We start from the raw sequence: 72,089 nt of genomic DNA, 5'->3' as shown, positions 1-72,089 counted from the left end.
CCGCTGTCCAAGTTCAGTTCTTTTTCTACCACATAGTCAGCTAATAGACATGAAAATATTCACTTATCACATTACTTCATATTTATTCATTCATTCACTCTAATAGTCGAACACGAAAAATTAGAAACAGCTGTCAAAAGACTTCATATTAGCAGCAGATAAAAATTTTATAAGAAAAATACATTGCTTTCTGAGGCACTGAATCGACCTGAGAAAAATATAAATTTGTGACACAACTTGACGAAAAGAAGGCACTACACATTCCAAGGTTTCATGGAGTCGTTGATAGCGAAGGAAAGTGTGAGGGGATAAAACTTGTAGAGAGAGGTTAGGATTTGAATAGGGTAAACAGTTCCAAATGGATGCAGGTTGCTATAGCTGTGCATTGTCAAGAGACTTCCATACGATAGACTAGCTTGGAGAGTTCAGTCTTCGGACAACTGCATCGCCACGTGGTCCCCCTTCAAGATAACGTCGGCGGTACTCCCCTAAATTTTCTACCTTCATATTAACATACCGCGACCATTATTGTCTTCTCCTTGTACCGTTGTGCAACTCTAGTTTGAGAAACCATTCCTCTTTCGAACAATTTGAAAGTTGTTTATCATAAATCGTAATTATTATTTTTGAAGCCATTTTGACTATTTTTCGACCGTGACTGTCTTAAGAAATATGTAAACGTTTTTTTTTTAAATTACCGCTACCAGCCACAGACTTTCCCGACTATTGTATTACTGCCCGCATCTCGTGGTCGCGCGGTAGCGTTCTCGCTTCCCACGCCCGGGTTCCCGGGTTCGATTCCCGGCGGGGTCAGAGATTTTCTCTGCCTCGTGATGGCTGGGTGCTGTGTGCTGTCCTTAGGTTAGTTAGGTTTAAGTAGTTCTAAGTTCTAGGGGACTTATGGCCATAGCAGTTGAGTCCCATAGTGCTCAGAGCCATTTGAACCAGCCATATTGTATTACTTATTTATTTAGTGAAATGTTTCGAGGGAATGCCTCATCTTCAGGCTAAATGGCATTACAAAAACAATTTTACAATAAGGTCATAGTGGTGTTACATAGTCTTTTCGTAAATGCTGTGGTTGTCCTGTGGAAGAAGAGAAAACTTAGTAAAAGCCGATGTCACTTTGGAAGCTGGACTGATATTTGAATGACAATGTTTTGTAACGGTCACTCACTTTGTTCTTCTAGCGAGGCAGCCTCGTTGTGATGCGCTGAGGTGTTTCCATTTCCACGAAAAGACAATGTAACATCAGTATGACCTTATCGTAAAATTGTTTTTGTAATGCCATTTAGCCTGAATATGAGGTATTCCCCCGAAACATGTCGCTAAATAAATAAGTAATACAATAGTTAACGAAGTTTGTGACTGGTAGCGGTAATTTAAAAAACCTTTACATAGTAATTATTAATGGCTTGGTGAAAGACGGACGGAAATGTGTGACGCTACATCTCTGACAGCATTATCGTTATCTATACTTTTCTCAAAAAATTGCAAGGCAATCTAGTGAAACTTTAATATCATTATCATAAAATGTGATATATAGCTTTACAACTTGTATTATGAAAACCTTTAATTTGACGTCTCGGCATTGAAACATTTTCATGAACCTCCTACTATTGGACAGGTCAGAATTCTGATCGAGAACAAAAGGCAGAAATTAGCTACTCTTTCTACAAATCATGAAAGAATCAATTCTCTAATATCTAACTGCCAATTTTAAAACAATTATGCTGCAATGCTCTCGTACGCAACAGACGACTTACCTCGCCTTGTCGCTGCAATTTGTGGCCAGCAACATGCTAAAATACTTCAAAAAGACATACTGCGATCCGTGCAGAGTACTGATGCAACTACTTCTGTGGTTTTTTTTATGTGGGGACTGAGTGATCAGTAGGGGTGTGGTCAACAAGCCTGTAAGCTGTGTAAAAAAACGAATGGAACTAATAAATACTTTTAATTTACTACGTTCTGAAAATGGAGATTCATACATTTACAAACGTTTCTCAGACCTTTCTTCTCCTTCAACAGTTTGAAAACTGTAATGATCCCATAATGACTATATTCAATAATCACGTATCTGGTCGCAACGAAGATACGAATATTACTCTCAATGTATGCATTCACAAATCTGACAAAATCCCTCGACTGCGTAAGCAAGCAACAGTTACGTGTAGCAAAAAGGCAAATTACCAAAAAAACCTCCATTCATACCAAAGTCTCCTTCGGCGCTACTAGCACGATCACCGCAGGCTGCCACTCGCGATAATAATATCTCTGACTCTGAGTTTATGTATGCACGCAACAGCAAAAGCAGTAGACAACTTTCCAAAACATATGAACGTCCAACTTTCAAACTCATTTTATGTTTCGCAAGCAAATAACCTGCTGACACGACACTCGTTTGACTTGATTCTCGGCCGCTTTTGTATTATAACGGCGAGTAGATTTCTGTGTTTGTCGTTCGAGAAACAATACCGCGTAAATGGTATTTCAATTTCTTTCCATACCACGCTCTTTTAGCACGATTCATTGAGCGCACTTGTTACCGCGGGAATGACGCTTTCCCCGTTACCCAATAAAATTAAATTAATGTTTTTGTTTATTCTTCTTCTGAGCGTCCCTGTACCATTCATACAATTACGATAAAGCTTTGGTGAATTGTATTGTACTCGCCCACAGAGGGGTTAAGAACTACCTATCAACAATAGCGGTCGGAGTGAAGAGTGGGTGACGTAGAAGCTTAACTCAGGAGCAATTTCAGTAAAATTTTGTATATACATGACCTATTATTTGTAGGCCTACAGGTATTTGTATATAAACATTTTGAGGTAATATACCCCGCCCCTAGGGGTACGAGTGGTGGTGAGTAGACGTGACACGCAGAACTATATTACTACCATGTCAACAGATTTTGTAATCTCTGCGCATTTTAATCGGAAAAATATCATCCATGCAATTCCGAAGACTGCAAGAACACAGAAGTGTGAGAATTATCGCACAATTAGCTTAACAGCTCGTGCATCCAAGTTGCTGACATGAATAAAATACAGAAGAAGGGAAAAGAAAATTGAGGATGTGTTAGATGGCAATCAGTTTGGCTTTAGGAAAGGCAAACGCACCAGAGAGGAAATTCTTAGTAGCGGTTTATAATGGAAGCAAGACTAACTAAAGAAAAATTTAGACATGTTCACAGGATTTGTGGTCCTGGAAAAACGGTTCGACAATATAAAATGACGGAAGATGTTCAGAAGTCTGCGAAAAATTGGGGTAAACTGTGACTATTAATATACAATATATACAAGACTCAAGAGGGAACAACAAGAACGAAAAACCAAGAACGAAGTGCACGGATTAAAAAATGCTCTAAGACGTGAGTGTAGTCTCTCGCCCCTGTTGTTCGAGCGATACATCGAAGAAGCACGGAAAAAAGGAAAGGTTAAAGACTGGGATTAGATTCAGACTGAAAGGATATCAATGACGTCATTCCCTAATGACATTGCTATTTTGTGTGAAAGCGAAGAAGAATTACATGACCTGCTGAATGGAGTCGACAGTCTAGTGAGTACAGAATATGGACTGAGAGTAAATCGAAGAAAGACGAAAGTAATGAGAAGTAGCAGAAATGAGAACAGTGAGAAACTTAACATCTGGATTGATGGTCACAAAGTAGGTGAAGATAAGGAATTCTGTTACCTAGGCAGTAAAATAATCAATTGCGGACGGAGTAAGGAGGACATCAAAAGCAGACTAGTAGTGACAAAAAGAGCATTCCTGGCCAAGAGAAGTCTAACAGTATCAGACATAGGCCTTAACTTGAGGAATAAATTTCTGAGAATGTAGGTTTCGAGCACAGCATTGTATGGTAGTGAAACATGGACTGTGGGAAAACCGGAAGAGAAGAGCATCGAAGCATTTGAGATGTGGTGCCACAGGCGAATGATGAATATTAGGTGGACTGATAAGGTAAGGAATGAAGATTGTCTGCGCAAAATCGGAGAGGAATGGAATATGTGGAAAACACTGACAAGGAGAAGGGACAGGATGATATGACATCTGTTAAGACATCAGGGAATGACTTCCACGGCACTTGCGGAAGCTGAAAAGGGAAAAACCTGTAGAGGAAGAAAGAGATTAGAGTTGTTGTTGTGGACTTCAGTCCTGAGACTGGTTTGATGCAGCTCTCCATGCTACTCTATCCTGTGCAAGCTTCATCATCTCCCAGTAGTTACTGCAATCTACATCCTTCTGAATCTGCTTAATGTATTCATCTCTTGGTCGTCCTCTACGATTTTTACCCTCCACGCTGCCCTCCAGTGCTAAATTTGTGATCCCTTGATGCCTCAGAACATGTCCTACCAACCGGTCCCTTCTTCTTGTCAAGTTAATATACTCCTGATAACGTCCGCCTCAGTAGTCCCCTCCCGGAGATCCGAATGGGAGACTATTTTACCTCCGGAATATTTTACCCAAAAGGACGTCATCATCATTTAACCAGTAAAGCTGCATGCCCTCGGGTAAAATTACGGCTGTAGTTTCCCCTTGCTTTCAGCTGTTCGCAGTACCAGCACAGAAAGGCGGTTTTGGTTAGTGTTACAAGGCCAGATCAGTCAATCATCCAGACTGTAGCCCCTGCAACTACTGAAAAGGCTGCTGCCACTCTTCAGGAACCACACGTTTTCAACAGATACCCCTCCGTTGTGGTTGCACCTACGGTACGGCCATTAGAGTACATCCAGCAAATAGGTTTCAAGTGGTACTCTGAGATTGAAGAGGTTGGCACAGGAAAGGAATTCTTGACGGGCCGCGCCAAACCAGTCAAAAGACTGATAAACGCGTCACACTCCTAGCAGGGCAGGGGTAGAGGGGGAGGGGGATAGTTATCACCATATGCCTGTAACACCTGAAAAAATTTCTGCTAAAAGTGGCCCACACATTTCTTGGTATCCGGAGAAATTTACTATCCCAGTGAGACACCCATAACGCCCTTATGGCTGAGGGTTTGGAGTGAAGAGAGGTTCCATAAAAGCGTAACCGGAAACGCCTCCAGCAATTTCAACAAAATTTGTTATACGAGGTGCAGGTTATACGAGGTGCAGTTCTAAGGCGTCCGATTTTTCTTTCCGGACTGGAAAGAGATAGAAACATGCACATTGTTTTAAAATGAGACCGCATTCATTGTCAATACGTCCCAGAGATGGCAGCACCGTACGGTAGATGGAATTTTACCGCCAGCGGCGAGAATGAGAACTGTTTTAAATACTTAAAATGGCGACGTTTTCCTTACTTGAACAGCGTGCAATCATTCGTTTTCTGAATTTCTTTGGTGTGAAACCAATTGAAATTCATCGACAGTTGAAGGAGACATGTGGTGATGGAGTAATGGATGTGTCGAAAGTGCGTTCATGGGTGCGACAGTTTAATGAAGGCAGAACATTATGTGACATTAAATCGAAACAACCTCGGGCTCGCACAAGCCGGTCTGAGGACACGATCGAGAAAGTGGAGAGAATTGTTTTGGGGGATCGCCGAATGACTGTTGAACAGATCGCCTCCAGAGTTGGCATTGCTGTGGGTTCTGTGCACACAATCCTGCATGACGACCTGAAAATGCGAAAAGTGTCATCCAGGTGGGTGCCACGAATGCTGACGGACGACCACACGGGTGCCCGTGTGGCACTCAACGCGCAACGACAGCGCGAATGGGACTTTCTTTTCGTCAGTTGTGACAATGGATGAGACGTGGATGCCATTTTTCAATCCAGGAACAAAGCGCCAGTCAGCTCAATGGAAGCACACAGATTCACCGCCACCAACAAAATTTCGGGCAACCGCCAGTGCTGAAAAAATGATGGTGTCCATGTTCTGGGACAGCGAGGGCGTAATCCTTACCCACTGCGTTCCAAAGGGCACTACGGTAACAGGTGCATCCTACGAAAATGTTTTGAAGAACAAATTTCTTCCTGCACTGCAACAAAAACGTCCGGAAAAGGCTGCGCGTGTGCTGTTTCACCAAGACAACGCACCCGCACATCGAGCTAACGTTACGCAACAGTTTCTTCGTGATAACAACTTTGAAGTGATTCCTCATGCTCCCTACTCACCTGACCTGGCTCCTAGTGACTTTTGGCTTTTTCCAACAATGAAAGACTCTCTCCGTGGCCGCACATTCACCAGCTGTGCTGCTGTTGCCTCAGCGATTTTCTAGTGGTCAAAACAGACTCCTAAAGAAGCCTTCGCCGCTGCCATGGAATCATGGCGTCAGCGTTGTGAAAAATGTGTACGTCTGCAGGGCATTACGTCGAGAAGTAACGCCAGCTTCATCGATTTCGGGTGAGTAGTTACTTAGAAAAAAAAATCGGAGGTCTTAGAACTTCAATGCACCTCGTACATATGACTCGTTATTTGCGTAAATATACTGTGGAAATAAGGTACCTCTAGTACCGCTAGTGGAGGGGCTGACGATTAGATGTGGTGACATGTAGAAACGTCTGAAAACGACCTGTTGGTATTTCTGTACTGTAAGTAGTTGACTCCACAGCCGAAAAATTTAACTAGTTTTGCAGAAGACGGAAAGACGAAAAATACTGTATATTCCAGAGCACGTGAATAGACTTTTTAACACGATTTTATTAGGTCTCTTTCTTAGCTGCTTGTCTGTACGGTGCAAGTTTTGTAATTGATTAATTGATTTCAAGCTAACTTCCTGACGAGACAGAGACTTGAAATTTATAACATAGCTCTGAGCTAGATGGTAGTGCAATACTAACTCGTTTTCGTGTGTTGTGTGTCGCGCGGGGTACTTTGTTTCTCTGTCTCTCTGTTTAACCGGTACAAACTTTGCAACTAAGGTTAAACTAACGTGTCGATGAGCCAGAGCCATGAAACTTTGAATTTAGTTCAGAAGTGGATATCAGATATATATCAACTGACTTTACTTTCTGGTGTTTGGTGGAGGGTTCTTTATAATTTTGTCGCCGACCAGAATGGCCGAGCGGTTCTAGGCGCTAAAGTCTGGAACCGCGCGACCGCTACGGTCGCATGTTCGAATCTTGCCTCGGGCATGGGTGTATGTGATGTCCTTAGGTTAGTTAGGTTTAAGTAGTTCTAAGTTCTAGGGGACTGATGGCCTCAGAAGTTAAGTCCCATAGTGGTCAGAGCCATTTGAACCATTTTTATCTTTAATTTATTTCCTACATGTGAATGTTTCTACGTAGGAAAAGAGGCATTGCAGTGCATGCCAGGACAACTAGTTTACAACAAGAACGATGCTGAAAGCGTCCAGCTTAAATAGATTGAAGTGTGCAGTGGTTTGCAAGTATCAAAAACTCTAAAAAAAATTCTTCACTTTCATTTCCTACTTCCAAGTGAGCAGTATTTGTCTTATTCCACAAGATTTTGGGAGTGCAGCCGCATGATGCCGGCATCCTGCCACTATACTTCGGCTGAGAACCATTCAGCCATCTTTAGGTGAGTGTTTTACACTGGAGACTACTGGGCTTTTCCTCTCTTAATTGTTATTTCATCCGCCACGCCCGATCTGGGTGGGTGTGGGTTGTCAGCGGATACAATTTGCCACTCTTGAGGCACATGAGAGTAAAACTTTTAAAACGTGTTATTAAAATTGGACATGGCGGTTGACAAACATGAATGTCTTTCTCAATAAAAAGACGCCTCGTCAGTAGCATAACTTAAAAAATAAAAGGGATGATTTGTTGATTAAAATATAGACACAGATGAATGGAAAATTAGTGTAGCACACAGATGTACAAAACAGTTGGACAGTTGTATAAGTCAAAATGTAAAAAGCCAAGGTGTTGACTGAATGAAATGGATACATAGATGAGCGAAGTGAGGAGTGGATGTAGACTGCCAGGGATAAGGGTTCCATGGGAACGTAGCATTCAGTTTAACATGTACGAGGGTGTTCGTTTGGATGGAGGTTTGGAGGAGGCATTTGGGAAGAGAGAAGAGGGTTGCTCTTCCAAACCAAGACTTAGCAAGTGGTTGGAAAGGAGTGGAGGAGAAGCAGCCCTGAAAAGAAGAGGGTGGTAGGGATCTCCTAGATGTGGTAGGATGGGTATATATATCAGGGTGGATTTCATGATCAGGTAATGGAAGGCGGTTAAAGTTTCGATGGGAGAGGATGTGGAGAGTGGAAGTGTAGTCTTGGAGGAATGTTGTGCTAGAGGTGCGGTAGAGAGCCAGGACTAGTGAGCACGAAAGAAACTGGGGGGGGGGGGGGTCGTGCTTACGGATACCGTAGGACACTCGGAGGTGTTCAAGATTGAAGAGTAGGTTAGGGAATTTTACAAGTTGTTAGAAGACGAGGGTGGAAAGGGTACACTGATCGAAAAGGCTAGGCAGTACGTATGGTGTTCGAGGATCTCTAGGGCTTGATAGCACGACGGAAGAGAGGAAGTCCATACCACATTTGAATAGCATGGGATTGGTTGGATCAATGATTTTACAGATGTGGAGGATTATGGAAGGGTGCAATCCCCATGTTCGGCCAGCTAGTAGTTTCAATAATTTCAGTCCGTTGTGGCCTTTTTGTTCAAGGGTAAGTAGATGGGGCTGCATGTTAATCGGAGATCAAGTGTTAACCCAAGGTATTTTAGTGTGTTAGTTGAGCGGATAGGTCGTCAATGGTAAGGTAAAAGTCATGGGGGCGGAAGCTGGGGTGGTTCGGCCTATATTTTTAGCCTGGATTTTGGTAAAGCTGACTATGAGTAAGCACTGATTTAAGCAGGTAATAAACGCATTGAGACTGGTAGTACGTGTCACTAAATTTATGTAGTAAATGGGCGTGGAGGCCCTTTGCTTGCTGCCGCATGAGCGCCCTCTTTCGGGTTAAGAGCCCTCTGTCCAGTCTGCTCTGTCTGAGACGTATGGTCTCGTGAGTGATTTTGATATTGTATGCATGCTCTCTGTCGAATTTCAGGCCCATGGATTAAAAATCACAGTTCAAAATAATAAACCCAGTTGTCCCCAGATCTGTGATTAGCACTGAAGTTTTGCCTTTCAGAAGATATAAAAGAAATCCCCATGTCTCATGCTTTACCAAGTTGAAAGCGGCCGTCTCGATTAATAAAATCTTCTGCCAGAGATATTTCCACAGATCACCTCCACCTGCCTATCTCGTTCACTATGCTGATGACACCACTTTTCTGCCCTTCTACCATACACTCCAGAAATCCCAACAATCCTTTCAAATTCACCTCAGTCGCTTTATGTCCTGGTGTAACCAGTGGTTCTTCAAAATCAAACCCTCCAAAACGCAGGCAATAATTTCATGCCGACCTACCTGCACCTTCCGTCTCTGTGACTTTTATCCTACCATTTACGACCATCCTATCGAGTTAACTAACACACCAAAATAACTTGGATTAACTCTCACTGGCAACTACGTGGAAACCTCACCTATTAACCATCGAACAGAAAGCCCACAATAGACTGAAACTTCTAAAACTATTAACGAGCCTAACTTGGTAATTACATTCTTCAACTATCCTCCACACCTACAAGACCCTGATCCGTCCCATCCTTTGTTATGCAAACGTTGCCGAATATCTGCCTCACCAAAGTTCTAGAAGACCCTCCAACTCTATGAACGCCACACATTCGTTTCGCCTATCACAATGATTACCTTCCCCCACATGGATCCTCTACCATCTCATCAAATTTACAACCCTCCTCAACATATTGGACACCTCTGCATCTCCATCCTTGAACTATATCCCTCTTGTGTGCCCTCTGATCACCAAACCTGGTGTGCTGCCACGTCTTTACAAAGACATGCCTCCGTCCCTGCCGCTACACACGTTCAATATTTTGTCCCATCGCAACTTCAACCAACTCTTTCTTTCAGACATTGAGTTCTGCTCTGATAATTATTCCTCATACTAACTGTAACTCTTCCAAACTATCCCACTCCACATCAGGGCTCCTCTCTCCTCTTCCGTCTCCATGCATCCCTCTCACTACCCTCCTGTTACCACTACCCTACCTCACCCTCTGTCATTCCAACCTCCTGCATTCACACTATCCACCCCAATCCTTTCCTTCATGTTCATAAATTTCTTAACTGACCCCTATCTTTTTTGCCCACACCTATCAGTCCTATGAAACATGGTATCTGCTCCAGAAATACTTCTCTCCCAGTGGTGGTCCTTCAGATTTTACACGGAAGTGCAGTGCATCAGCCTTTTTTTTTCTCAATCGAATTTCAGCATTTTGCAACGGGTTTTTAAAATGTATGTATTTTCGTTTTTCAGCGGTCCGCCTTTGTTTTTTAACTTGAAATAGAAAACAAATCCCAGCATTTTTCTTATTCCTGTTTTTTTTAATGCCTTGGCTGAAGAGCGGAATATTGTGCAGGTGAAGATCTACCCCTCGCCCTTATGGGACGATGAGAATGAAATAATAATAAAAGAATAAAAGTATTTCACAGGTTCCGTTGACAGCCAAATGCCAAGAATAGAATAACCCGTAGAGTGTGCCGTAGAGATAGGATGCTCAGCTAGCGCTGACTTTATAATCTTTGAAAGGCGATTGTGGCGATCTTCTTAGACGCATTTTTATATATTGTGTCTGTGTGGTCTGAACAATGGAGTCGTTTGCATACTTAAATTACTTCATTGTAAATGGCGTTCAAAGCATCTGTCGTATTGAGGAAGAACCGTGCCAGATGTGTTCGTTGAATCACACTTCCACACACAGAACAGTTACACTTGTGCTTTTTTCTTTCGTAGCTTTTATATACGAAGACAGTAACTAGTTCTCGAAAGAACAGTTACTGTTGATGACCGTGCAGCTTTTCCTGGAATAGATGATGACTAACTGACAACCTCAGCTGCCGACAGGTGTTGTTGTTATACCTCGATGTGGACAGCTGAAAATGTGTGCCCCGACCGGGACTCGAACCCGGGGAGTGGGTGGGCAAATGTCTATAAGGTACAATACATATGTAGAATTGTGGACAGTTGGGAATGTGAGTCTCACGGGGAGCGTGCAAGGGATAAGTCCCTGCAGTCGCGCTATTCATCTGTGTCCTCGGTGGCTCAGATGGATAAAGCGTCTGCCATGTAGGCAGGAGATCCCGGGTTCGAGTCCCGGTTGGGGCACACATTTTCACCTGTCCACATCGAGGTGTAACAACAACACCTGTCGGCAGCGTAGCTTTTATAGTTGCTGGGGACTTAATTAATTAGTTGTGTTAACGGAAATTTTCTTTCATTCTTTGTTGTTATTCTATGCAGTCAGATTGCGGAGTAATACTAGTCAGGGCCAACTGGTTACGAGACTGCGTAATCGGACAGACAGCGACTAAAATTAAAATTATTTGCATTATATTTAATTAAGCCCCCATGCACTGTATCCCCTCCATCGCCACAGGGGAGGGGATGTGGAGACGTGTGCAGACGTCCGCAGCTCGTGGTCGTGCAGTAGCGTTCTCGATTCCCACGCCCGGGATCCCGGGTTCGATTCCCGGCGGGGTCTGGGATTTTCTCTGCCTCGTGATGACTGGGTGTTGCGTGATGTCCTTAGGTTAGTTAGGTTTAAGTAGTTCTAAGTTCTAGGGGACTGATGACCATAGATGTTAAGTCCCATAGTGGTCAGGGCCATTTGAACCAAGTTTTTGAACGTGTGCAGACAAGGAAATCGATCCTGAGGCGAGAAATCTGGACTGCTTTTATATTCTCTGTCATATTGCAGATTAGTTACTTCAAGCTGCTGGAGAGCGTGAAATGGGTACTGGAAGCTTTTTCATTTCCCCATTCATTTGCGTTACAACTCCTAATTTATTTCCCAACAAGACTGGCTCTTCGTAAGCGGACACAGAAATTAATAAATTCCACAACATATCTGTATTTCTCTTAACGCTGCAACAATGTCACATCATCGGGCGCAGTGGCGCAATTTTTAGCACACTGGACTCGCATTCGGGAGGACGAAGATTCAAACCCACGTTCGGCCATCCTGAATTATGTTTCACGCGATTTTCCTAAATCGCTTGGGGCAAATGGTGGGATGGTCCCTTTGAAAGGACTTCCTTCCCCATCTATCCCTAATCCGATGGGACCGGTGACGTCGCTGTTTGGTACCGATCCCCAAGTCAACCTACCGATCAATGTCACATAGAGGTGTGAGCTCGTGATATCTACAAATCCATAGGGCACCAAAGAATGTCCAATGAACTCTTTAAAAAAATGTGAAGAAACAAACAGCCTTGATTACAGTGCTAAATGTTTTTCATTTTTTCCGTATTACGCGTTTCACCTTTGTTTAGTCATCTTCAGACTGGCCTACCGAAGAAATACAAAATTTCATAATAGCGGCGTAGCCCCACTTAGTGAGACTAAATTACCGAAAAGACATCATACAACTTACTGATGTCTGAGTACATGGGATTTCATATCCCAGCAGTCTAAACGCCCCAAGCTTCAAAAACTTTGCGCAGTGTCTTATAAAATAGAACGAAACAGAGAATGACAGAAAGACATTTTAAAAAAATATATACAGGGCTATTACAAATGATTGAAGCGATTTCATAAATTCACTGTAGCTCCATTCATTGACGTATGGTCACGACACTCTACAGATACGTAGAAAAACTCATAATGTTTTGTTCGGCTGAAGCCGCACTTCAGGTTTCTGCCGTCAGAGCGCTCGAGAGCGCATTGAGACAAAATGGCGACAGGAGCCGAGAAAGTGTATGTCGTGCTTGAAATGCACTCACATCAGTCAGTCATAACAGTGCAACGACACTTCAGGACGAAGTTCAACAAAGATCCACCGACTGCTAACTCCATTCGGCGATGGTATGCGCAGTTTAAAGCTTCTGGATGCCTCTGTAAGGGGAAATGAACGGGTCGGCCTGCAGTGAGCGAAGAAACGGTTGAACGCGTAGCCCGTGGAAGTCGACGAATAAAGCAAGCAGGGAGCTAAACGTACCACAGCCGACGGTTTGGAAAATCTTACGGAAAAGGCTAAAGCAGAAGCCTTACCGTTTACAATTGCTACAAGCCCTGACACCCGATGACAAAGTCAAACGATTTGAATTTTCGGCGCGGTTGCAACAGCTCATGGAAGAGGATGCGTTCAGTGCGAAACTTGTTTTCAGTGATAAAGCAACATTTTTTCTTAATGGTGAAGTGAACAGACACAATGTGCGAATCTGGGCGGTAGAGAATCCTCACGCATTTGTGCAGCAAATTCGCAATTCACCAAAAGTTAACGTGTTTTGTGCAATCTCACGGTTTAAAGTTTACGGCCCCTTTTTCTTCTTCGAAAAAAACGTTACAGGACACGTGTATCTGGACATGCTGGAAAATTGGCTCATGCCACAACTGGAGACCGACAGCGCCGATTTCATCTTTCACCAGGATGGTGCTCCACCGCACTTCCATCATGATGTTCGGCATTTCTTAAACAGGAGATTGGAAAACCGATGGATCGGTCGTGGTGGAGTTCATGATCAGCAATTCGTGTCATGGCCTCCACGCTCTCCCGACTTAACCCCATGCGATTTCTTTCTGTGGGGTTATGTGAAAGATTCAGTGTTTAAACCTCCTCTACCAAGAAACGTGCCAGAACTGCGAACTCGCATCAACGATGCTTTCGAACTCATTGATGGGGACATGCTGCGCCGAGTGTGGGAGGAACTTGATTATCGGCTTGATGTCTGCCGAATCATTAAAGGGGCACATATCGAACATTTGTGAATGCCTAAAAAAACTTTTTGAGTTTTTGTATGTGTGTGCAAAGCATTGTGAAAATATCTCAAATAATAAAGTTTTTGTAGAGCTGTGAAATCGCTTCAATCGTTTGTAATAACCCTGTATGTAGCCTGATTTGTCGCTATACTCACAACGCACACTAGAAACGAGCAGAAAGCAGCAGATTATCTTATTACGGCATGTGATGCAGGCCAATGCAAAGCAAACTGTATCGGGCCGAACGTAAATCTTTACATCATAAATATGCCGGAGGTGTAGTGAATATTGTGGCTGCACACATCACACTGGATACGAAAACATACACGGCCGGCCCCTAAGACTAGTACAAGCAGCTGTCGGCAGTTGGCGCCTGCAGGCTGTGAGCTACGATACTGTCCAGTTGCTGTATCTTGTCGTAACAACGAACCATCACAGTTATTATACATGACTAATGTTGTACAAATTGCTGATAAAATGCTTACAATAATGGCCAGAATAATCATCGAGCATAAAAATGAAAACCGAAACCATATAAAAAATACGTTCGCGTAATGGAAAAGCTAAAGTACATAGGGGAGCCCGAGAAAGCAGTTCTGGGAGTCCCAAGTAGTATTATTGCCAACAACATTATTCATACCCTAGTCTCCTTAAAGCCACTATCTACGCCCATCCACACTTTCGTCCCCCCCCCCGCCCCCCCCTCCCCCCCCCCCCCCCCACACACACACATGCACGAGATCATGCCATCCTCTGTCTACTGACTTTGACTCTGAACGTCGTCTGCCATAATCTATGTGGGAAGCACAATAGTCATACTTGGCAATGGCGCCTTGCGAAACTGGTCTACTTGAAGTGGACGTCAGTGTTCAGTTGCAACTACCGAGCATTCTGTTGTTAAGCCACTATTCGTGAAAGGGTGAGAGGACTTTGCTAATAGTTCTGTAGCTAATCCGAACGGCACAGCCGCTTCACTTTCTTCCTGTTTCTTCATTTCGGAAAACTTCCTTTCACCTTTTAAAACCATTTGCGTACTCTCATGCCCTTCATTTTCTTTTTTAAATTCTGTATGTACTGCCGTTTGAATTGAACTCCTTGCATGTACTCAGTGTGTTTGAGATCGTGCAAGCCTGTCCCTTTGTAAGAAGACATTGGTATGCTCACTGGAAATGCAGAAGACTTACAGGATCTACGGAATGGAATAGTCTTATGCGTGCAGAATATGCACTGAGAGTAAATAGAAGAGAGAAGAAAGTTATGAGAAGTAGAAGAAATGGGAACAATGGTAAACTTAACATCAGGACTGGTGATCATGAAGTAGATGAAGTTAAGGAATTCTGTAATTTAGGAAGCAAATTAAACCATCAAGGGGGTCTTCAGAAGTAGACTAGAACTGGCAAAAAACGTATTCCTGACCAAGACAAGACTACTAACATCAACGATAGGCCTAAATTTGATTAAGAAATTTCTGAGAATGTACGTTTCGAGCACAGCGTTGTATGGTGGTGAAACATGGACTGTGCAAAAACCAGAAAAGACGAGAATCGAAGCATCTGAGATGTGGCGCTACAGACAAATGTTGAAAATTAAGTGGACTGATAAGGTAATGAATGTGGAGGTGCTCTGGAGAATCGGTGAGGCAAGGAGTGTATGGAAAAGACCAACAAGAAGAAGTTTCTGTATGACCATCATTGTAATTGGAGGTCTGGGCGACCACAGCCGTTCACTATTGTAAGAAAATGAAACACCTACAGCCGTCCTTATGACGTCATTTATTGTATGGCTACCAGTTTCGGCGCTTCAATGCACTATTTTCAGGCCTTAGCTGACCCCGAAGGGGTTAACATCATCCATATACACGATGCATCAGTGGCCAACATAACTGGATTACTGAGACTACCTTTGAGTGTGACGTTGTCTCTCCAACCGTCAACTGTCAGTTGGAGAGATAACATGACAACTACACACAGTCTGCGTAAGAGAGTTATGTTTGTCGCTGATGCATCATGTATGCGGATGATGTTAACCTCTTCAGCGTCAGATGGTGCCTTGAAGCGCTGAAACTGGTAGCCATGCAATAAATCACATCATAACGACGGCTGTACGTGTTTCATTTTCTTACGACAAGAATAAGGAACAGGATGACAGCATATCTGCTAAGTCATCAGGCAAGGCCCTCCATGACACTGGAGGGAGCAGTAGCAGTAAAAACTGTAGAGGATATCTGAGTCTGGAATGCAAGTAGCAAATAACTGAGGGCGTAGGTTGCAACTGTACTCTGAAGTGAAGAGATTGGCACAAGACAGAATTCGTCGCTGGCCGCATCCAATCAGTCACAAGGCCGATGACTCAAAACGATGGGGTAGCGCTTAAGCGGGAATAGTCCTCGATGTTCCACAAAAAATTCTTCAGTTTTCAAGCGAAATTGGCTGAGAAAAAAAATGTGTTGCGTTACTTCTTCAAATAAGACTATTTCGGTTCCTAAATACACTCCTGGAAATTGAAATAAGAAGACCGTGAATTCATTGTCCCAGGAAGGGGAAAATTTATTGACACATTCCTGGGGTCAGATACATCACATGATCACACTGACAGAACCACAGGCACATAGACACAGGCAACAGAGCATGCACAATGTCGGCACTAGTACAGTGTATATCCACCTTTCGCAGCAATGCAGGCTGCTATTCTCCCATGGAGACGATCGTAGAGATGCTGGATTTAGTCCTGTGGAACGGCTTGCCATGCCATTTCCACCTGGCGCCTCAGTTGGACCAGCGTTCGTGTTGGACGTGCAGACCGCGTGAGACGACGCTTCATCCAGTCCCAAACATGCTCAATGGGGGACAGATCCGGAGATCTTGCTGGCCAGGGTAGTTGACTTACACCTTCTAGAGCACGTTGGGTGGCACGGGATACATGCGGACGTACATTGTCCTGTTGGAACGGCAAGTTCCCTTGCCGGTCTAGGAATGGTAGAACGATGGGTTCGATGACGGTTTGGATGTACCGTGCACTATTCAGTGTCCCCTCGACGATCACCAGTGGTGTACGGCCAGTGTAGGAGATCCCTCCCCACACCATGATGCCGGGTGTTGGCCCTGTGTGCCTCGGTCGTATGCAGTCCTGATTGTGGCGCTCACCTGCACGGCGCCAAACACGCATACGACCATCATTGGCACCAAGGCAGAAGCGACTCTCATCGCTGAAGACGACACGTCTCCATTCGTCCCTCCATTCACGCCTGTCGCGTCACCACTGGAAGCGGGCTGCACGATGTTGGGGCGTGAGCGGAAGACGGCCTAACGGTGTGCGGGACCGTAGCCCAGCTTCATGGAGACGGTTGCGAATGGTCCTCGCCGATACCCCAGGAGCAACAGTGTCCCTAATTTGCTGGGAAGTGGCGGTGCGGTCCCCTACGGCACTGCGTAGGATCCTACGGTCTTGGCGTGCATCCGTGCGTCGCTGCGGTCCGGTCCCAGGTCGACGGGCACGTGCACCTTCCGCCGACCGCTGGCGACAACATCGATGTACTGTGGAGACCTCACGCCCCACGTGTTGAGCAATTCGGCGGTACGTCCACCCGGCCTCCCGCATGCCCACTATACGCCCTCGCTCAAAGTCCGTCAACTGCACATACGGTTCACGTCCACGCTGTCGCGGCATGCTATCAGTGTTAAAGACTGCGATGGAGCTCCGTATGCCACGGCAAACTGGCTGACACTGACGGCGGCGGTGCACAATTGCTGCGCAGCTAGCGCCATTCGACGGCCAACACCGCGGTTCCTGGTGTGTCCGCTGTGCCGTGCGTGTGATCATTGCTTGTACAGCCCTCTCGCAGTGTCCGGAGCAAGTATGGTGGGTCTGACACACCGGTGTCAATGTGTTCTTTTTTCCATTTCCAGGAGTGTATTTTTTGTTTGCAGGAACTGACGCGTTTCGCTCTTTTGGGGCATCGTCAGATTGAGAAAAATGACAATAGTGAGGCATATGCTGATTAAAATGGGGAAATTGAATTAACTTAAGGAACCCGAACGGGCAAGGCGAACCCTAGATTGCGGTTTATTGGTAGAATCCTGAAGCGATGCAAAGGAAATAGCTCACAATACGTTAGTTCGTCCAGTCTTAGAGTATTGTTAATCTGTATGGGACCCTTACCAGTTGGTTCTGATTCAAGAGATTGAGAAGGTCCAAAGAAGAGCGGCAAGATTCGTGACTGGTACATTTAGCCATCGCGAGAGCGTTACAAATCTCATAGAAAGTTTGAAGTGGGACACACTTGCAGACAGACGACGCTCTAAACAGAAGGGGCTTCTCACTAAATTCCGAAATCCGATCTTCGCCGAGGATGTAGAGCATATAATGTTACCACCAACTTTCAAACCGCGTAATGATCACCATTCAAAGATAAGGGTAATTAGAGCTCGTACTGAGGCGTTCAGACATTCGTTTTTCCCTCGCGCAATCCGCGAGTGGAATAGACAGGGGGAAATTGGTGCGAATAGTGCCGTCCGCCACACACCGCTTGGTGGTTAGCGGAGTATATACAGGGTGTTTCAAAAATGACCGGTAAATTTGAAACGGCAATAAAAACTAAACGAGCAATATGCTTGGGACAACAGTACATTTTCAGGCAGACAAACTTTCGAAATTACAGTAGTTATAATTTTCAACAACAGATGGCGCTGCGGTCTGGGAAACTCTATAGTACGATATTTTCCACATATCCACCATGCGTAGCAATAATATGGCGTAGTCTCTGAATGAAATTACCCGAAACCTTTGACAACGTGTCTGGCGGAATGGCTTCACATGCAGATGAGATGTATTGCTTCAGCTGTTCAATTGTTTCTGGATTCTGGCGGTACACCTGGTCTTTCAAGTGTCCCCACAGAAAGAAGTCACAGGGGTTCATGTCTGGCGAATAGGGAGGCCAATCCACGCCGCCTCCTGTATGTTTCGGATAGCCCAAAGCAATCACACGATCATCGAAATAGTCATTCAGGAAATTAAAGACGTCGGCCGTGCGATGTGGCCGGGCACCATCTTGCATAAACCACGAGGTGTTCGCAGTGTCGTCTAAGGCAGTTTGTACCGCCACAAATTCACGAAGAATGTCCAGATAGCGTGATGCAGTAATCGTTTCGGATCTGAAAAATGGGCCAATGATTTCTTTGGAAGAAATGGCGGCCCAGACCAGTACTTTTTGAGGATGCAGGGACGATGGGACTGCAACATGGGGCTTTTCGGTTCCCCATATGCGCCAGTTCTGTTTATTGACGAAGCCCTCCAGGTAAAAATAAGCTTCGTCAGTAAACCAAATGCTGCCCACATGCATATCGCCGTCATCAATCCTGTGCACTATATCGTTAGCGAATGTCTCTCGTGCAGCAATGGTAGCGGCGCTGAGGGGTTGCCGCGTTTGAATTTTGTACGGATAGAGGTGTAAACTCTGGCGAATGAGACGATACGTGGACGTTGGCGTCATTTGGACCGCAGCTGCAACACGGCGAACGGAAACCCGAGGCCGCTGTTGGATCACCTGCTGCACTAGCTGTGCGTTGCCCTCTGTGGCTGCCGTACGCGGTCGCCCTACCTTTCCAGCACGTTCATCCGTCACGTTCCCAGTCCGTTGAAATTTATCAAACAGATCCTTTATTGTATCGCTTTTCGCTCCTTCGGATACATTAAACCTCCGTTGAAAACTTCGTCTTGTTGCAACAACACTGTGTTCTAGGCGGTGGAATTCCAACACCAGAAAAATCCTCTGTTCTAAGGAATAAACCATGTTGTCTACAGCACATTTGCACGTTGTGAACAGCACACGCTTACAGCAGAAAGACGACGTACAGAATGGCGCACCCACAGACTCCGTTGTCTTCTATATCTTTCACATCACTTGCAGTGCCATCTGTTGTTGAAAATTGTAACTACTGTAATTTCGAAAGTTTGTCCGCCTGAAAATGTACTGTTGTCCCAAGCATATTGCAACAAACGGTGTATTTCTATCGCTGCTCGTTTAGTTTTTATTGCCGTTTCAAATATACCGGTCATTTTTGAAACACCCTGTATGTAGTTGTAGACGAAAGAGCAGCCGGCCGGGGTGGCCGAGCGGTTCTAGGCGCTTCAGTCCAGAACCACGCGACTGCTACGGTCGCAGGTTCGAATCCTGCCTCGGGCACGGATGTGAGTGATGTCCTTAGGTCAGTTAGGTTTAAGTAGTTCTAAGTTCTAGGGCACGGACGACCGCAGAAGTTAAGTCTCACAGTGCTCAGAGCCATTTGAACCATTTGAACGAAAGGGCAGCAGTTGCAGGATGTACAGCCGTCTCTACATTTTACCATAACTGTGAACATAAGGATTAATGTGGAAAACCAGCATACATCCATTAATTCCCACATATGCCATTAAGATAAAATTTGTAAGTAACCCTCGTCCTATCGTCATGGGATGAGCAAAAGCGTTGCGGAACCTGGGACCGGGAATACAATGCCAAATATAAGTACTATGTCTGTTGGCCAGTCAAACTATGACAAAACCAAGAAAAATTTAAGAAATCTTATGCGTTGGATATGAGATGTGAGAATTACCGGACTATCAGTTTAATAAGTCACGGCTGCAAAATACTAACGCGAATTCTTTACAGACGAATGGAAAAACTAGTAGAAGCCGACCTCGGGGAATATCAGTTTCCATTCCGTAGAAATATTGGAACACGTGGAGCAATACTGACCTTACGACTTTTCTTAGAATAAAGATTAAGGAAAGGCAAACCTACTTTTCTAGCATTTGTAGACTTAGACAAAGCTTTTGACAATGTTGACTGGAATACTCTCTTTGAAATTCTGAAGGTGGCAGGCGTAAAATATAGGGAGCGAAAGGCTATTTACAATTTGTACAGAAACCAGATGGCAGTTATAAGAGTCGAGGGACACGAAAGGGAAGCAGTGATTGGGAAGGGAGTGAGCCAGGGTTGTAGCCTCTCCCCGATGTTATTCAATCTGTATTATTGAGCAAGTAGTGAAGGGAACAATAGAAAAATTCGGAGTAGGTATTAAAATCCATGGAGAAGAAATAAAAACTTTGAGGTTCGCCGATGACATTGTAATTCTGTCAGAGACAGCAAAGGACTTGGAAGAGCAGTTGAATGGAATGGACAGTGTCTTGGAAGGAGGATATAAGATGAACATCAACAAATGCAAAACGAGGATAATGGAATGTAGTCGAACTAAGTGGGGTGATGATAAGGGAATTAGATTAGGAAATGAGACACTTAAAGTAGTAAAGGAGTTTTGCTTTTTGGAGAGCAAAATAACTGACGATGGTCGAAGTAGAGAGGATATAAAATGTAGACTGGCAACGGCATGGAAAGCGTTTCTGAAGAAGAGAAATTTGTTAACATCGAGTATAGATTTAAGTGTCAGGAAGTCGTTTCTGAAAGTATTTGTATGGAGGGTAGCAATGTATGGAAGTGAAACATGGACGATAAATAGTTTGGACAAGAAGAGAATACAAGCTGTCGAAATGTGGTGCTACAGAAGAATGCTGAAGATTAGATGGGTAGATCACGTAACTAATGAGGAGGTACTGAATAGGATTGGAGAGAAGAGAAATTTGTGGCACAACTTGACTAGAAGAAGGGATCAGTTGGTAGGACATGTTCTGAGGCATCAAGGGATCACCAATTTAGTATTGGAGGGCAGCGTGGCGGGTAAAAATCGTAGAGGGAGACCAAAAGATGAATACACTAAGTAGATTCAGAAGGATGTAGGTTGCAGTAGTTACTGGGAGATGAAGATGCTTGCACAGGATAGAGTAGCATGGAGAGCTGCATCAAACCAGTCTCAGGACTGAAGACCACAACAGCAACATGCGTTGGATTACTTTTTGAACACTCCTCGAACATTGCCTTCGAATACAGACAGCAGGTGTTTCAGCCTCCTTGCAGAGCAGTCTCTGCTGGTCACAGTATGTCTCTGGTGGCCACACTTCTAAGCACATCCACACATCCATACTACGTGAAGGGTGCTGGCACTGGCCACTGATTTTAGGCTTCGTGGCTCCGCAGTTCTACACACGTCGTCCATGGAATATCTACATCTACATCTTCATCTACTGTCCGCAAGTCACCTGTGGTGTGCGACGGAGGGTACTATGTGAACCGTGTGTCACTGCCCCTTTTCCCCGTTCCAGTCACGAAAGGTTTACGGGAAGAACGATTGGCGGTAACCCTCCGTGGGAACTCCAATCTCACCAGTTTTACCTACGTGAGCTTTTCGTGACATAAAAATAGGAGGAAATACACTACTGGCCATTGAAATTGCTATACCAAATACAGATGATAAACGTGTATTCATTGGAGAATTATATTATACTAGAACTGACGTGATTACATTTTCACGCAATTTACGTGCATAGATCCTGAGAAATCAGCACCCAGAACAACCACCTCTGGCCGTAATAACGGCCTTGATACGCCTGGGCATTGAGTCACACAGAGCTTGGATGGCGCGTACAGGTACAGCTGCCCATGCAGCTTCAACACCATACCACAGTTCATCAAGAGTTGTGACTGGCGTATTGTGACGAGCCAGTTGCTCGGCCACCATTGACCAGACGTTTTCAGTTGGTGAGAGATCTGGAGAATGTGCTAGCCATGGCAGCAGTCGAACATTTTCTGTATCCAGAAAGGCCCGTACAGGACCCGCAACATGCGGTCGTGCATTATCCTGCTGAAATATAGGATTTCGCACGGATCGAATAAAGGGAAGAGCCACGGGTCGTAACACATCTCAAATGTAACGTCTACTGTTCAAAGTGCCGTCAGTGCGAACAAGAGGTGACCGAGACGTGTAACCAATGGCACCCCATAACATCACGCCGGGTGATACGCCAGTATGGCGATGGCGAATACACGCTTCGAATGTGCGTTCACCGCGATGTCGCCAAACACGGATGCGACCATCATGATGCTGTACACAGAACCTGGATTCATCTGAAAAAACGACGTTTTGCCATTGGTGCACACAGGTTCGTCGTTGAGTCCTCCACCGCAGGCGCTCCTGTCTGTGATGCAGCGTCAAGGCTAACAGCAGCCACGGTCTCCGAGCTGATAGTCCACGCTGCTGCAAACGTCGTCGAACTGTTCGTGCAGATGGTTGTTGTCCTGCAAACGTCTCCATCTGGTAACTCCGGGATCGAGACGTGGCTGCACGATCCGTTACAGCCATGCGGATAAGATGCCTGTCATCTCGACTGCTAGTGATACGAGGCCGTTGGCATCCAACACGGCGTTCCGTATTACCCTCCTGAACCCACCGATTCCATATTCTGCTAACAGTTAGTGGATCTCGACCAACGCGAGCAGCAGTGTCGCGATACGGTGAACCGCAATCGTGACGGGCTACAATCCGGCCTTTATCAAAGTCGGGAACGTGATGGTACGCATTTCTCCTCCTTACACGAGGCATCACAACAACGGTTCACCAGGCAACGCCGGACAACTGCTGTTTGTGTATGAGAAATCGGTTGGAAACTTTCCTCCTGTCAGCACGTTGACGGTGTTGCCACCGGCGCCAACCTTGCGTGAATGCTCTGAAAAGCTAATCATTTGCGTATCACAGCATCTTCTGCCTGTCGGTTAAATTTCGCGTCTGTAGCACATCATCTTCGTGGTGCAGCAATTGTAATATCCAATAGTGTGTATTAACGACATAGGAGACAATCTGAGTAGCCCTCTTAGATTGTTTTTCAGATAATGCTGTCATTCATCGTCTTGTAAATTCACGAGATGACGAAAACGAATAGGAAAATGATTTAGATAGGATATCTGTATGTAGCAATTTCAATGGCCAGTAGTGTAGTATAGTGGTAGATTGGTTGATTAGTTGATTTCGGGGAGAGGACCAAACTGCCATGTGACTGGTTCCATTGATTAGGGAAGGATGGGAAAGGAAGTCGGCCGCGCCTTTTCAAAGGAACCATCCCGGCGATTTAGGGTAATCAGAATGGCTGGACGGGGTCTTGAACCGTCGTCCTCCCGAATGCGAATCCAGTAGTGAATTGGCTGACAGTTCTAGGAACGTATGATAACGGAAATTCAGTAGTTAACCACACCGTGAAGCAGAAAGTCTCTGTTGCAGCGTCTGCCGTTAGAGGTGGCTGAACGTAATATTAAAAGGCAGCCCTAGGTTGCAGAGTCTGCCCCGATTTCCTCGATTGAAAAACGATACCGTCATGTGGCTTGTTGGTCATTATGTCCACTACGTGATGATGAGTGGATATAATGTGGCTTGTTGGTCATTATGTCCACTACGTGATGATAAGTGGATATAATGTGGCTTGTTGGTCATTATGTCCATTATGTGATGATGAGTGGATATAATGTGGCTTGTTGGTCATTATGTCTACTATGTGATGATAAGTGGATATAATGTGGCTTGTTGGTCATTATGTCCACTACGTGGTGATAAGTGGATATAATGTGGCTTGTTGGTCATTATGTCCACTATGTGATGATAAGTGGATATAATGTGGCTTGTTGGTCATTATGTCCACTACGTGATGATATGTGGATATAATGTGGCTTGTTGGTCATTATGTCCACTACGTGATGATGAGTGGATATGACGCAGATCCGTGTCCCTTTTCCCAATATATGGCCACCGCACATTGCACGTGGCTCAGGATGCCCCGTTATCGTGAATTTTTTTTTCTAATATGTTATATCTAGTTTTTCATCGACAAGGTGTTGGATGAGTTGCCATGCCCCCTTTTTTATTTATTTTTGTGGACACTTCTATGGATTTAGATGTTCCACGATGCAGAAGTGACGGAAGAAGAATGTGTGGGCATGTTAAAATTGACGCCCCATTCCTTCCTATACGTTTTTGTGATTTCACCCTTTTGTTTTTGTCGAAATGGCTTCTTTTGTACATTTTAATTAATTGCCTTCAATAAGTGTTTTGGGAAAAAAAAGAATATTTTCGATTTTTGAAGGAAAAAAACTGCCATTTGAGTGTATATTTCAGTGTGTTTCCTGTGTCGGGAAAAAAACGGATTGATGATAAGTTGATACACTTAGGGTAAAAAATAATAGGTGAGTGGTCAGCGTGGTGGTCTGTCACGCCAAATGGCCCGGGTTCGATTCCCGGCTGGGTCGGAGATTTTCTCCGCTCAGGGACTGGGTGTTGTGTTGTCCTCATTATCATTTCATCCTCACCAGTTCTAACAATCCTACCACAACAAAGGTCAAAAATTAATTATGATTGTAGTGTTGCTCACGCTGCTAAATATTGCATTTTCGGGCAACAACAAAGTTATGTGGCAGGTGTCATTAGAGCACAGTTAATAAAGTCATTTCTTGAAATAATGGATAAACTAGGGACTCATCTTTTCGTGTTTCCCACGCTGGTCTCGTTGTGAACTCATGGCTCAATCGTCGAAAATCTAGGTAGTGATGATTCCAAGCTCGGATGTAAAGAGGCCTAGGTGTTATTCTGCGATATTCAAAAGTTTTATAGATGTGTTTCATAAACCATTCTTGAAGATTAAACATTTGCAAGTTAGGACAATAGTTATGTAAAAAGTAATCAGCACTCCGAATTCCAGTTACACTTCTTTTTCATTACTTTTGTTGCAATATCACGTAACTCGATCCAAAACATCACTTCACAATATAAAACATACTTGAAAATATGTTCCTCACTGTTAAAGTTCACATTTCATAAACTGACTACAATTTGCGTCTTTTCAACATGACGACCAAAGCTTGACTCTCTAATAACCGCTTACGCGCCCAAAAATCAGAGTTACAAGTACGTCAAAGATCATAGTGACAAGAGAAAGAATAAACACAAGAATAATGTCATTGCAATATATACATATCGATGTATCGAAGTACCTCTACATTAATGAAATCAAATCTGAATGCTGTCACAGAAATATGTTAACTATTTTACAGAAACACAGTAGAATATTGCTGGTATCGAGAGGTTGAGGTGAGGTGCCGTAACGGTTACGTAATTCAAGTACCATTACACAGTGGACGGCAACGGGAAACCACCACTGGAATCACTTCCCTAGACGCTCATGCGGTGGACCTCTATGACGAGGCTTCCCCCATGAGAAGACCTGCCGTAAGGCAGAACATGAAATTTTTTTTTTTAAGTTGTAGAACGATCTTTATAGGATCAAAAACGAAGCGTTTCGCCTGGTCTCCCTCAGAGTATAATGAAATAGGACGCAATAAAAAACCGCGAGTGGTCCTATTCTGAGCTGCTATACTAAAAAGTGAAAACAAAAAACGTAAATATGTAAGCGGTAAACGATAGGAAAGCAGTTAAAAATGTTGTAATTACTGTCAAAAGGATTCGTCAAATACGTCCGAAATGCCCGCTAAACGAGCGTGAAAAACACCGTAAAAGCCAGAACAAAAGCCAAAAATCAATAAATCTACAGAAGAGTACTTAAAAATTTTAACCACTGGTTTACATCGAGCGATGTGATTGCGATATGGTTATAGCACGGTAGAGTAAGGCCGTTCTCATAAACTACACTCCTGGAAATGGAAAAAAGAACACATTGACACCGGTGTGTCAGACCCACCATACTTGCTCCGGACACTGCGAGAAGGCTGTACAAGCAATGATCACACACACGGCACAGCGGACACACCAGGAACCGCGGTGTTGGCCGTCGAATGGCGCTAGCTGCGCAGCATTTGTGCACCGCCGCCGTCAGTGTCAGCCAGTTTGCCGTGGCATACGGAGCTCCATCGCAGTCTTTAACACTGGTAGCATGCCGCGACAGCGTGGACGTGAACCGTATGTGCAGTTGACGGACTTTGAGCGAGGGCGTATAGCATGCGGGAGGCCGGGTGGACGTACCGCCGAATTGCTCAACATGTGGGGCGTGAGGTCTCCACAGTACATCGATGTTGTCGCCAGTGGCCGGCGGAAGCTGCACGTGCCCGTCGACCTGGGACCGGACCGCAGCGACGCACGGATGCACGCCAAGACCGTAGGATCCTACGCAGTGCCGTAGGGGACCGCACCGCCACTTCCCAGCAAATTAGGGACACTGTTGCTCCTGGGGTATCGGCGAGGACCATTCGCAACCATGAAGCTGGGCTACGGTCCCGCACACCGTTAGGCGGTCTTCCGCTCACGCCCCAACATCGTGCAGCCCGCCTCCAGTGGTGTCGCGACAGGCGTGAATGGAGGGACGAATGGAGACGTGTCGTCTTCAGCGATGAGAGTCGCTTCTGCCTTGGTGCCAATGATGGTCGTATGCGTGTTTGGCGCCGTGCAGGTGAGCGCCACAATCAGGACTGCATACGACCGAGGCACACAGGGCCAACACCCGGCATCATGGTGTGGGGAGCGATCTCCTACACTGGCCGTACACCACTGGTGATCGTCGAGGGGACACTGAATAGTGCACGGTACATCCAAACCGTCATCGAACCCATCGTTCTACTATTCCTAGACTGGCAAGGGAGCTTGTTGTTCCAACAGGACAATGCACGTCCGCATGTATCCCGTGCCACCCAACGTGCTCTAGAAGGTGTAAGTCAACTACCCTGGCCAGCAAGATCGCCGGATCTGTCCCCCATTGAGCATGTTTGGGACTGGATGAAGCGTCGTCTCACGCGGTCTGCACGTCCAGCACGAACGCTGGTCCAACTGAGGCGCCAGGTGGAAATGGCATGGCAAGCCGTTCCACATGACTACATCCAGCATCTCTACGATCGTCTCCATGGGAGAATAGCAGCCTGCATTGCTGCGAAAGGTGGATATACACTGTACTAGTGCCGACATTGTGCATGCTCTGTTGCCTGTGTCTATGTGCCTGTGGTTCTGTCAGTGTGATCATGTGATGTATCTGACCCCAGGAATGTGTCAATAAAGTTTCCACTTCCTGGGACAATGAATTCACGGTGTTCTTATTTCAATTTCCAGGAGTGTATAAACACGGTGTGCGTAGGCAGTATTGATGGAAACAGAAGCAGCTAATGTCGCTAGTACAGATAACCGTCACTAGCTGGTGCCAAATTCAGGTACAATCTCATGAAAGGAAAAAAAAATCATTATAGCAGAAAGAAATTCGCACAAGCGTTAAACACGAAAGAAATTGTTTAAACATTACAGAATTCAGTCCAATACCAGAGCATGCGGTTAAGTTATGCGAAAGTTGTGCAGTTAAATAGAAATGATATACAAAGAGGTAGAACAAATGCGGTAGAGGTGCCTTAATACAATAAACAGGGTCATGGAGCCGACAAACACTAAGAAAATCTTATATGTAAACTGAAGGTGGAGAGGGGAAGAAAGGAAAAGAAAGGAAGAAAATCATTTCGTATATGCCACAATTATTATTACTATTATTATTATTATTATTACTATTATTATTGTTACTATTGTCACTATTATTGGCAGCAGCAGCAGTAGTAGTACAAATATTGCCAACATTAACTTCATTTTTCTGTAATCAGTATTATTTACTCACGTTGCAACTTCATTAGAATTACTTGAACACTGCTTGCCATATTAAAATTGTTATTTCTCAGGTGAAAAAAGTGCTGTATGTGTGATACGCTCGTCCAATGTAAAATAAGGCGTGAGCTTAAATAAATAAATAAAATTCCGAGTAACATGGCAAGCCCTGTAAGCACCGGATAAGGCTAGAATAAAAAATAAATAATAAAATAAAGATAAATAAAAACAGTAATGTAGATGTGATGTGGCTTCATGTGTAGCAAATGCAGAAACAGTCCTACACACCTGTCATTCTGTGGTGCAGCAACTGTGATATAGAGGCTGATCAAAAAGTCAGTATAAATTTGAAAACTGAATAAATCTCGGAATAATGTAGATAGAGAGGTACAAATTGACACACAAGCTTGGAATGACATGGGGTTTTATCAGAACCAAAAAATACAGACATTCAAAAAATGTCTGACAGATGGCGTTTCATCTGATCAGAATAGCAATAATTAGCATAACAAAGTAAGACAAACCAAAGATGATGTTCGTTACAGGAAATGATCAATATCTCCACCATCATCCCTCAACAATAGCTGTAGTCAGGAATAATGTTGTGAACAGCACTGTAAAGCATGTCCGGAGTTATGGTGAGGCATTGGCGTCGGATGTTGTCTTTCAGCATCCCTAGAGATGTCGGTCGATCACGATACATTTGCGACTCCAGGTAACCCTAAAGCCAATAATCGCACGGACTGAGGTCTGGGGACCTGGGAGGCCAAGCATGACGAAAGTGGCGGCTGAGTACACGATCATCACCAAACGACGCGCGCAAGAGATCTTTCACGCGTCTAGCAATACTTTGTTTTAATTTTTTTTTGTGCTAATAAAACCCCATATCATTCCAAGCATGTGTGTCAGTTTTTACCTCTCTTTCTATATTATTCCGTGGTTTATTAAGTTTTCAAATTTATACTGACTTTTTGGTTCAAATGGCTGTGAGGAATATGGGACTTAACTACTGTGGTCATCAGTCCCCTAGAATTTAGAACTACTTAAATCTAACTAACCTAAGGACATCACACACATCCATGCCCGAGGCAGGATTCGAACCTGCGACCATAACAGTCGCACGGTTCAAGACTGTAGCGGCTAGAACCTCTGGGCCATTCCGGCCGGCACTGACTTTTTGATCACCAGGTATTTTCAGCAGGAAACAACAGTCTAGTTTTGGTTAGAAAAGCAGTCGAGACCGCAATAACATCTGTTCATTATGAGCGGCTTCGGCTGATGTTACAGCCACCCTCAGATTTTTTTGGGACCCCTATGGCTGGTGCTGGCTGCTACACGGTTTCTCGCGTGATACCACAGCTGTGCACAGTGTGCAATCGTGATATCACGTGAAAATGCTCATAATGAACAAATGTTATTGCGGTCTCGACTGCTGTTCTAACCAAAGTAGAGCACCACATTGCTGCGCTCCAAGGACAATGTCTGAATTTATGAAAAACAGTCTAGGTCGCAATGACGGCAGAAGCTTTATTGCCGCGTTTCGCCCATTTTGAGGTATCTTCAGTATTTCTACATCGGAAAAATACGTAAGACGGATTAGGGGAATCGTCGTGTCTAGCTTGAGCAGGTGTTAAAAACTTCTTACACCTTTTCACGCTAGATAGAAAAATGCCCATAATCTGTTTTTATGTATTTTTCCCATGTAGAAACACTGAAGATGCCTCAAAATGGGCGAAACGCGTTAATAAAGCTTCCGCTGTCATTGCAATCTAGACTGTGTTTTCCTACTGAAGACGGGAAAAAATTTCTCTGAGCACTATGGGACTTAAGTTCCGAGGTTATCAGTCCCCCCCTTTTTTTTTAGTTAAATATGCCTCTGAACTTTTTATAAAAAATAATAAAAGGAGAAAGTAAAGGGTATAATACTTTATTATATTTTATTTGTTGTTCATTTTGTTTTTTATTTATATAGATATCAATGTGCGAACAGTCATAGTTAATCAAGCTTGGAAAACTAAAACAGAATGAAGACACCATCGAAGATATTAAACATAAATAACATGAAAAGAATGCTACCACGTCGTAGTTAGGCTTCCCAGCGACTGCGCCCACTGATAAAGATTGTTCAATATATGCTCGTTTGCAGTTCGTTCTGACCTCATCTGCCACTGCCTGGAACATTCCAGCAGCACGGCGGGCTGTGAAAGGCACTCCATAGGTAGTTCGCGAAGCACTGTCGATATCTGGTATGCCCGGAAATAGCATGATGTCTTTCTTGCAAATAGATCCAGAAGTCAAGGAAATTCTTGTGTCCGTCACGACAGAGGTAATGGACTGCATGTCCACGTATCCAGGTGACGGAGTTGGTTCGAGTCTTGGGGTAAAATGTCTCATCCGGAAACAACGTAGGTGCAGATATATGCTCCGGCCTAACTCGCAAGAGATAAGCCAGCATCTGCCGCACTAGGTGCCAAACCGGTTCCGCCTCAGTCCCCTAGAACTATCATAGATCACCACACACACATTCATGCCCGAGGCAGGATTGGAACCTGCGACTGTAGCGGCCGCGCGGTTCCAGACTCTAGCGCCTAGAACCGCTCGGCCACCCCAGCCGGCTACTGAAGACGGACAGTAGTTTTACATGTCGAGTGGCACAACTTCCGTTCTCCGCGGCCGAACGTGGCCCCCGTTCGCAGTGTGCGCCACGGAAGCGAGATGTGTTCCGTATGGCCAGCAGCGACGCTGGGCGATCGCGTCCATCGTTAACGCCACCCGCAGTGCGGTGTCGAAGTCCGCACCCGCGCCCACCGGAAAAGCGACCACCAGTCCACCAGCTGCGCGTCCGTCCAGTCAACGCTGTGAAAGGTCACGCGAGCGGCGCGCCGCACACAGGGGAGAAAGTGAACTACTGTGCCGGCCGCCTCTGGGGCGCGGTCGCCGATTCAGGGAGAAAGTAGTTCGCGCCGGCGCGGCTCGCACACACGCTTAGCCGGGCCGAATAGACGGAGGATGCCGACGGCGGGGGGGTCCACCCGTCGAGATCCCCTCGGGGGGGTGTGGGCGGAGGAGCTGCAGCCCCGCCAAACCGCTCTTAATTGGGCGACCACACTGGACTGGTTCGGCGACGCACCTCGCGAGTGTCTCCCCCACCAGCCTACTCCGTCACCGACCGCGTTTTCGCCACAGCCACAAGGCGTGCTCTGGACGCGGCGTTCCTCTCGTGTGAGGAAGGGAGGGCAGAGGAGAGAGAAAGAGAGGGAGAGAGGTGTGTTACGACGTCCGGTGGAGGGCGATCCGCTGCTCCTTTACCTCTCTCTCTCTAGCCTCCAGAGAGGCAGATGACGACTAGGGGTATATATACTGGTGGGCTCGCCGTCCAGAGTCGTCAGTTGGGTTCCTCTCTCAGCAGCAGCAGCATCCAGGCAGCATGAGGACAACTGCTCTGGTGAGTTCTACCTCCGGCACTTGAGGGCTCGCCAGTTTCTCTTCCTCCACTCCACAGGACTGTTACTGGGCACTTTTTTGGGGGGGTTCCCTCGTCTCCAGGCATCAGGGGAGGTGGATCAGAGACGACTGCGTTTCAAATACTCATCTGGCCAGCCAGATTTGAGTTTTATTTTATGAATCTCTTACGAATACTTAAAGCGAATACGCGGTTGGTATCTTCGAAAGGAGGATGATCTTGAGTTCGTGCTTCGCACTTGACACGGTGTTGAAACTTAATCTCAAATCCTATTATTTTGGTCCCCTTCATCGCTTTCGGATGATAAGGAAATTCGTTGTAGCATTGCCTAATATGTGTCTTCACAGGTAGAATTTCAGCCATCTAATGGCTGGAACGAAAGTGTCAAACTTTCTGTTCATTTCTGTAATTGTAAAAACGACACATTTCATTTTGTGTACTGCTTCCCACTGATAGTCGAACATTTCTTTGCGTCTGAATCTACTCTCTTTAAGGAAGTACCCGAGGTGTCTGTCCGTTTGGGATGACAAGGAAAGATGTTGGGATGACGCGAAAATGAAAGAGCAAGGCAGCAAGTGGAACCTTTAACTTCTCCTAGCTGGGATTCACATTCACTTTTCTAAATGACATCATCGTCCCCTTTGAGTGTAAAAGTTATTTTTCCATTAAACCCGCTATTGCGTTTCAACATGTGCTAAAAGTCAGGTATTTATAGAGTTTTGACATGCGATCAACATCAATATTAGCAGCACCGAAATACCAATAGTGGATTTTATGAATAAATAATTTTTACAGTCAAACGCGAGCATGATGTCTTTTAAAAACATAGGTCTTCATTCCATCAGGAACATCAAAGGAAATCACACGCTTAAAGTACAGACCGAAATGCACTCTGTTTATTGATTTGTAACTGGAGGAAGGCACACGTTTCGTCGAAGCGATAAACTGTTTTCAGACAAATAATGGGCTACTGGCAGGAGACGTCATTCATCTAAATAAACACTTTAATCAACTTTAATCATTGCAAATATGATTTTATTTATTTTCTATGCTTCTAATCGCTAACCCTCAGCATCTTCTGAGGGACAAACTTAACGTTCTTTGTGATTTTTCTTGCATTTTGAATGTCTACGAAAGGGTTCGTTGTCAGTAATTGAGGAATCACAAAAATAGCGAAGCAGCAAAAGGGATGCTCTTCCTCAGCACCATAGGAACACTCAAATTCATCCTCCAGTTATTGCAGATCCCCCACTTCAGTGGATCGTCCTTGAGATACCTACTTAATGCCTTGTACACGTGCCGAAGCAGAGGTTCTGTTGGAACAATAAACTGTCATAGGACGATGTTATTTGTCTGTAGCTTCACGTCCGAAGCCGCTGGATAGAATCGTAGTCGATCCCAGCTAACTCCTCGAAGACATCGGTCGCTTGATGTAAGAAGCGGTTTGTCAGAAGAACCATATAGTTATTGCATATCTGCAGAGGAATTCCAAGATGTTGTTCATTCGGTCTTTCTCCAACCTCTTCTTTTCACTTAAAGGAGTAGGTTTAGCATTATAAGGACAGTAGGACAGTGGGACCAGTAAGGCGGAGGAATTATTAGTTACCTGTTTAAAACATCTACAACAGAAAACATTTCGGTAGCCATGCAAGGCTGTTTAGAGGATTACAGAACTCTTAACTCTCAACCGGTCACCAACTTTGTCCTAGTAGTCGTGCCTGAAAGGAAAAAGTTAGGAGTTCTCTCATATTTTAGTACTTTGAGGTGCTACCTTCAGCCCCTCAAGTTGTTTTTCCCCAGAGAAACCTAATAAACCTCTCTGCTCAATATGTTATTTTGCTGCAACCCGTCAATCCTGTTGCTGAGATCACAAACCAATCTGGGTCATTCGAGAATACAAGCTTCAAGTAGTCTTTCCTTTTTTCACATTCCTTTCGTTATTGTTCGAAACACAGTTTTCACTCTACTGTACTTATTCAGCTACAGTACTCGTATCTAGTTTTTGTTCTTTATAATCTACTCTACGCTGCGATTTTCTCGGCTGCATCTCAAAATACAGGCAACTCACAAAATCGGGATAACTGTCGTTTCTGTACATTTCATTTTAGGTTTGGAACACAATATGCACAATTTCTTCGCCTTCACTCCGCTCCAATTACCTGAACGTTGTTCATGCGATTTTTTTTTGCTCCTTGTTTAACTATAAACTGTCCTAAGTATACATGGAGCAAATACACTCAGTGCTATGTTCTAATGACATCCATGCAAGTTGCAAAGACCATAAGTGGAGGAGGACTTACAACTCATATTAAATAGACTACATCTTTTATCACCATTTATGAACGACCAAGGCGATTACTCGACGTTTTCGCATTATTAAACTTGCAATCTGTAGTTCCCTAAGCAATAGGGCCATTGCCAGATACATTTTCTTATTGAATATTACGATATTATTAATACTTCCCAGTTTCTTTCTCTATCATACGAAGAGCTTGCAATCCGTAAATGCACAAGACACTGTGCAAGCAATAGCGATCATTTTATGTTGTACCTTGCAGAGTAATGCTAGTTGGCCATTTGTATTTTTTTCTTCTGCACGCAATATTTCTGTAACAGCGCAGGAGACGGCCTTCTAGTCTGATCAAGTTTTTTGTGAAGTTCTAATTGCACCAGTTTGTACGCACCGCGTTCTTTCGTACATTTCCTAACGAGTTTATGGATTGCAGGCACCTTTTAGGAATTTCAGTTCTCCAGTGTCCCGATGCTGTCAAGCAGTATGTGAAGGTTTAACCGTTACTATCACTTAGCTACTACTCTTTCTCAGCAGTTACCGTTGTCTCTATCGCTACTGTGGCTAAATGCATATTACGTCACCGCGACCGCTTTTGCAACTACAGGAAGCATTGAATAAAATTTTCTGCCGTCTTGGCCTGTTGTCTTGACACTGACGTTAATCCATTGCACTACTAAGTAACTCATGGTCAGTGTGATACCTACGACAACATATTTTCTTTCCGAAATATCAAATGTTTCGTATTCATGGTCGGTGGTCTCTCTCTTTCATGACTTTCTAACGGTTTTAAGTCATCTGTCCTTCGACTGACTTGAGCTGTACTCTACCGTTTTCTATATTATTCTAATGCCTTCTTCAGCACGTAACAAGTACACACAGGGCCCTTGATTTAACACATAATTTAATACTGCGACGTTAACCAACAGGTTTCTAATAATATCAGACAGGCACACCACCCACACCCACCCACACACTCAAACGGAACGGATGGGTATTGTATTTTGGGTTTCCCACGCATTGTTCCATTCGGTTTCGGACATGTGTCTGAATTTAGCAGGTAAATCATCCACTGGAATGCATCTCTCTTGTATTCCATTCCCTTGCAGTCTTTACCAGTTCAGACACCTATATCATTCCCCGGAATCCCAGCAAGTCCCTTGGTCTTTACACCATTTTGGTTACCCTTGACCGAGCGAGGTGGCGCAGTGGTTTGACACTGGACTCGCATTCGGGAGGACGACGGTTCAATCCCGCGTCCAGCCATCCTGATTTAGGTTTTTCGTGATTTCCCTAAATCACTCCAGGCAGATGCCGGAATGGTTCGTCTAAAAGGACACGGCCGACTTCCTTCCCCATCCTCCCCTACTCCGCTGAGACCGGTGGCCTCGCTGTCTGGTTCGAATGGCTCTGAGCACTGTGGGACTTAACTTCTGAGGTCATCAGTCCCCTGGAACTTAGAACTAATTAAACCTAACTAACCTAAGGACATCACACACACATCCATGCCTGAAGCAGGATTCGAAGCTGCGACAGAAGCGGTCGCGCGGTTACAGACTGTAGCGGCTAGAACCCCTCGGCCACACCGGCCGGCAAACCCAACCACTACTTCGCGACAAAATTTCACTTTTTTTCCAAGGACACTAAGCTTACCAGGTAGTCACTAAGTTGAACTCTATCTCTCAGGTATACCTGGCCGCAGTGCTCCTGTCGTCAGCATGGGCAGGCGACACGAGCGCTGGTGAGGCGCCAGCCAAGAAGGACAAGCGGGGGATCTTCACCGGCGAACACAGCTACATCGGGGGAGGAGGCATCGGCCTGGGCAGCAGCTACGGAGGACTGTCTGGGGGTCTGTCCAGCGGCATCGGCGGAGGTTTGTCCAGCTACGGCGGGTCCTACGGCTACGGCGGTGGCTACGGAGGAGGTTACGGCTACGGTGGCGGCTACGGAGGCGGCTACGGAGGCGGCTACGGAGGCGGCTATGGTGGAGGAATCGGACTGTCGTCCGGGTCCATCGGCCTCGGCTCCGGAGGAATCGGCTTGAGCTCTGGCGGAATTGGCCTCGGCTCCGGAATTGGACTCGGCTCCGGAATTGGACTCGGCTCTGGAATTGGACTCGGCGCCGGTGGTCTCGGTGGTGGAGCTGGGGGAATCGGACTGGGATCGGGCGGTATTGCCTCTGTCGCTGTCGCCCCAACGCAGACCGTCGTGCAGACCGTGAGGGTACCGCAGCCGGTCCCCGTCCCAGTGACTGTCAACCGCCCGTACCCTGTGCCGCAGCCGGTACCTGTCCCGGTAAACCGCCCTGTGCCCGTTCCCCAGCCGTACCCCGTGAGAGTTCCCCACCCCGTCCCGGTCTCCGTGCCCCGACCCTACCCCGTGGAAGTGCCCCGCCCCGTGCCCGTGCCCGTTAACAGGCCCGTCCCCGTCCCCGTGCCCCAGCCTTACCCGGTCCGCGTTCCCCACCCCGTCCCCGTTGGAGTCCCCCAGCCCTACCCTGTCCGTGTGCCCGTCCCCCACCCCGTTCCCGTGCCAGTCTCGACCGGAATCTCCAGCATCGGAATCGGTAGTGGAATCTCCTCTGGCGGTATTATCTCTGGAGGTGGTCTCGGAGGAGGGCTCGGTGGAGGTCTCGGAGGAGGACTGGGAGGCGGCAGCATCATCTCCTCCGGCTCCCTGGGCGGTGGTCTGATCGGTGGAGGGTACGGCGGAGGATACGGCGGTTCGTACGGATACGGCGGATCCTACGGGTACGGCGGCTCGTCTGGTGGACTGATCTCTTCGGGGCTCTCGGGAGGAGTCCTGAAGGGAACCTACGTCCCCAGCATCTCCGAAGGCCTCAGCGGCGGCAGCTTGTACTCTGGTAGCCTCTCCTCCAGCTACGGAGGTGGTTATGGCGGTGGCTACAAGAGCTACTACAAGCACTAGAACCTCGCACAAGTGACACCAATCCAAAGCACACAAGGCTCCCGAGGGAAGAAGTGAAGAAAGGACGACGCCAATCAAAACCCAGGAAGACGTTCTCTGCGCTGAAGTATGGGGATGCCTCCGGATGAAAGTGTGGAGCTATCTCTCCAATGTCCAATTTTGGCTGGTGTGGAATGGGCTTCAGATCTCGCGCCGAGATGGAAGCAGCTTTCCACCTAGTACGATATTCCCAAGGAATCGATGCTGCTCACCAAGTCATATTGTTCATAAATTAATACTCACTTCATTCACTGTCATGTTGCTTCAACATCAACCATATTATTCGAGCCTTAATTCACCTTTCTCCATTATCGTTTTGTGATATTTTGTACAAGAGAAAAGTCTTTCACTTTCTTAAATAAAGCAGTTTTGTATACAAAAAAGGAAAGCATTTCGTGTATCATTGAAATACCTGCATTTTGTTTTACATCTTTCAACTTTTTTTGCTGGGAGAGAATCTATTACCTGTTGCTAAACATAATCCTTTCAACTGCAGTCCCCAAGACCGCTCGGCTAATCCCGCGCGGCCCTCTGACGTATATCAAATGTTCTTCGAGTTAAACAGTTTATTTGTGAATTTCAGTTTGTCTTGGATGACAGTAGTTTCCAGTGAGTCTCAAATGGCGAAATATGAAGTTTAGTGACGAACAGTTGTAGGAAAAAGGTGAGGAAGTTTTAGGAAAACGGTGAGGAACATAGCTCAATAGCTCGTTGGAGTCGTTTTGAGGACGAGCACTTGAATGAGAAAATGAAAAGACCACACGTGTGTGAGTGGCGACAGTCGCGTTTTGGGATCCACATATGAGTTATCATTAGGGCCCATGATAGTGAGTAGAATAGTTAAATGAATTACATAGCGACTGACTGAATAATTTCGCCGGTCAGTGTGGCCGAGCGGTTCTAGGCGCTTCAGTCTGGAACCGCGCGACTGCTACGGTCGTTAGGTTTAAGTAGTTCTATATTCTAGGGGATTGATGACCTCAGATGTTGCGTCTCATAGCGCTCAGAGCCATTTGAGCCATTTTTTGATTGAATAATTTCTCCTTCAAGTTGTGATGTCAGGTCAAGTGATGTTTACGAAAGGGTTCTGAGTATTACGTTTGCATCTTGCAAATTATTTTAGAAACAAGATGTGATGTGTCACAGGCTAAAATTCAAAACTTTGTTCAGTATGCTTCAAATGTCAAATACGTACGTATGTGCCAAGAAAGGATGTAGCGTTAGATGGGATCTGCGATATTTTCTAGCGTTATTAAGTTGTTACCAAAGGACAGGAAGCTCAATCATATAAGACGAAGTAAACATATTGCTGACCGCGAAATTATAGATCAAAATGAAACAAGGGAATGAAGAGCAATGCGAGAAGCGTTAGCTGATGTCTAAAAGTGCAAATTTTGCAGCGGTTTACAAATGTAACTATTGACAAGTTGTGCAGTGCTTTCTTTTCCTAGTATGATGAGATTAGCTCATGGAAGGTGCCTTTCGCAAAACCTCTTATCTCACAGTCAGTACAAGATCCTCGTGACAAAATATGTCTGCAACAGTAGATATGATTTCTGGAAAAGGGAATCATGAGCAGAAACTAGGATCCTATGCTACCAGTTGTTGAGACCAGATGAAGCTGTGAGTTCTGTGATTTCTCTGGGAAATGGTTCATCTGAACTACAATATACGAAATATTAGCTCTCTTTATCACATGAATGAATAAAAACATTTACTTAAGTTGATGTAATTCCTTGACACATGAGGTTTCAGTGCTTATTAATACATTACTTGATGCACTTATTAACAAACTGTTTTCTTGAAGTCCAATGTTCAACATTCAGAAAAGTACATTTCCATCTGAGACTTGAAACTCTTCAGTCCTACTTCGATATCATTGATTGTTGGAGCTGAGGTAACGAACTGTGGTAGAGCATTTCCTTGCTTGGCTCTATATTGACCTCTGTGCGTGTCTTCTTCAGCCTCTCCCATTTGTTGTAGCGGGTTGCAGCGAGACATCGCTAACGTTTACGATATCGATGTGCGTTGTCAACTTCGATGTGGCGCTGCGATCTTCGGACGACTTCACAAACTGACTAACTGCATACAAAAATAATTGTTTGAAAAGGAACAGGGAAGTTCTAGAAATTTTATCCTGCAGTCGAAAGGGTGTTGTGTTTATGTTGTAGGAGCTGGATGTGTGATAGACCTTTATACTACTAACAATAAGATGAAGTGTTGCATACTTTTATTGTTCATTTTGAATCAAACCCGCTGCAGTTGTAATTTCACAGTTTCTTTGTATGGGTCAATACATGTGCCTTACCTATGTTTCAGGACACTTATCTACATGTGCTCCTGTAATAATTGGTGAAGCTCAAGTAGGACACTAAACAAAATATATTAACATTAGGACAGCCATTACGGATTTAACGGCTCAGCAGAGTACGTATTAATTGTGTAAAATTAAACTGTACAAGTTAGGTGGAAAAATTAACCAAATTATCCAGTACTATGAGAGAACCTGTGTGGATGAGGCGTGAACAGTGTGAGGTCGACCTGTTAACCTCGAGGGTAAACATGGTCCGACAGAAAAAGTTAAACTCTTTAAAAATGCACTCATAGGCACTTCGAACGGGACAGACTTGAGAAAGAAAAGATAAGAGCATAAATGCCGCTATAAACAACCAAAATGCCAGAATGAGATGTGTGGGCGTTAATCTGAAACTTCCTCGCAGATTAAAACTGCGTGACGAACCGAGAGTCGATCTCGCGACCCTTGCCTTTCGCAGGCAAACGTCCTGAGTTCGAATTTCGAGGACGTTTCAAACAACATGCCAATTGTCGAACGGCAAAAGGTAGCTTACCATATAAGTGCTATGGCAGCCACATGTCCAGTACACACACACCATCACCCGTATCACCAACTGCCATCATGGATGTAAGGAGACGGTACAATACATACATGACATGAACCAATGTCGAATGAAAGCGACGAATACAAAGCCAGTTTCAATGCTTATATCCACGCCTCACTCATATATTCTTTTGGACGTATACTTGGATAAGACGTATTGTACATAGTATCGCGATAGAGGAGGCCTAATATGCAGACCTTATTTATGTTTTTGAATGGTTTTGACTTGTTATATTTCATTACAAGAAATTAAGAGGTTACGGGGTCAGATACTGGGAGAAAAAAATTTATTTTCGTTTTATTGGCTTATTAGATTCCTCCAAGTTTCTTCTTTAAAATGACGTGTCATACATGAAACTTCCTGGCAGATTATGACTGTGTGCCGGACCGAGACTCGAACTCGGGACCTTTGCCTTTCGCGGGCAAGTGCTCTACCATCTGAGCTACCCAAGCACGACTCACGCCCCGTCCTCACAGCTTTACTTCTGCCAGTACCTCGTCTCCTGCCTTCCAAACTTTGCAGAAGCCCTCCTCATGTCATACATGGTTCCACTAGAATTATGACTATTTTTCATAGACTTGTGAGATCGGATATAGCGCTTTTGTGATACACTTCTGTCATGGCTGAGCATCAACGTTTTGGCAGTATGGACATGACACGAATTCAAATGCCCCCCTTCCCAAAACCTTGTTATACACTGTTTGTTCGAGATTTTTTTGGTTTCACGATGTTACTCCTTTATTTTTTTGACTTTGGGTTGTTTGTAAACAATGTACTACACGAAAGTTATTCTGTCGACTTTTTCCGTATGTAGTGCATCATGTTCTGCAGTGAAAATGCCCAGAGCTAGGGCAAACGCGTTCAAAAAGTGTGTGAGCGGGTGAGCGGGCAAAAGAAAAGAAACGAAGATTCACTCGCGAAGCGAAGCATTTCTCCGTCATCATTGCTGGAAAATGTGAGACTGCTTACGTCTGGTTGGCAGAACGAACGTACTTCAAATGAAAACAGTACCTCTCATAAGAAAACTCAGAGAGTAGGAAGAGAAATTTTTCTGATAAAGGGAAGTAAGTTTTTGATCTGATTGATACGGATATTTGCGCGAAGCTCTTGGAAACAGTGCATGCTGCAAATGAATCTCAAGGAAATACAGCTGTAAATTTCCAAGCTCTGTTTCATTAACGGTAAATGGATTCCAGGAAGCTCAACTTTATAATGTAAATATTAGGTTAGTCTATGGGTTCCGAGAAATTGGTAAGGGCAACGCAGCAGGTAATATGCCATGTGGTGTTCTAAATCTTACCAGTGTACATTCAAAGTTTGATGCTTACAACTATGTACTCACACTAGGATCTGCAGTTGAAGATGTAGCACAGAAGTCAGTGCAGGAAGCCGTGGAAGAAACAGTGAAGGAATATGATGAAGACCGTCACCTTGTAACTAGGCTGTTTAGGTTTTTATGTTGGTAACACCACATAGCACTCTGAATGAAAATCTCTGGCTGTGCTGTGTGCAGTCTGTGGCTGGTTTGCATTGTTGGAATTTGCTATTGCAGTATTGGGGTGCGCAGTCTGCGGCTGTTTTGCATTGTTGGAATTTGCTATTGTAGTGGGCAGTTGGATGTTAACAGCGTGTAGCGTAGCGCAGTTGGAGGTGAGCCGCCAGCAGTGGTGGATGTGGGGAGAGAGATGGCGGAGTTTTGAGAGCAGATGATCTGGACGTGTGTCCATCAGAGACAGTACATTTGTAAGACTGGATGTCATGAACTGATATATATATATATATATATATATATATATATATATGTTCTGAACACTATTAAGGTAAATAACTTGTTTGTTATTTATCGAAATCTCTCATTTGCTAACTATACCTATCAGTAGTTAGAATCTATTATTTAGCTGGCAGTATTGGCGCTCGCTGTATTGTAGTAGTTCCAGTAACGAAGATTTTTGTGAGGTAAGTGATTCATGAAAGGTATAGGTTATTGTCAGTCAGGGCCATTCTTTTGTAGGGATTTTTCAAAGTCAGATTGCGCTGCGCTAAATATATTGTGTGTCAGTTTAAGCACAGTCATTTATAATTTTTCTAAGGGGATATGTCATGATGATATATATTATGACTTTTGAACACTATTAAGGTAACTACATTGTTTGTTCTTTATCAAAATCTTTCATTTGCTAAATATGCCTATCAGTAGTTAGTGCCTTCAGTAGTTTTTTATTTAGCTGGCAGTAGTGGCGCTCGCTGTATTGCAGTAGTTCGAGTAACGAAGATTTTTGTGAGGCAAGTGGTTCATGAAAGTTATACGTTATTGTTAGTCAGGGCCATTCTTTTGTAGGGATTTTTCAAAGTCAGACTGCGTTGCGCTAAAAAATAATGTGTGTCATTTTAAGCACAGTCATTTATAATTTTTCTAAGGGGGCGTTTCAACCTCACTGAAACTTTCGATGGCACATGGCAAAGAAGGAGCCACATCTCGAACAATGGTGTTCTCACAGGAACTAGTGTTGAAACTGGTAAGGTTATTGATATTGCAAGAATGTCCAAATACTGTACATGCACAGATAGGCTGGGAAATGAACAGGGTGATGACTGCGTTGGTGATTATTGTGGTAGTAATGATGGCACACAGGTTGCTGGGGTGGAAAAAAAAATGTTCCAACACTCTTCTGAGTTGTATAATGTTCGCTATGTCCAGCATCTAGGAGTTGGTGACCGTGAGGAATTAAAAGAAGTTTTAGAAAGAGACCCGTTTGGGAAGAGTGTAAAAATAAGCAATCTTGAACGTATAAGACGCTTGCAGAAGAGAATGGGTGCCAAGCTAGGAAGGCTGAAATCAGTAATGAAGGGGAAAAAAAAACTAGATGAAGGGGAAACCTTGGATGGGAAAGGAAGAGTGACTGACTGCATGACAGACCACATTCAGAACTGCTGTGGCCTAGAAGTCAGGCAAAATACAGGCAATCTAGAAGGAATGGGGAGCTATATGGGCTTTGTATTTCCACACCACAGCCACAGATGAGCATCCGCAACACGGTTTTGCCCAAAAGGTGAAAAGTGCTGGTATAAATACAATAAGGAGAAAAATACAGTCATCACCACAGAGTACCAGCAGTCATTATCGAAGAAATAAAGATCATCTTCAGAGATCTTCCTGGCACAAGTCTTCTGATGAAGCGTCTTCATGGAAGAACGCAGAACAACAACGAGGGCTTGAATAGTGTGATATGGCATCGCCTCCCAAAAACAGGTTGGTTGGGATTAATACACTGCAACCTTCAGTCTTGGAAATATTGAGCCTTGGAAAGTTGTCGGTTCCAACAAAGTACGTGTTATGTTATCCGCCGGACGGATTCGTGCCGGGGACCATGCGCTCCTTCCCGCGTTAGACTGCACGGCCAACCGGGCGGACATATTCATGTGTTACAAATATAATAAATTTTGAGAAGCTTCTAGGAATGATGAATACTTACAAACAAATGTTTGCTGGTGGCAGCGACCACCAACACTCCAAACATCGACGCTAACGTATTCTCCACGAGGCACGCAGCGAAATTTTTAGCAAGATAGAGTTATTTAGGGTAGCATACGTCGACCAGTGTCCTCCCCTGTACATTTCAGTGAATTTCACCATAGTGTTAATCAGTGAATGAAACCGAAACAGCCAAACAGTTGCAAGAAAAGGGGGCTTTATCCAACTTTTGATCACGGTTTCGATGGATGTAAGCCCGTCTTCTTCAGACGTACATATAACCTGAAGACAGTGTAACAGCAATAGCTACAAACGCAGAAACATACATGTCAAAATTACGCGTGATAAAGGGACTAGATCTCCAGAAAGTTGTGGCAATATCACATACACAGACAAGCCAAAACATTATGACCACTGCCCGCTGCAACGGTGGATGCCGCCTGGTGGCATTTTGGGCACGTGGCATCTTTGCCAAAACATCACCGTAGCAAAGATATGGGCTGCAAATGGAGAAATCCATTGAGATAAGCAACTTTGACAAAGGGCAGGTTATCATTACGCAGAGCCTGTGAACTACATGGCGATGCTGGTAGACTGTTCACATGCTGCTGTCGTGAGGCTCTATGGAAAGAGGTAGAAGGAGAGTGAAAGTACAGGGTGACCAAAAAGTCGGTATAAATTTGAAAACTTAATAAACCACGGAATAATGTAGATAGAGAGGTAAAAATTGACACACATGTTTGGAATGACATGGGGTTTTATTAGAACCAAAAAAAAAGCAAAGTTCACAAAATGTCCGACAGATGGCGCGTGAAACATCGCATCGTTTGGTGATGATCGTGTGCTCAGCCGCCACTTTCGTCATGCTTGGCCTCCCAGGTCCCCAGACCTTAGTCCCTCAGATTATTGGCTTTGGGGTTACCTGAAGTCGCAAGTGTATAGTGATCGACCGATATCTCTAGGTATGCTGAAAGACAACATCCGACGCCAATGCCTCACCATAACCTCCGGACATGCTTTACAGTGCTGTTCACAACATTATTCCTCGACTACAGCTATTTTTGAGGAATGATGGTGGACATATTGAGCATTTCCTGTAAAGAACATCATCTTTGCTTTGTCTTACTTTGTTATGCTAATTATTGCTATTCTGATCAGATGAAGCGCCAGCTGTCGGACATTTTTTCGGTTCTAATGAAACCCCATGTCATTCCAAGCATGTGTGTCAATTTGTACCTCTCTATCTACATTATTCCGTGATTTATTCAGTTTTCAAATTTATACTGACTTTTTGATCACACGGTACTACTACGCCCCAAATGGTTGGACGCCCACGACTCTTCACTGAAAGTGGGGTTCGGAGGCTTGTCTGCTCAGTAAAGTAGGATAGGTCGTGATCTGTGGCATGCCTGCCGAAAGAGCGCTATTGTGGTGCACACACAAATGTTTCGGAGAACACGGTTGATCACACATTGTTGAACATGAAGTTCCGCTGCAGACCACTCTACGTGTTCACATCTTGACCCAACGACATCGTCAATTACGATTGCAGTGGACTCGGGACCATCCAATGGAAACGTGTCGGCTCTTCGGGTGAATCACAGAGGTCGATGTTGGTCTCGATAAACGTCGTCATCGAGGAGAACGGCTGCTCGAAACGTGCAGCGCGCCACCAACGCAGGATGATGGAAGTAGTAAGGGGTGTTCAAAAAGCCTCTCCGAATTGCCGAATGATTGTTAGCTGCGCGTTCCGTATGATCGTTCGCCTGCCTGGGTTACTTCCCTTCAAGTGGACTCTCCCAACATTCCACTGTTTCGTTTATCTCAGCCAGCGTAAGTAGTGTCGTTGGTGTGTGTCGTTACGTGTTGACGTGAACTATTAAGTTTAGTTCTTTTCTTCGTTTATTTAGTTTTTGTCACTGTTACAATGCTAACCATTGAAGAAAGTGTGTTTTTGGTCGAACAAGCATTCAAAGCTGGCGGTAAATACGCAGTTTCAGTTCGTGAAGTATTTAATTTAGTTTTCCCGGAGACAACACTCCCACATCGCGATACTGTGCGAGATTTTATTAACAAATTTCTAAGCACGGATTCAGTGACACATGTACCGAGAAGTGGTCGTCCTAGAGTTTGGTCTGAGGATAAACTACTCTATATTTCCGATAAAATGCGCATGAGTCCGAACAAGTCAATAAGAAAACTCGCCCAGGAAATCGATGTTAGTGTCCCAACGGCCCACATAGCTGTTGTTGTTGTTGTTGTGGTCTTCAGTCCTGAGACTGGTTTGATGCAGCTCTCCATGCTACTCTATCCTGTGCAAGCTTCTTCATCTCCCAGTACCTACTGCAACCTACATCCTTCTGAATCTGCTTAGTGTATTCATCTCTTGGTCTCCCTCTACGATTTTTACCCTCCACGCTGCCCTCCAATGCTAAATTTGTGATCCCTCGATGCCTCAGAACATGTCCTACCAACCGATCCCTTCTTCTAGTCAAGTTGTGCCACAAACTTCTCTTCTCCCCAATCCTATTCAATACCTCCTCATTAGTTACGTGATCTACCCACCTTATCTTCAGCATTCTTCTGTAGCACCACATTTCGAAAGCTTCTATTCTCTTCTTGTCCAAACTAGTTATCGTCCATGTTTCACTTCCATACATGGCTACACTCCATATAAATACTTTCAGAAACGACTTCCTGACACCTAAATCTATATTCGATGTTAACAAATTTCTCTTCTTGAGAAACGCTTTCCTTGCCATTGCCAGTCTACATTTTATATCCTCTCTACTTCGACCATCACACATAGCTGTAAGGAAAAAAAAAAAATTAGAACTTTTCCCATACAAGTCTTGCGAGAACTGAAAAATACTGATCATGGCAAGAGACTGCATTATTGTCAATGGTTCAAAAATTTCATTCAATAAAATGGAAGGAATATTCTTAACGAAACGTTTTTCACTGATGAGGCGTGGTTTCATTTATCCGGGTACATGAACTCGCAAAATTCTCGTATGTGGAGTGCTGCAAATCCATTGTGTATACATGAGGAGCCACTTCATTCTGTGAAAATAGAAGTTTGCATTGCATTGCAATTTCTAGACGTCGGATTGTAGGTCGCATATTTTCCAACGAAACAATAAACGCTCAACGACACTGCAGTGATATTCTGTACCCATATAGGAGAACTTGAGTTAAGTGAAATACTGAACGGTTATTTTGAACAAGATGGTGCAGCCGCGCATACAGCTCCCGTTTAATGTCACTGCTTCCTAATGTTGTTTGTGACACAATAATTTCACAGGGACTTTGGACTCCACGATCGCCTGACCTAACACCACCTGACTTTTTCTTCTGGGGTGCAGCGAAAGCAACCGTCTATAAAAACCGCGCAAAATCCATCGATGAACTGATTACTGCAATATCCACTTTCATTGCTTCTGTTACACTTTTTCTTCTGGGGTGCAGCGAAAGCAACCGTCTATAAAAACCGCCCAAAATCCATCGATGAACTGATTACTGCAATATCCACTTTCACTGCTTCTGTTACATAAGAAATGTTACAATTTGTGTTTGGAAACATGATTAGACGAACTGAATTGTGTATTCAACAACAGGGGGGACACTTTTAACATTTAATGTGAAAATTAGTAAGTAAAATGAATATTCAATAAATTAATAACTTGTATTACACAGAGTTTCATTTCCGTATATTCACTGCAGCATACGTCACGCGCGGTTAACAATCATACGGCACTGCGGCGAGACTTTTTGAACACCCCATATTATGCCATGGGAGAAATTCTCCTGCACCTGCATGGGACCCGCTTAATGATTTTATATACGACCAAAATCTCTTAGCAGTGTTCGTCAAATGCATTGGCAAGGTTTCACTTTCTTTCCTTACGCTCATTCTCGCTTCGTTCAATTTTAGTTTGTCTGTTAGGTTTTGAGTACTCTTGAACGTGAGATGAAGCTCTGTTTGTTTACGTAGCATTTTTCCAACACAGCTCTCTCTCTCTCTCTCTCTCTCTACATCTACATCTACGTGATCACTCTGCTGTTCGCAATTAAGTGCCTGGCAGCGGATTTAGTGAACCACCTCAACCCGTCCACTCTCGAACCGAGCGCGGGAAAAACGAGCACTTAAATTTTTATGTGCGAGCCCTTATTTCGCTTATTTTATCGTGATGATCATTTCTTCCTATTCTGGGTGCCAAGAGAATATTTTCGCAATCGGAGGAGAAAACTGATGACTGAAAATTCATGTGAAGATCCCGTCGCAACGAACAACGCCTTTGTTTTCATGATTGCCAATCCAATTCACGTATAATTTCTGTATCACTCTGTCCCCTATTTCGCGATAATACAAAACGAATCGGCCGGTCTCGATGATCCAGTGCCAAATGCTGTCGTAACTGACCTGGTTCTAGAAGCGATCACGCAGGATCATCTCTTACTGATCCCGTCTCTCTATCAGCATTGTACACAGTCGTCAGATCTGCAACAGATTGCCAGTCCTGCTTCTACATCTACATCTACATCCATACTCCGCAAGCCACCTGACGGTGTGTGGCGGAGGGTACCTTGAGTACCTCTATCGGTTCTCGCTTCTACACCAGTCTCGTATCGTTCGTGGAAAGAGAGATTGTCGATATGCCTCTGTGTGGGCTCTAATCTCTCTGATTTGATCCTCATGGTCTCTTCGCGAGATATACGTAGGAGGGAGCAATATACTGCTTGACTCCTCGGTGAAGGTACGTTCTCGAAACTTCAACAAAAGCCCGTACCGAGCTACTGAGCGTCTCTCCTGCAAAGTCTTCCACTGGAGTTTATCTATCATCTCCGTAACGCTTTCGCGATTACTAAATGATCCTGTAACGAAGCGCGCTGCTCTCCGTTGTATCTTCTCTCTCTCTTCTATCAACCCTATCTGGTACGAATCCCACACTGGTAAGCAGTATTCAAGCAGTGGCCGAACAAGCGTACTGTAACCTCCTACTTCCTTTGTTTTCGGATAGCATTTCCTTAGGATTCTTCCAATGAATCTCAGTGTGGCATCTGCTTTACCGACGGTCAACTTTATATAATCATTCCATTTTAAATCACTCCTAATGCTTATTCCCAGATAATTTATGGAATTAACTGCTTTCAGTTGCTGGCCTGCTATATTGTAGCTAAATGATTAGGCATCTTTCTTTCTATGTATTCGCAGCACATTATACTTGTCTACGTTGAGATTCAATTGTCATTACCTGCACCATGCGTCAATTCGCTGCAGATCCTCCTGCATTTCAATACAATTTTCCATTGTTACAACCTCTCGATATACCACAGCATCATCCGCAAAAAGCCTCAGTGAACTTCCGATGCCATCCACAAGGTCATTTATGTATATTGTGAATAGCAACGGTCCTACGACACTCCCCTGCGGCACACCTGAAATCACTCTTACTTCCCAAGGCTTCTCTCCATTGAGTATGACATGTTGCGTTCTGTTATCTAGGAACTTTTCAATCCAATCACACAATTGGCCTGATAATCCATATGCTCTTACTTTGTGCATTAAACGACTGTGGGGAACTGTATCGAACGCCTTGCGGAAGTCAAGAAACACGGCATCTACCTGTGAACCCTTGTCTATGGCCCTCTGCATCTCGTGGACGAATAGCGCGAGCTGGGTTTCACATGACCGTCTTTTTCGAAACCCATGCTGATTCCTACAGAGTAGGTTTCTAGTCTCCAGAAAAGTCATTATACTCGAACACAATACGTGTTCCAAAATTCTACAACTGATCGACGTTAGAGATATAGGTCTATAGTTTTGCACATCTGTTCGACGTCCCTTCTTGAAAACGGGGATGACCTGTGCTCCTTTCCAATCCTTTGGAACGCTACGCTCTTATAGAGACCTACGGTACACCGCTGCAAGAAGGGGGGCAAGTTCCTTCGCGTACTCTGTGTAAAATCGAACTGGTATCGCACCAGGTCCAGCGGCCTTTCCTCTTTTGAGCGATTTTAATTGTTTCTCTATCCCTCTGTCGTCTGTTTCGATATCTATCATTTTGTAATCCGTCCGACAATCTAGAGAAGGAACTACAGTGCAGTCTTCCTCTGTGCAGTATTTCGGCCTTTAGTCTGTCATCCTCTGTTTCAGTACCATTTTGGTCACAAAGTGTCTGGACATTTTGTTTTGATCCACCTACCGCTTTGACATAAGACCAAAATTTCTTATGATTTTCTGCCAAGTCAGTACATAGAACTTTACTTTCGAATTCACTGAACGCCTCTCGCAGAGTCCTCCTCGCACTACATTTCGCTTCGCATAATTTTTGTTTGTCTGCAAGGCTTTGGCTATATTTATGTTTGCTGTGAAGTTCCCTTTGCTTCCGCAGCAGTTTTCTAACTCGGTTGTTGTACCACGGTGGCTCTTTTTCATCTCTTACGATCTTACTTGGCTTTACAGTGCCTCTAACCTACACATTCTGTGATAAGGCCTCGATGCCCAGCACCTTGTCAACCACTTGTGTTTTCACCGTCCCTCAGCCTCACTACAATGGTGCTCACCACACTAGCACGCGAGCAGCGTCTCTACCATTTATGAAATTGTTTCCGTTAGAGGATTTCCCACTTTGCGGCCCGTTTCGTTGCTAGAATCATTACACATTCGTCTCTGGTTCGTTTAGATACTTTTTTTGTTTTTTTTTTTTTTTTTTTTTTTTTTTTTTTTTTTTTTTTTTTTTTTTTTCCGCGCCACGTATCCACAACGGCACCAGGTAGCGTTCGATTTCGTGGTGGGCAATGGTTACAAATTTTTGGCTTGAGAGGTGTTTAGTAATGCCAGACTTTTTTTCAGAAAGCAGGTTGGTTTCAGAAAGCAGGTGCGTTTGGCTAAAAAATCCTAGTTTTCAATATACCGGGTGATAAAAAAATCAGTATAAATTTGAAAACTCAATTTAAAAAAACTGGTTCAAATGGCTCTGAGCACTATGGGAGGTCATCAGTCCCCTAGAACTTAGAACTACTTAAATCTAACTAACCTAAGAACATCACACACATCAAAACACCGGCCGGCGAAAACTGAATAAATCACAGAATAATGTAGATAGAGAGCTACAAATTGACACACATACTTGGAATGACATGGGGTTTTATTAGAACCAAAAATATACAAAAGTTCAAAAAATGTCCGACAGATGGCGCTTCATCTGATCAGAATAGTAATAATTAGCACAACAAAGTAACTTTGCAAAAACAGACATAAAGTCTTATGGGATAACAGCAATCAGTGATTTTATAATGTTACTTAAAATCCGTCTTGATTGCAAAAAAAAATATTTTTTTAATTCATATGACCGGTTTCGGTTCATTCAGAACCATCTTCAGATCTGATATTTCAGTTACAGGAGTAACACCTTGTGACGTAGCATGTGAAAGTTGCTGGATTTGGACGAGTTACTCCTGTAACTGAAATATCAGATCTGAAGATGGTTCTGAATGAACCGAAACCGGTCATATGAAATACAAAAAAAAAAAAAAAATTGCAATCAAGACGGATTTTAAGTAACACAACAAAGTAAGACAAAGCAAAGATGATGTTCTTTACAGGAAATGCTCAATATGTCCACCATCATTTCTCAACATTAGCTGTAGTCGAGGAATAATGTTGTGAACAGCACTTGTGACTTCAGGGAACCCCAAAGCCAATAATCGCACGGACTGAGGTCTGTGGACCTGCGAGGCCAAGCATGACGAAAGTGGCGGCTGAGCACACGATCATCACCAAATGACGCGCGGAAGAGGTCTGTCATTCGTCTAGCAATACTTTTTTTTGTTTTGTTTTTTGTTTTGGTTCTAATAAAACCCCATGTCATTCCAAGCACACCTCTCTATCTGCATTATTCCGTGGTTTATTAAGTTTTCAAATTTATACAGACTTTTTGATCATCCGGTAATTTCTGTCCAATGTGCCTGCAGCCCCGCCAAACCGCTCTTAGTTGGGCGACGAGACTGGACTGGTTCGGCGACGCACCTCTGAGTGTCTCCCCCACCAGCCTACTCCGTCGCCGACCGCGTTTTCGCCACAGCCACACGGCGTGCTCTGGACGCGGCGTTCCTCTCGTGCGGTAACTACCGGGAGGAGAGGGAGGGAGGGGGGAGGAGAGAGAGAGGGAGAGAGGTGTGTTACGACGTCCGGTGGAGGGCGATCCTCTGCTCCTTCACCTCTCTCTAGCCTCTGGAGAGGCAGATGACGACTGGGGGTATATATACTGGTGGGCTCGCCGTCCAGAATCATCAGTTGGGTTCCTCTCTCTGCAGCAGCAGCATCCAGGCAGCATGAGGACAACTGCTCTGGTGAGTTCTACCTCCGGCACTTGAGGGCTCGCCAGTTTCTCTTCCTCCACTCCACAGGACTGTTACTGGGCACTTTTTTTGGGGGGGGGGGGGGGGTTCCCTCGTCTCCAGGCATCAGGGGAGGTGGATCAGAGACGACTGCATTTCAAATACTCATCTGGCCAGCCAGATTTGAGTTTTATTTTATGAATCTCTTACGAATGCTTAAAGCGAATACTCGGATGGTATCTTCGAAAGGAGGATGTTCTTGAGTTCGTGCTTAGCACTTGGCACGGTGTTGAAACTTAATCTCAAATCGTATTATTTTGGCCCCCTTCATCCCTTTTGGATGATAAGGAAATTGGCTGCAGTATTGCCTAATATGTGTCTTCACAGGTGGAATTTCAGCCATCTAATGGCTGAAACGGAAGTGTCAAACTTTCTTCCATTTCTGTAATTGTAAAAACGACACATTTCATTTTGTGCACTACTTCCCACTGATTGTCGAACATTTCTTTGCGACTGAATCTTCTCTCTGGAAGCAAATACCCGAGTTATCTCTCCATTTGGGATGACACGGAAAGATGTTTGGGGTGACGCGAAAATGAAAGAGCAAGGCAGCAAATCTAACCTAGAGCTTCTCGTAGCTGGAATTCACAGTCACTTTCCTAAAGGACATCATCGTCGCCTTTGAATGTAAAATTTATTTTGTCATTAAACCCACTATTGCAGTTTCCACCTTGTGGCTATTATGAAGTAGAGTACGGGAAACGTTGTGTTTGAACATGTGCTAAAAGTTAAGTATTTAGAGAGTTTTGACATGAGACCAACATCAATATTAGCAACACCGAAATAGCAATAGTGGATTTTATGAGTAAATAATTTTTACAGTGACACGCGATCATGATGTCCTTTAAAAACATAGGTCCTGATTCCATAAGGAACATCAAAGAAAATAAGACGCTTAAAGTACTGACCGAAATGCACTCTGTATATTGTGTTGTTACTGGAGGAAGGCACACGTTTCGTCGAAGCGATAAACTGTTTTCAGACAAATAATGGGCTACTGGCAGGAGAGGTCATTCATCTAAGTAAACACTTTAATCCACTTTGATCATGGCAAATATGATTTTATTTATTTTTTATGCTTCTATTCGCTAACCCTCAGCATCTTCTGAGGGACGAACTTAAGGTTCTTTGTGATTTTTCTTGCATTTTAAATCTCTACGAAAGGGTTCGTCGTCAGTGATTGAGGACTCCCAATAATAGCGAAGCAGCAAATGGGATGTTCTTCCTCAGCACCATAGGAACACTCAAGTTCATCCTCTAGTTATTGCACATCCCCCACTTCAGTGGATCGTCTTTGAGATACCTGCTTAATGCCTTTTACACGTGCCGAAGCAGAGGTTCTGTTGGAACAATAAACTGTCATAGGACGATGTCATTTCTCTGTAGATTCACGTCCGAAGCCGATGGATAGAATCGTAGTCGATCCCAGGTAACTCCTCGAGGACATCGGTCGCTTGTTGTGTGAAGCGGTTTGTCAGAAGAACCACATAGTTATTGCATACCTGTAGAGGAATTCCAAGATGATGTTCATTCGATTTTTCTCCAACCTCTTCTTTTCAATTAAAGGAATAGGTTTAGCATTATAAAGACAGTAGGACAGTGGGATAAGTAAGGCGAAGGATTTATTAGTTACCTGTTTAAAACATCTAGAACAGAAAACATTTCGGTAGTCATGCAAGACTGTTTAGAGGATTACAGAACTCTTAATTCTCAACCGGTCACAAACCTTGTCCTGGTAGTCGTGCGTGAATGGGAAGAGGATGAGGTCCCTCATATTGTAGTACTTTGAGGTGCTACCTTCAGTCCAGATTCTTAGAACTCACGATGTTTTTCCCCAGAGAAACCTAATAAACTTCTCTGTTTAACACGTTATTTTGCTTCAACCCGACAGTCCTGTTACTGAGATCACAAACCAACCTGAGTTTATCGAGAATACAAGTTTCAAATAGTCTTCCCTTTTCACATTCCTTTCGTTAGTGTTCATATCACAGTTTCCACTCTTTTTACTTATTCAGCTACAATATTTGTTGTATCCAGCTTCTGTTCTTTCTAGTCTACTCTACGCTACGATTTTCTGTAGTTTTTCTGTTCGACTGTATTTCAAAACACAGGCAGCTCACAACATTGGGATAACTGTCGTTTCTGAAGATTTCATTTTAGGCATGGAACACAATAAACACAATTTCCTCGCCTTCACTCCACCCCAGTTAGCTGAACATTGTTCATGGGCTTTTTGTTTTTTTTGCTCCGTGTTCATCCATAAACTATCCGAAGTATACATGGAGCAAATACACTCAGTGCTATGTTCTAATGACATCCATTCAAGTTGAAAAGACCACAAGTGGAGAAGGACTTATAGTTCATATAAAATAGACTACCTCTTTTGTAACCATTTATGAACGACGACGGTGATTACTCGACGTTTTCGCATTATTAAACTTTCAAACTGTAGTTCCCTAAGCAATAGGGCCACTGCCAGCTACATTTTCTTATTGAATATTACGATATTATTAATACTTCCCCGTTTCTTTCTCTAGCATACGAAGAGCTTGTAATCCGTAAATGCACAAGATAGAGTGCAAGCAAAAGCGATCATTTCATGTTGTACCTTGCAGAGTAACGCTACTTGGCCATTTGTATTATTTCTTTTTCTTCCGCACGCAATATTTCTATATCAGCACAGGAAACGGCCTTCTAGTCTGATCAAGTTTTTTGTGAAGTTCTAATTGCACCAGTTTGTACGCGCCGCGTTCTTTCATACATTTCACAACGAATTTATGGATTGCAGGCACCTGTTAGGGATTTCAGTACTCCAGTGTTCCGATGCTGTCAAGCAGTACGTGAAGGTTTAACCGTTACTATCACTTAGCTACTACTCTCTCTCAGGAATTACCGTTGTGTCTATCGCTACTGTGGTTAAATGCATATTACGTCACCGCGACCGGTTTTGCAACTACAGGAAGCATTGAATAAAATTTTCTGCCGTCTTGGCCTGTTCTCTTGACACTGACGTTAAACCAATGCACTACTAAGCAACTCACGGACAGTGTGATACCTACGACAACATATTTTCTTTCCGAAACATCAAATGTTGCGTATTCATGGTCGGTGGTCTCTCTCTTTCACGACTTTCTAACGGGTTTAAGTCACCTGTCTTTCGACTGAGTTGAGCTGCAGTCTGCCTTTATCTATATTATTCTAATGCCTTCTTCACCACGTAACAACTACACCCAACACCCTTGATTAATAACACATAATTAAACACTGTGGCCTATTACGTTAACCAACAGGTTTCTAATAATACCAAACAGGCACACCACACACCTACACACACACACACACACACACACACACACACACACACACACACACACTCAAACGGAACGGATTCCATTAGATTTTGGCTTTCCCACGCATTGTTCCATTCGGTTTAGGCCATGTGTCTGAATTTTGCAGTTTAATCGTCCACTGGAGTGCATCACTCTTGTGTTCCATTTCCTTGCTGTCTTTACCAGTTTAGCCAGCTATATCATTCCCCGGAATCCTAGCAAGTCCCTTGGTCTTTACACCATTTTGCTTACCATTGACTGAGCAAGGTGGCGCAGTGGTTGGACACTGGACTCGCATTCGGGAGGACGACGGTTCAATCCCGCGTCCGGCCATCCTGATTTAGGTTTTCCGTGATTTCCCTAAATCGCTCCAGGCAGATGCCGGGATGGTTCCTCTGAAAGGACACGGCCGACTTCCTTCCCCATCCTTCCCTACTCCGCTGAGACCGATGACCTCGCTGTCCGGTTCGAATGGTTCGAATGGCTCTGAGCACTAAGGGACTTAACTTCTGAGGCCGTCAGTCCCCTGGAACTTAGAACTAATTAAACCTAACTAACCTAAGGACGTCACATACACCGTGCCCGAAGCAGGATTCGAACCTGCGACCGTAGCGGTCGCGCGGCTACAGACTGTAGCGCCTAGAACCGCTCAGGCACCTCGGCCGGCCGCTGTCTGGTCTCCTTCCCCAGACAACCCAACCCTTACCCTTGGCGTCCGCCGAAATCCTCTTACAGGACGAGTTACACAGTCGGAACTCAGGGCCCTCCGTCGCAGTTTCATCACTGAACTGTGTAAGGCAAAATTACGGGTCCGAGGCCCAGAGCAGGACAGAAGTCTTACCAGCCAGGAACTGTTAGAAGAGCACATGGTCCACTAGAGGGAGACAGATTCCTTTAGGTAGCTAACCCCTTATACCCTATACAGTTAACTAATATATTCTCTACAATTGCAGTTAGCTTCAGACAGTCACATTTTAACGCTTTTTCAGACTTGGCGTCCTTATGATGCTGCTTTCATTCGTTCTGATGGTGGTTCACACCGATTAACAGCATAAAAGATTTTCTGTGATTGCATATAAAATGATAAACCCAACCACTGGGTTGGCTCTGAGCACTATGGGACTTAACATCTGAGGTCATCAGTCCCCTAGAACTTAGAACTACTTAAACCTAACTAACCTAAGGACATCACACACATCCATGCCTGAAGCGGGATTCAAAGCTGCGACAGAAGCGGTCGCGCGGCTCCAGACTGTAGCGGCTAGAACCGCTCGGCCACCCCGACCGGCAAACCCAACCACTACCTCGCGACAAAATTTCACTTTTTTTCCAAGGACTCTAAGCTTACCAGGTAGTCACTAAGTTGAACTCTATCTCTCAGGTATACCTGGCCGCAGTGCTCCTGTCGTCGGCATGGGCAGGCGACACGAGCGCTGGTGAGGCGCCAGCCAAGAAGGACAAGCGGGGGATCTTCACCGGCGAACACAGCTACATCGGGGGAGGAGGCATCGGCCTGGGCAGCAGCTACGGAGGACTGTCTGGGGGTCTGTCCAGCGGCATCGGCGGAGGTTTGTCCAGCTACGGCGGGTCCTACGGCTACGGCGGTGGCTACGGAGGAGGTTACGGCTACGGCGGCGGCTACGGCGGCGGCTACGGTGGAGGAATCGGACTGTCGTCCGGATCCATCGGCCTCGGCTCCGGAGGAATCGGCTTGAGCTCTGGCGGAATTGGCCTCGGCTCCGGAATTGGACTCGGCTCCGGAATTGGACTCGGCTCCGGAATTGGACTCGGCTCCGGTGGTCTCGGAGGTGGAGCCGGAGGAATTGGACTGGGATCGGGCGGTATTGCCTCTGTCGCTGTCGCCCCTACGCAGACCGTCGTGCAGACCGTGAGGGTACCGCAGCCGGTCCCCGTCCCGGTGACTGTCAACCGCCCGTACCCTGTGCCGCAGCCGGTACCTGTCCCGGTAAACCGCCCTGTGCCCGTTCCCCAGCCGTACCCCGTGAGAGTTCCCCACCCCGTCCCGGTCTCCGTGCCCCGACCCTACCCCGTGGAAGTACCCCGCCCCGTGCCCGTGCCCGTTAACAGGCCCGTCCCCGTCCCCGTGCCCCAGCCCTACCCGGTCCGCGTCCCGCACCCCGTCCCTGTCGGAGTCCCCCAGCCATACCCGGTCCGTGTGCCCGTCCCCCACCCCGTTCCCGTGCCAGTCTCGACCGGAATCTCCAGCATCGGAATCGGTAGTGGAATCTCCTCTGGCAGCATTATCTCTGGAGGTGGTCTCGGAGGAGGGCTCGGAGGAGGTCTCGGAGGAGGACTGGGAGGTGGCAGCATCATCTCCTCCGGCTCCCTGGGCGGTGGTCTGATCGGTGGAGGGTACGGTGGAGGATACGGCGGTTCGTACGGATACGGCGGATCCTACGGATACGGCGGCTCGTCTGGTGGACTGATCTCTTCGGGGCTCTCGGGAGGAGTCCTGAAGGGAACCTACGTCCCCAGCATCGCCGGCGGCCTCAGCGGCGGCAGCTTGTACTCTGGTAGCCTCTCCTCCAGCTACGGAGGTGGTTACGGCGGTGGCTACAAGAGCTACTACAAGCACTAGAACCTCGCACAAGTGACACCAATCCAAAGCACACAAGGCTCCTGAGGGAAGAAGTGAAGAAAGGACGATGCCATTCAAAACGTTGCCGCTCAGGAAGACGTCCTCCACGCCGACGTATGGGCAAATCTCCGGATGGGAGTGTGGAGCTATCTCTACGATGTCCAATTTTGGCTGGTGTGGAATGGGCTTCAGATCTCGCGTCGAGATGGAAGCAGCTTTCCACCAAGTACGATATTCCCAAGGAATCGATGCTGCTCACCAAGTCATATTCTTCATAAATTAATATTCATTTCATTCACTGTCATGTTGTTTCAACATCAACCATATTCTTCGAGCATATTGTGCCTTAATTCACCTTTCTCCATTATCGTTTTGTGATATTTTGTACAAGAGAAAAGTCTTTCACTTTCTTAAGTAAAGCAGTTTTGTAAACAACAAAGGAAAGCATTTCGTGTCTCATTGAAATACCTATTTTTTTTTACATCTTTCACCTTCTTTTGGTGGGAGAGAATCTATTACCTGTTGCTAAACATGATCCTTTCAACATACAGCTTTAAAAATTATTTTATTTTTTTATTTATTGCCAGCGCAGTTTCGAGTGTTACATGTCATCGGACAGCTGAAAGCATTCTACAAATCAGTACAAACGCTGCTTCGCAGAAAGAATGTTCTATATAAATCACCAAAAACAGTGAATGAGCAGTATTTACAAATATCAGAAAAATGTGTGTGAAATCTCACGGAACTTATCTACTAAGGTCATCAGTTCCTAAGGTTACACACTACTTTACCTAAATTATCCTAAGGACAAACACACAAACACCCATGCCCGATGGAGGACTCGAACCAACCGCACAGTCCATGACTTCAGCGCCCCAGACCGCTCGGCTAATCCCGCACGGCTACAAATATCAAATGCCCTCTGACGTATATCAAATGTTCTTCGAGTTAAATAGTTTATTTGTGTGTTTCAGTTTGTCTTGCCTGACAGTAATACCAAGTGAGTCTAAAATTGCGAAATATGAGATTTAGTGACGAACAGTTGTAGGAAAAAGGTGAGAAACGTACCTGCATAGTTCGTTTGGAGTCGTTTTGAGGACGAGCACTTGAATGAGAAAATGAGAAGACCACACGTGTGTGAGTGGCGACAGTTGCGTTTTGGGATCCACATCTGAGTTATCATTAGGGTCCATGATAGTGAGTAGAATAGTTAAATGAATTACATAGCGACTGACTGAATAATTTCACCGGTCAGTGTGGCCGAGCGGTTCTAGGCGCTTCAGTCTGGAACCGCGCGACTGCTACGGTCGCAGGTTCGAATCCTCCCTCGGGCATCGATGTGTGTGATGTCGTTAGGTTGGTTAGGTTTACGTAGTTCTAGGTTCTAGGGGACTGATGACCTCAGATGTTGAGTTCTATAGTGCTCAGAGCCATTTGAGCCATTTTTGATTGAATAATTTGTCCTTCAAGTTGCGATGTCGGGTCAAGTGATGTTTACGAAAAGGTTCTGAGTATTACGTTTGCATCTTGCAAATTACTTTAGAAACAAGACGTGATGTGTCACAGGCTAAAATTCAAAACTTTGTACAGTATGTTTCAAAGTTCAAATACGTACGTATGTTCCAAGAAAGGATGTAGCGTTAGAAGAGATTTGCGAGATTTACTAGCGTTATTAAGTTGTTACCAAAGGACAGGAAGCTCAATCACATAAGACGAAGTAAACATCTTGCTGACCGCGAAATTATGGATCGAAACGAAACAAGGGAATGAAGAGCAATGCGAGAAGCGTTCGCTGATGTCTAAAAGTGCAAATTTTGCAGCGGACGTAACGAAACATACTAACTGATAGCTGTTGGATTTGTTCAAAAACCTTCAGCAGTGTCTGTCTTCCGTGAAGTCGGTAAAGGATCGAACTACACATTCGATCAGTTTTCACATAGGCACCGACAGGGAAAATGACACTGAAGGTCAATGTACAGAATGTTCCTAAATACACTCCTGGAAATGGAAAAAAGAACACATTGACACCGGTGTGTCAGACCCACCATACTTGCTCCGGACACTGCGAGAGGGCTGTACAAGCAATGATCACACGCACGGCACAGCGGACACACCAGGAACCGCGGTGTTGGCCGTCGAATGGCGCTAGCTGCGCAACATTTGTGCACCGCCGCCGTCAGTGTCAGCCAGTTTTCCGTGGCATACGGAGCTCCATCGCAGTCTTTAACACTGGTAGCATGCCGCGACAGCGTGGACGTGAACGGTATGTGCAGTTGACGGACTTTGAGCGAGGGCGTATAGTGGGCATGCGGGAGGCCGGGTGGACGTACCGCCGAATTGCTCAACACGTGGGGCGTGAGGTCTCCACAGTACATCGATGTTTTTCGCCAGTGGTCGGCGGAAGGTGCACGTGCCCGTCGACCTGGGACCGGACCGCAGCGACGCACAGATGCACGCCAAGACCGTAGGATCCTACGCAGTGCCGTAGGGGACCCCACCGCCACTTCCCAGCAAATTAGGGACACTGTTGCTCCTGGGGTATCGGCGAGGACCATTCGCAACCGTCTCCATGAAGCTGGGCTACGGTCCCGCACACCGTTAGGCCGTCTTCCGCTCACGCCCCAACATCGTGCAGCCCGCCTCCAGTGGTGTCGCGACAGGCGTGAATGGAGGGACGAATGGAGACGTGTCGTCTTCAGCGATGAGAGTCGCTTCTGCCTTGGTGCCAATGATGGTCGTATGCGTGTTTGGCGCCGTGCAGGTGAGCGCCACAATCAGGACTGCATACGACCGAGGCACACAGGGCCAACACCCGGCATCATGGTGTGGGGAGCGATCTCCTACACTGGCCGTACACCACTGGTGATCGTCGAGGGGACACTGAATAGTGCACGGTACATCCAAACCGTCATCGAACCCATCGTTCTACCATTCCTAGACTGGCAAGGGAACTTGCTGTTCCAACAGGACAATGCACGTCCGCATGTATCCCGTGCCACCCAACGTGCTCTAGAAGGTGTAAGTCAACTACCCTGGCCAGCAAGATCTCCGGATCTGTCCCCCATTGAGCATGTTTGGGACTGGATGAAGCGTCGTCTCACGCGGTCTGCACGTCCAGCACGAACGCTGGTCCAACTGAGGCGCCAGGTGGAAATGGCATGGCAAGCCGTTCCACAGGACTACATCCAGCATCTCTACGATCGTCTCCATGGGAGAATAGCAGCCTGCATTGCTGCGAAAGGTGGATATACACTGTACTAGTGCCGACATTGTGCATGCTCTGTTGCCTGTGTCTATGTGCCTGTGGTTCTGTCAGTGTGATCATGTGATGTATCTGACCCCAGGAATGTGTCAATAAAGTTTCCCCTTCCTGGGACAATGAATTCACGGTGTTCTTATTTCAATTTCCAGGAGTGTACTTTCACTGTGGAGGACGGTTATACGGTTCTTCTTTTCAACCATCGCAAGAAAGCCAAAATGGTAAGTGTTGACATAAGTGATCGAGGAATAGAAAATCAACAGAAATAGATTATACAGGTGAAAGATATCCAGACGTGATGGATACTTGTACAATCCTACGTGTGTTACGCGAAAAAAAATTGCTTCCTTTCCATGAGTAGTTAATCACAGGTCGCTGGAAAGACGAAGTGTACTAAATGATCGGAAGAGAGCCCATATCATTCCTGTTTTCTATATGAGACGACTCAAACGTGCACGAAATAAACATAATTTTTCACTGTCAGCTTCTTGTAGAATAATATAACACGGCTTATGACAAAGCATTCTGATATTTTTGAAGACGGAAACTCCTCTGTAAGGAACTTGATTTCCGAGAAAAAAAAACACCAACTTGAGAAACTCAACTAACTCAGCACACAACAACGCCCGTCTTCCTCTACCTACGAAAGGCAATCCTTTCGAAAGGCACTCGATATAAACTCCGCACTGTAGTCTACGAGCTTACGATACATCAGGAACGTAGGACTATACACAGCAGAAAAAGTTTGGCATCACCTCGGTTCCGGAACCTGTACAGAAAATTGGAGTATAGATCAATATAAACATCATTTTCGCCTTTTTTATTGCTGATGAAAACCACACATGACATGAAGTACCAACATTCAGCGAGAACTTTAGAGGTGGTGGTCCAAATTGCTGTAAAACACCGGCACCTCTAATACCCGGTAGCACGTCCTCTTGTATAACTGCGTGCCTGTACTTGTTCTGTCATACTATCCACAAGTTCATCAAGGCACGGTTGGTCCAAGGCACGGTTGGTCCAAGGCACGGTTGGTCCAGATTGTCCCACTCCTCAACGGCGATTTGGCGTAGATCCCTGAGAGTGGTAGGTGGGTCACGTCGTCCATAAACAGCTCTTTTCAATCTATCCCAGGAATGTTCGATAGGGTTCATGTCTGGAGAACATGCCGGTCACTCTAGTCGGGCGATGTCGTTGTACTGGAGGAAGTCATTCACAAGATGTGCGCGATGGGGAGTCAATTGTCGTCCATGAAGACGAATGCCTCGCCGATATGTTGTCGAAATGGTTGCACTATCGGTTGAAGGATGGAATTCACGTACCGTACAGCCGTTACGGCGCCTTTCATGACCACCAGCAGACGTCGGGCACACCTAAAGCCACCCTAAAACGTCAGGGAATCTCCACCTTGCTGCATTCACCGGACAGTGTGTCTAAGGCGTAACTTTATAATGTAAATATTAGCTTAGTCTATGGGTTCCGAGCAATAGGTAAGGGCAAAGCAGCAGGTGATACACCATGTGGTGTTCTAAATCTTCTCAGTGTACATTCAAAGTTTGATGCTTGCAACTATGTACTCACACTAGGATCTGCAGTTGAAGAAGTAGGACAGAAGTCACTGCAGGAAGCCGTGGAAGAAGCAGTGAAGGAATATGATGAAGACCGTCACCTCACTGCAGCTTTCGATGGCACATGGCAAAGAAGGAGCCACATCTCCAACAGTGTTCTCACAGGAACTAGTGTTGAAACTGCTAAGGTTATTGATATTGCAAGAATTTCCAAATACTGTACATGCACTGATAGGCTGGGAAATAAACGGGGTGATGACTGCGTTGGTAATTATTGTGGTAGTAATGATGGCACACAGGTTGCTGGGGTGGAAAAAAAAAATGTTCCAACACTCTTCTGAGTTGTATAATGTTCGCTATGTCCAGCATCTAGGAGTTGGTGACCGTGAGGAATTAAAAGAAGTTTTAGAAAGCGACCCGTTTGGGAAGAGTGTAAAAATAAGCAATCTTGAACGTATAAGACGCTTGCAGAAGAGAATGGGTGCCAAGCTAGGAAGGCTGAAATCAGTAATGAAGGGGAAAAAAAAACTAGATGAAGGGAAAACCTTGGATGGGAAAGGAAGAGTGACTGACTGCATGACAGACCACATTCAGAACTGCTGTGGCCTAGAAGTCAGGCAAAATACAGGCAATCTAGAAGAAATGGGGAGCTATATGGGCTTTGTATTTCCACACCACAGCCACAGATGAGCATCCGCAACACGGTTTTGCCCAAAAAGGTGAAAAGTGCTGGTATAAATACAATAAGGAGAAAAATACAGTCATCACCACAGAGTACCAGCAGTCATTATCGAAGAAATAAAGATCATCTTCAGAGATCTTCCTGGCACAAGTCTTCTGATGAAGCGTCTTCATGGAAGAACGCAGAACAACAACGAGGGCTTCAATTGTGTGATGTGGCATCCAAAAACAGTGTTGGTTGGGATTAATACACTGCATCTTCGAGTGTATGATGCTAAGGCAACCTTCAGTCTTGGAAATATTGATCCTTGAAAAGTTGTCGGTTCCAGTACAGTACGTGCTATGTTGACTTTAGATCAGCACAGACCAAGGCATACAGACAATATAATCAAGACATTAATGAAAAAAGCAAGTCAGTTGATTATCAAGAATGAACGGAGCTGGATCAAAAGTGTTTTAATCTTCTTTTTCCGTTTCCCGTAAATTTACTTTGTAACTCTTCTAGGAACATTATCTCAACTACTATTGAACGTAGAAGTTTGAAATTTTTATCACATATTCAAATGGGTTTGTTGTACACACTAAAACAATGACATCTGAATTACTTGGTTTACAAAAGATTTAGAGTGATAAAGTAGTGAAAATTAAAGGAAAAAATTTGCTGTAAGGTAAATATATAATATCTCTGTAAGTAATTATTTTGACGAAAAGCTTTTGTTTCAGTATTGTAACAAAGTATCAATGCACATACAGTAAAAATTTTATTTCTCTAGCTGCAGTAATTTGTCAGAAATTGTTCACTATATTAGGCATCGTTTAACACTGCAGGGATAGACGATTCCGTGTCCGCTTAAGGACTTATGCGTATATTTTCAATTCAATTGTTTCTTTACCGCGCGGTATGGAATTTTGATTCTGTTCATTCTGCTCCTGACGCATTTGGAACGTAATTCAGTTACAAGTATGCGATGTTTTTATGTTACTTGGCTACATTTGGACCTTTCGGCCATTGTGCTTGTTCACGGGAAAAAGTTGTCTAAATTTATATAAAATCTTTGTTTTTACCATAGCTAGTTTTCACTGTTTTATACTTATTTAGTGGGTAGACGAGGGTGACGCTCGATTTTGGAACTGATATTCACGATTTTTCTCAATAAAAAAAACAAAGTACGAAACTGAGTTTAGACTTTTATTGTACCCCTTTAAAATAGTATTATGTTAACAGCATCTTCCGTCGGTTCTTGGTAGAACAACATTATAATAAATGAAAAGCAGTAGTTTGCTTTCGTTCTACAATATTTTAATTTCATTGTGTTAACCTGTTTTCCGGCTTACAAGGCCATCTCCAGACATTCGTGTCTGGCATTTACGTCTGAAGATGACCTTTTAAGCCGAAAAACGGGTTAGCACAATAAAATTAGTATTGTAGAACTAAAACAAACTGGTGCTTTTCATTTATCGTATTATGTATTTTTCAATTAAAAATCTTGCACCCGGAGGATATTAAACAACATCGACGAAAGGTCTTCGCGAGGTGTGGACGTCGCAGTTTTCAGTCTAGAGCAAAATTTCAAACCTGCTGTGAAACTTGATATTCGTCTAATGTAGTACGCACAAATGTTTAAAAAAATGATTTATAATAAAATAGAGACACCGAACAATGACAGCCAATGTTTTCGACAAAAGAGTAGTTTTCAAAACGAGCGCCAGAAATCGAAATTAAAATTTCATTTTCAAGCACTCACGTTTCACTTCGTATGGAAAAACAAGCGAAGTAACAAGTTAAGCAGACGCGAAACAAATAATTGCTCTGAGACTATCATAAACGAATTATGTTTCGAATTGAAATCTTGTTTTGAGTAGTATTTTAAATTGATACCAATGCCGTATATGATACCGCCCGAAAGTAACCGGATACCTACTCCTTCGATAGCTGTGACAGTATTACAACGGTTGCGTCCGAGTGCTCGTATGCGCCATACCCCCAACCAGTAAATCGCGGAAACATTTTAACATTTATGACATCATTACATGAATGAATCTTGAAAATACAGTATCTAAGGAACATTTTAAACCAGCAAAAATATTAGACTACAAAATGTCCTACCCCTTAAGTTACGACATATTGTTGCATCTTACTCTGTGCTTTTATTGTCTTTCTTTGTATGTTCTTTGACTTAACTTTGTGACCTCTTGTATCGCACTTGTATGCTAGACATCCAGTATGTTACCTGTTGTTGACTGAGCCATTAATACAATGCTGAATGCCCATGTTACATATTTCTTAAGTTTTTGACTCGACCATGTTTCTATATCCAGAGACATAAATGTCATGTAATGTTGCCTCTGTACAAAAATTTTCTTAAGTGTTCTACTTTCTTGGCGCCAGTCCGTATTATAGCGTCCCCAGTGAAATAATACGAAAAGACTTAAAAAAACAGTATTTATAAAGAACAGACATTTAAAAATTGAATAATATATATTTTTATCATGTACCCGTAAAATAATAATTTCTCTGTGTAAGTTTCTAGTGCAAAGAAATGTAACAAAATGATCTAAAGAGACGATAAGATACGCTCTTTTGTTAATTTTTTACTCGTCTTCACTTCTTCTCTTGTCTTGGTTGCGTGTAGACGGACATCTTGCGAGTGCTGGCAAATGTAAGCATATTTGCACTAATTAAGCAGATAATATATTGATTTAATATTATTGTTCACGTTTAATATGTAAGAGGTGATCCCGATGCCATGTCTGCCTTCCTTTGAATTAACCTGCATTCGAGTAATTTATAGTTCAACAATCGCAGCGGCCGATGCAGCCAACAACGCCATTACATGGCGATATTAACTTATTTAGCAGAAGAAAAACTCGCCCGCTATTAACATAATATAAATCACTCTCCACAGCCACCCGACGTTGCAGAAAATACGTAGCTTTAAGGTTCTTATTTTCAGTTCCACAGCCGAGAGTCAGGGCCAGGACTCCGACTACAATGAAATGGTTAACGGAAGTAAGAAAAATTACTTTCGCGCGTGTGTGGGCCGCAATTGTAATTAATAGCTAAAGATTTTTGGCTTTAAAGTGAACTGACTAGGCGACGAATTTAATGTGAAAAGTTTATTCCATTGTTCAACTTATATGCTCATGTCTTAAGATTCAGCGACTCTAACACTCATTAACGTAACAAATAATTTAAAATTAATATCGTTAAAAAGGAGAACTTGACAAAAGCATTTAATCGTAAATCAAAATTGAATGAAATATCGTTTTTATTAAGGCCCACCACGTACGTCGACAACAATGAACATAATAACAATAATAATATATTAAATTACGACGGCCGACGGACGTGAGAGTATCCAGAGCTGCCGCGCTTTCTTTGATGCCTGCGGGATCGACGAAGTCCCTAAGCCCCGTGAGAGAGCAGTGGGTGCCCTAGCGCAGTGTATTTAGAGGCACGCGCATGACGGCGAAGGAAAGTCGTTTAGCGGCCGACAGAAAGCAGAGCTCTGCGGTTCGAGTGACGTGTCGACATCAAGTGGAGACTATCACCGCTGTGTGAGCGGCGACCGCTTTCTAGAGTGACGGTTGGGCGCTCGGTGGAGCTCTGTGATTGCAACTGCGCTTTTTTCTGCTACTTTCCGTGTTTAATTTCGTGATGTGTCATTGTTGTGTATTGGACCGGGGACCTCGAAATGACGAAGAGGCTTCGTCACCGCCGTAGCCCTCAGTGGTTCACAACCCCACGACAGGTCACAGCAGTCCACCCACCCCACCGCCGCCCCACATCTAACCCAGGATTGTTGTGTGGTTCGGCCCCCAGTGCCCCCCCCCCCCTCCTCGAAACGACGGAGAGGCTTCGTCACCGCCGTAGCCCTCAGTGGTTCACAACCCCATGACAGGTCACAGCAGTCCACCCACCCCACCGCCGTCCGACATCTAACCCAGGATTGTTGTGTGGTTCGGCCCCCAGTGCCCACCCTCCACCCCCCCCCCCCCGGAACGTCTCATACCTGACGGTTGTTTGCGTCCTAGCGTAATGATGGTGTACGCGTACGTGGAGACAGTGTTTACGCAGCAATCCAAAAAATGGCCCAAATGGCTCTGAGCACTATGGGACTTAACATCTATCGTCATCAGTCCCCCAGAACTTAGAACTACTTAAACCTAACTAACCTAAAGACATCACACAACACCCAGTCATCAAGAGGCAGAGAAAATCCCTGACCCTACCGGGAATCGAACCCGGGAACCAGGCGCGGGAAGCGAGAACGCTACCGCACGCCCACGAGCTGCGGACACGCAGCAATCTCCGACATAGTGTAACTGAGGTGGAATAAGGGGAACCAGACCGCATTCGCTGAGACAGATGGAAAACCGCCTTAAAAACCATCCACAGGCTGGCCGGCACACCGGACCTCGACACTAAACCACCAGGCGGATTCATGCCGGGGACCGGCACGCCTTCCCGCTCGGGAAGCAGCTCGTTAGACCACATGGCTAACCGGGCGGGCGATGTATCATTACACTACCCTAGCGCCCGATGCTATGCACGTGTAGACTCTATGGCCTGCAAAGATTTTTTTTTATTTAACTATTTAACTGACGTTGTATGCTGTTCAACACCTCTAAGCTATTCACGCTAATTAAGGTGACATAAGCATGGTGCCGGCCGCGGTGGCCGTGCGGTTCTGGCGCTGCAGTCCAGAACCGCGGGACTGCTACGGTCGCAGGTTCGAATCCTGCCTCGGGCATGGGTGTGTGTGATGTCCTTAGGTTAGTTAGGTTTAAGTAGTTCTAAGTTCTAGGGGACTTATGCCCTAAGATGTTGAGTCCCATAGTGCTCAGAGCCATTTGAACCATAAGCATGGTCTTTTCCGAATGTACTTCTGACCAAAAAGCGATTCTGGTAGCTGGAGTCCAAATTTATTGTCAGTCATACCTTTCGCATTCTTGTGGAGATATTTCCATAGCTACTTTATCCTCTAACAAATATTTCTTTATATCTAATTGAGAAGTGAAATATCAGTTTTCACAAATTTCGTTTTAAATTTTTTACTGTAACAAAGTACACTATTGGCCATTGAAATTGCTACACCAAGCACAAATGCAGATGATAAACGAGTGTTCATTGGAAAAATACATTATACTAGAACTGACATGTGATTACATTTTCACACAATTTGGGTGCATAGATCATGAGAAATCAGTACCCAGAACAACCACCTCTGGCCGTAATAACAGCCTTGATACGCCTGGGCATCGAGTCAAACAGAGCTTGGATGGAGTGTACAGGTACAGCTGCCCATGCAGATTGAACATGATATCACAGTTCATCAAGAGTAGTGACTGGCGTATTGTGACGAGCCATTTGCTCGGCCGCAATTGACCAGACGGTTTCAATTGGTGAGAGATCTGGAGAATGTACTGGCCAGGGCAGCAGTCGAACATTTTCTGTATCCAGAAAGGCCCGTACGGGATTTACAACATGCGGTCGTCCATTATCTTGCTGAAATGTAGGGTTTCGCAGGGATCGAATTAAGGATAGAGCCACGGGTCGTAACACATCTGAAATGAAACGTCCACTGTTCAAAGTGCCGTCAATGCAAACAAGAGGTGACCGAGACGTGTAACCCATGCCACCCCATACCATCACGCCGGGTGATACGCCAGTATGGCGATGACAGATACACGCTTCCAATGTGCGTTCACCACGATATGGCCAAACACAGATGCGACCATCATGATGCTGTAAACAGAACCTGGATTCATCCGAAAAAATGACGTTTTGCCATTCGTGCACCCAGGTTCGTCGTTGAGTACACCACTGCAGGCGCTCCAGTCTGTGATGCAGCGTCAAGGCTAACATGGTCTCAGAGCTGATAGTCCATTATGTGGCAAACGTCGTCGAACTGTTCGTGCAGATGGTTTTTGTCTTGCAAACGTCCCCATCTGTTGACTCAGGGATCGAGACGTGGCTGCACGATCCGTTACACCCATGCGGATAAGATACCTGTCATCTCGAGTGCTAGTGATACGAGGCGGTTGGGATCCAGCACGGCGTTCCGTATTACCCTCCGGAACCCACCGATTCCATATTCTGCTAACAGTCATTGGATCTCTACCAACACGAGCAGCAATGTCGCGATACGATAAACCGCAATCGCGATAGGCTACAATCCGACCTTTATCAAAGTTGGAAACGTGATGGTACGCATTTCTCCTCCTTACACGAGTCATCACAACAACGTTTCACCAGGCAACGCCGGTCAACTGCTGTTTGTGTATGAGAAATCGGTTGTAAACTTTCCTCATGTCAGTACGTTGTAGGTGTCGCCACCGGCCCCAACCTTGTGTGAATGCTCTGCAAAGCTAATCATTTGCATATCACAGCATCTTCTTCCTGTCGGTTAAATTTCGCGTCTGTAGCACGTCATCTTCGTGGTGTAGCAATTTCAATGGCCGGTGGTGTATATTCTTAAAAATTATCATCCCGTTTTGCACACCCTTAGGGGCTGAATTCCCAGAAATACTGAAACACGTATTTCTTTTTCTTTTATTTCCAACCGAGAAGTCAAATATTACTTGTCATAGATGTAGCCTTAAAAATCCTTTAGCAGTTCATTAGTAATTACTTATTTTCAAAAATTTTTCACTTATTATTTTACACCGTTAGTGACTGAATTTCCAAAAATGTTGATAAGCGAATTTTTTATTTTCTGATTGAGAAACCAAATACCAGTTTTCGTAATTCTAGCTTCAAGAATCCCTTAATAGCGACATAATTTCAAAAATGTCTAGCATCCCCTATTTCACTCCCTTAGGAGTGGAATTTTGGAGAATCCTTTCTTATACGACGCCGACAGTATAAGAACCACACGCTGCCCAATCTTCAAGTTTCTATTCTCAGCAGTTCGGGCTGCGCGATAACGAGTCAGTGAATCATCAGACCATAATTCACTGCTTTAGGAGTTGAATTTCCAAAAACCGTGAAACATTTATTTTTTCATCTTCAAACGAGAAGTCAAACACCAGTTTTCAATGATTTAGCTTTAAAACTTCTTTCAAAATGAAATATTTTCATTAAACGTTTCACCGCCTTAGCGGTTCAATTTCCAAATAACACTCTAACACGTATTTTTTATTTGTAACCGAGAAGTCAGATAGCAGTGTTCGTAGAAGTAGCTTTAAAAATACTTAAGCAGTTCTTTAATAATGAGATATTATAAATAACAGGTTTCACCCCCTATTTCATCCTCTTAGGTTTAAACTACTAAAAATGCTGAAACACACATTTCTTTATTTGTGAGAGTCTCGGGTCATACGCTGCAAGAGACTTAACGGCAGTTCTGTGCTTGGAACTCATCTCCGTTGCAGACGCCGTTTTGAAGGCTACGTATCTATATCTACGTCTACATGCATTGCATGGGGGCTTAATAAAATGTAATGCAAATAATTTTTTGGTAGCTGTATGTCCGGTTACGCAAGTCTCGTAAACGGCTGGCCCTGACGACTAATTGTTACGCTATCTGACTGCATAGAATGACAACAAAGAATGAAATGAAATTTTCGTTAACACCATTAATTAATTAAGTCCCCAGCAACTATAAAACCTACGAAACCAAAGCACAAGTATAACTGTTCTGTGTGTGGGAGTGTGACTCAACGCACATCTGGCACGGTTCTTCTTCAACAAGACAAGAAATTTTAAATACCATTTACTGACGTGATAAAAGAAATTTAGAAATACTACAATTGCGTAAGGAAAGCAGAATTACACTCTAATACAAGAACACAAGCCAGATGCTTTGTTGACTGAACCTGTAATGGCACATTATTCAGGACACACAATAATAAGAAAATAAAGAACAGTAGTTAGTTACCTTAATTTATATTGACGAAAAGCACTCAGATCATTACAATATCTCCATTAGAATAACATCTGCTATCTCTCCCATCAATAACTGCATAAACATGGAACAACACTGTCCACTACCGCATCCCACACTGACTTCTGCTACAAGCAGTGTCCCGCACAACTTCTCGGCAAGAACTGCCTGCTGCTACTTCTCAACACGCACTGCCAGTGGAGGCGGCGGAACAATACTCTCTCTGGCGCGATTTTTGGCGCTGTGGCTCAGTGTAGCCACCTTTCATATGCCCTTCCTCCACGGGCTAGAATTTGATGGTATTTTTGCCAGCATTGGTGGTGAAAATACCACCAAATTCGTCAAAAAAAATACAGACAAAAATAAAAGATCATATTAATACGTAAATATCATATAACTAGATAAAATTTTGGCTTTGCACTGACCTTACAATAGCCTAATATATAAAATACACTAAGCAATACAAATTCTTTCATACATGTGACTTTACATAATAGTTTACAGAAATATCATGTGGTTAAACAATTCAATCGATAACGTCAGCAATGACGAATATGAGCAGTCTTATAACTTTTCACAAACAGTAATACACAAAAAATCAGTTAATACAAATATTCACAACAAGTAGTTCACAGTTCCAGCAGTAGCACCCAGCACTGTTGAATAGGTGCTGACAGCAACAAGTGACATCATCTCAGTAGAAGCAGTCCATCAGTGGCACCCAGCATTGTGGAACAGGTGCAGACTCCAACGGGTGACATCATTTCAGTAGAATCAGTCCATCAGTGGCACCCAGCATTGTGGAACAGGTACAAACAGCAACAGGTGACATCATCTCAGTAGAATCAGTCCATCAGTGGCACCCAGCATTGTGGAACAGGTGCAGACTCCAACAGGTGACATCATTTCAGTAGAATCAGTCCATCAGTGGCACCCAGTAATGTTGCGTAGGTGCAGACAGCAAGAAGTAACATCATTTCAGTAGAAGCAGTTCGTCAGTGGCACCCCGCATTGTGGAGTAGGTGCAGACTCCAACAGGTGACATTATTTCAATAG

The 72,089-nt window shown here is 44.6% G+C and overlaps 1 protein-coding gene across 1 annotated transcript; it reads left to right on the top strand.

Moving 5' to 3' along the window:
- Window positions 1–31,612: 31,612 nt before the first annotated feature.
- LOC126106249 (elastin-like) lies at window positions 31,613–57,636 on the top strand. Its single transcript, XM_049912475.1, has 5 exons — window positions 31,613–31,658; window positions 35,653–36,887; window positions 37,517–37,542; window positions 51,539–51,660; window positions 56,419–57,636. The coding sequence occupies exons 1-5, from the start codon at window positions 31,641–31,643 to the stop codon at window positions 57,634–57,636; spliced, it is 2,619 nt and encodes an 872-aa protein (XP_049768432.1). The 5' UTR covers window positions 31,613–31,640.
- Window positions 57,637–72,089: the final 14,453 nt, after the last annotated feature.

Source organism: Schistocerca cancellata, chromosome 10 (genome assembly GCF_023864275.1).
Source record: "Schistocerca cancellata isolate TAMUIC-IGC-003103 chromosome 10, iqSchCanc2.1, whole genome shotgun sequence".
In the NCBI taxonomy this organism is placed as follows: Eukaryota; Metazoa; Arthropoda; class Insecta; order Orthoptera; family Acrididae; genus Schistocerca; species Schistocerca cancellata.
The sequence above is the reverse complement of the archived record's forward strand: the minus strand, read 5'-3'. Positions and strand labels throughout refer to the sequence as shown.

What these genes read in the sequence shown, in the direction of transcription:
- LOC126106249 (XM_049912475.1), top strand. An exon ending in GGCTACAAGAGCTACTACAA is followed by an intron (nt 36,888 to 37,516) that starts GCACTAGAACCT and finishes TGTGAATTTCAG; the next exon opens with TTTGTCTTGGATGACAGTAG. An exon ending in GCATGAGGACAACTGCTCTG is followed by an intron (nt 51,661 to 56,418) that starts GTGAGTTCTACC and finishes TCTATCTCTCAG; the next exon opens with GTATACCTGGCCGCAGTGCT.